General features: G+C 40.3%; 1 protein-coding gene across 1 annotated transcript; it reads right to left on the bottom strand.

Moving 5' to 3' along the window:
• Positions 1-26,386: 26,386 nt before the first annotated feature.
• Grpr (gastrin releasing peptide receptor) lies at positions 26,387-63,989 on the bottom strand. The gene is made up of 3 exons (XM_036173869.1): positions 63,193-63,989; positions 32,523-32,874; positions 26,387-30,796 (listed from the first exon to the last, which is right to left on the bottom strand). Exons 1-3 carry the CDS (start codon positions 63,606-63,608, stop codon positions 30,410-30,412), a joined length of 1,155 nt encoding a protein of 384 aa, XP_036029762.1. The 5' UTR covers positions 63,609-63,989; the 3' UTR covers positions 26,387-30,409.
• Between the last annotated feature and the right edge of the window lie 8,100 nt (positions 63,990-72,089).

Genomic DNA, 72,089 nt, shown 5'->3' with positions numbered 1-72,089 from the left:
TGTGATTGCAATATCTTCTTAAGACTCAGTGTGTGAAGCAGTTACAGCAGGAAGTGACACATGAAGTTCTCTAAGGCCACTGAAGAGCATTGTGTGGCCTGGTGTTGCACTTGCCCCAGGAAACACGCTAGCAAACAGAAGAGGAAGAGGACAGGGGCCCTTAGTCCACTGTTGGAATGGTCTGAGCCACTCACAGCTCACCTCATGGTCAGTAGCATTTATCATGAGCACAGAGCTTATTCTTCTGGCCACCATGAGGCAGAATGACCATGCTCAGGGACAGTAGGTTGGTGTGTGGCAAGAGGACACAGGACATGGGCACATGGAGGTGAAGGATGGAGAGTGTGTATCCCTTTCAGCCTGGAGCTTTGCAAGTGTCCTCATAGGCACTGTCCTCTTGTGCCCTGAGGACCTGTACAGGAAATTGGAGTGTACTTTAGGGCTGTCAACCCTGTCAAGGGTTGAGGTGACAGAAAAGCTAGTAGTGAGGACCCTTCATCATAACTACTGACAGGGACTAGAGCCTTTCCCTTTTCTGTGCTCAGGTTGACATCTCAAACTTGCCCTCTATGCCTATGGTATCACCTAAAAGAGAAAGAAGAGACACTAACCCACCACCCTCACTAGGAGGTACCCAGTTTTGATTTCTCAGTGAGGGATATAATCTGTTCTTGAACCATGGGAAGTTCTCTCCTGACATGGTCCCAGATCCTCTGGGTGAGCCTTTCTCACCTCCCTGACCCAGTAAGGGGTATTGTATCAATCTTCACAACCTGGGGTTCCCAGTGATGACAATAGGGATGTTGCCTGCTTCTGGAGAAGTACTCCTTAATTGGAACTTGTATTCCTCTCCTAGACTCTATGTAGGACACATCTTGGAGCATGAATGCAAAAGGCAAATTATAATACATAAAATATGACTTGGGTTAGAGGACAGGGATCATGCAGGCTTTTGAGTCAGCATTCAGGTCAAGGTCCTATTTCCAGGCCAGTCACTTATCATTAGTATCTACTCACATTAGCAAACTCTATAAGCAACTATTTATGAAGCAGATTAAGTAGGCTCTGTCTTCTAGGAATGATGGGTGTGTGGAATGTATGTCACAACCCTCACACAATTCCCGGTGAATATGGAGATTGTCTAAAGTGGTGGATATTGCTATGGTTATCTTACCTTCAGGTAATATTCTGCTCCACAGTGGTGTTTTCTTTTATCTTAGGAGATGTCAGAGAACATGCAATATCTAGGGCAAAGAAAACTGAGTAAAACCAATTCCGCTTAATTTCTTTAACTGATAATTCTCCATTATCTGTCATTCGATGTGGGTGTGGTGACGGCTTGCTTTCTCAAGTGAATGTACCATGAATGTATTTTGCAAAGGACCAACAACTTTCCTCCATCTTAGCTATCCTGTATTTTATCTACCGCTTTTTTTTCTTGAAATAATCACCAAAAAATTTATACCTTGCTTAGAGTTTGCCATATATGCAACATATATATTCTACATTGCCTTTTAATGGGGCAATCAGGTTCCTCTAGACCAGGGCAAACAAAGACATCCAATGAATGGTGAGTTGAGCTCCCCACTTACAGCAAGTTTTCCCCTCTCAGAACTCCCTAACAGAGTGTGTACATGATTCTTTTAGTGTCCAATATTCACCTGCACAGGGACAGAGAGTCCTTCTGATCCCTCTCCAAGTGGAAGTTCTCTCCAGTTTGCCACATTCCTAAGGAATATTAGGAACAGTTCTCTGATGCAGATGTAATTTCTTAATTCTCAGACCAATCATCTGAGAGTCTGGCCCCTGTATACCAGTCTCTTGTAGCTCCTGTTGCAAGATAGCTTAAATTTCCCTCCCAGGACTGAGGATATGGCTTAGAGGCACAATGCTTGCCTAGCATGCATGAAATGCTGGGTTAAATCCCCAGTATTGATAAATAAATAAAAATGATAAAATAAAATCCCTTTCCACTGAGACTAGCAGTTTCTCCTTTTGCCTACTACCTTGTCCCAGAGACTCAGCTGCTTTGATATGGAACCACTTCTGTCTCTGTGTCTTCTTCCTGCTACTGTCTTTAGGTTTTACATGGAAGATCACATGTTTCCTATGTGATAGGTACTACTGGCCTCCCTAATGGTATCTCGTGAGATTGGCTTTGCTGGGTCCAAATGTCCCTAAAACTAGTGTGAATCTTTCCAGTGAGCAGATGCTTCAGGAAACAAAAGTCCATGAACACAAGTTCTCATTTGTGACTTAATTTATCACATGTTCTCAAGTCAGTGCAGCAAACCCAAGCATGTAGCTTTTGATTTTACTGAGAAATGAATAGGAATGAGAAAACCCAGGAACTAGCCACCTTCCTTTTTTTTTTTTCTTTCATGTTTCATGATCCCAACCATTTCACAATGGGATTCTTTCACATTTTAAAAGTAAAGCCATAGTCTAAGGCTGTGTTTTTCTTGTACTGGATAACAATAAAAGAAGCAAGAACTTGGAATTCATTAACAAAACAGTAAATGTGGTAAATGGAAATAACTCATCTACGTCATTCATAAACTTAGATTTGGAATAGAAATAAACTCTTTTTGAAGGAAACACAGTGGCAAACATCTCATAGAGCCTCCTCATACTGGAATGGGAAGGTAGTGGGAACAGTACCACTGCTCTTTGCCAACATGCTCCAGGACTTGCAGCTTGCTTTTTTGCACATAGGCATTTGGGCCCAATATGAATACACACTGTATAGATCAGTGGTTCTTAACAGGTAAGTTGTGACCCCTTTGACAAACTTCTGTCTCGAAAAAAATTTACATTATGATTCATAACGGTAGCAAAATTACAGTTATGAAGTAGCAACAACTTAATTTTATGGTTGGGGATCACTACAACATGAGGAACTGTATTAAAGGGTCACAACATTAGGAAGGTTGAGTACCACTGCTGTACAGGATCAGTGTTGGGCACTGTGTGGTACTTTTAGTACTTTAGGCACACAAAGTCTTCAGTTATGAGCTTCCCAGCATCCCCAAAGAGAAAGTGCTCTTTACCATTATATATTCCCATTATACTCAGGAATTCCTACATTTTTGCCTTGGTGACACTGTCACCATTCCTTAAGATTAGACACAGGAGAGGCCATTCCTGCGAAAGTGCCAGTTTTCACTCAGAGTTCCATCATTGGGAAGGCACAGCTTGGCAACAAGGCTATAAGGAGTCACCCTCAGAGTTCAGTTCCTGAAGTTCAAGGCGAAAGACTAGATCTGCACATTCAGTTCCTGTTACAACAAGTTCAAGGCTATTTCTCACTTTCTCTTCTATCTTCTTCAGTGAATCTGGCTTTATGTTGAGGTCTCTGATCCATTTGGATTGAGTTTTATGCAAGGTGATGGATCTATTTGCATTCTTCTACATGCAGGGCCCCAGCTAATATGGGGTGGATGATACCCACATTGTCCAAGGTTTTCACAGCTGCTCTTGGTCCAACCTGTTAAGCACCTGTCTCTTAAATCATTTGTTCCCCTTTCACAGGGTCACCTAAGACCATTGAAAAACACAGATATTTAAATTACAGTTCACAACAGTAGCAAAAACACAGTTATGAAGCAGCAATGAAAATAATTTTATGGTTGGGGGTGTATTACAACATGAGAAACTGTATTAAAGGGTCACAGCATTAGAAAGGTTGAGAGCTACTGTATTAAGGACCAATCATTAGGAAGGTCGAGAGCCACTGTGTTAAGGACCAAGTTATAGGGCCACAGGTGGTGGATGGAGGACGGGCAAAAGCCAGGTCTTTGAGGACAAGCACTGGTAGGGTTATGTGTAGACTGTTCACAATTGTGGTCCTTACTTGACTAGTCTGGAAGTTTTCAAGGCTGGACCAATCATGCTGTCTCTGTTGAACACATGTGAGCAATCAATTCACATCCAAGGCTCTCAGCTGACAAGTCATGGAAGTGTTACTGTCTACTGACTGACCCATGGCTAGACAAATCAGATTAAAGCCCTCGTCTCTGGAAACCACAGACCTCCATGCCTGCAGAGAGACTCACATCCTGGTCAGGCAGGGTCAAGTTCTCCTAAGGGTCCCAGCAAAAGAGAGGGACCTATGAAGCTCCTCATATATCAATCTTAGCACCAAGATGTTTTCCTTTACTAAAGTGACACCTTAGACTTCAATGAATCTCTAGATGGGATGTATGGAAAAGTCACATCTGGCTATATCCCTGCCTGGCATTTCTGGGCAGACAGAAGTGGGAGAATTCTGATCAGATGACATTTTGGAGAAGAGATCCCTTCACTGTCATTCAGATACCCCCAGGACTTCAAGTAGGATCCAAGTCTTCTTCAGTAGAATCAGGGTTGCTACATGTAGTTCAAGGTGTCCTGGGGCTGGACAGATGGCTCAGTGGTTGAAAGCACTTATTCTTTCAGAGGACCCGGGTTCAGTTCCTAGAATCCACACGGTGGCTCACAATTGTCTGTAACTTCAGTTTCAGGGAATCCAGTACCCTCTTCTGGCCTCCATGCACACAAGGGATGCTCATGAGGCACATACATACATGCAGGCAAAACACCTATACACATAAAATAAAATAATTACTATTAAAGTGCTCCTCTTTCTGATGTTAAATAGCTGTGCTGTGTGTTTCCCGGTGCTAATACCAAATCAGGATTTTATGGGGTCCTCTTGGTTATATAAAAAGGCCTCCAGTTCACTAGACCTTGTTTGCAAGGATCAGTCCTCAACGAATTCTACTGATTGAAAGTCATGTCTCTCAGAGCAAAAACCTTACCTTCCTCTAACTTCTAAGGCAGAAATTGAGGTGCCAAAACTGTGTGGGGCTACATGCTGACAGCAGAAGTAGGATTCTGTTACCTTCCAATTCCAAGTCTAGAATGTCTCTCTTTTAGAGGTAACCAGTATCAGTCTTCTCTGCCTCCATAGATAGGTAATTCAGGGTACATTATATCTGGCTACTCCTATCTGGTACTATGTGTCTTGGTTGCTCCCTTCTTTGAGAATCTCATTCATAGCAGGACTTCATTTAAGACTTAGGTTTCAGCCAGGCAGTGGTGGCGCATGCCTTTAATCCCAGCACTTGGGAGGCAGAGCCAGGTGGATCTTTGTGAGTTCGAGGCCAGCCTGGTCTATAGAGCAAGATCCAGGACAGGCTCCAAAGCTACACAGAGAAACCCTGTCTCATTCCTCCTCTAGTACCACCACCTCCATAACCATGAGAGCCTCACAGTCTATCCTTTGTTGACTTGGGTTGACCCTCCTCAGAACAAGCCTGTCATGGTCCTGAGGTCTCCAAAGGATGACTGTGGGGCTGCTCAACTTCACAGATCTGCCTGTAGCCATCAAGGTCTGAAGGAAGCCATAATGATATCTGTGAAATCTCTTATGTTCTGGGATGGGACTCTCCACTCCTTCCACATAGGATTTCATATTTTGACTCCCATTGTTTCCTTGACTAGAGGCTTCCTTCCTGGGAAACGCCACCTAGGTAGTTCCCCTACTACAAATCAGCAGAGAATAGTTTCTTGCCCAAGAAATGATGGGAAGTGAAAGAGCTGTACTTCAAGGTAGGGGGCTTGGGCAGATGATGTACTGTCAACAATAAAGCTAGCCCATCTATTCTTTCTCTTTATTTTTTTTTTTTTAGCTAGATAGAGTCTTGGATGTGACCTCCATTCTAATAACTTGACTTTCTACAGGAAAGTGGCAGGGTAATATTGTGTGCATTGTGTGTGTGTGTGTGTGTGTGTGTGTGTGTGTGTGTGTGTGGTTTGTGTGTGTGTGTGTGTGGTAGTGATAGTGGTGGTATGTGTGCATGTATGTGGGGGTGTGGTATGTGGTGTTGGGGGGTGGTGTGTGGTGTTTGGTGTATGTGCATGTTTTATAATGATGAGTTATTTAAGCCTTATTAGGTGCTTCCAGTCATAGTGCTTACCTACAATCTGGTTTTGCAAATTGGACAGCTGCTTCTAACACACTAGCTTTTGTCCAGTCATTTGTATCTCATTAACCTTCTCAAGACACTCAGTAGCCCATAGCATGCTAGATAGGAATCCATGTAGAGCTGGAAAATTCACTCTGGCATGGGAAAATTCACTCTGTTCACTGGTGAGGAGTAGTTGCTTATCAGTTTTATTGAAAATTATTAGGTAGATGCTAGTATTTGCATAAAATGCAGAACTAATGAACTTTGACTTTTTCTACTTCACTCTGGCTAAGGTTGTGAGAAACAGACTAGAGTGCCAGAAAAAAATATCCTTATTAGTTCAAGCACTGTAATAGACACCAGGGATCAGGGTAGGGTAAAAAAATAAAAGAGAAGGTTCATGACCCCCAAGTAGCTGTGTTAGCCTCATGCAGGGTTAAGCAAACTAGAAGTTTCAGGCCACATCTTGACTCTGCAAATACAAGTTTATGAGGCAAAGCCACACTCATTTATTTCCATTTTCTCTAAGACTGTCTTCATTCTGCAATAGTACAGTTGAGTGGTCACCACAAAGTTTGTATGTCCTGTAATGCCTAACATATTGATTATCTGGCACTTTATAGAAAATGTCTTCCAATCCTTGATCTAGTGGGAAAGAGCAGCATTAATGCAAGTAAACATAATTCAAAGCAAGGTATGAAATGTTGGAGCTAACAGACATTATAAACCAAATGGACCTAACAGATATTTACAGAACATTACATCCAAACTCAAAAAAATACACCTTCTTATCTGAACCTCATGGAACCCTCTCTAAAACTGACACATACTCAGACACAAAGCAAGTCTCAACAGATACAAGAAAATTGAACTAACATCCTGCATCCTATCTGACAACCACAGATTAAGGTGGATATCAACAACAACAGAAACAACAGAAAGCTTACAAACTCATGGAAACTGAACAAACATTCTCCACTGAATGAAAAATTCACCAAGACAGAAATGAAAGATTTTCTAGAATTGAATAAAAATGAATACAGAATGTACCCAAATGTATCATAGCACTAAATGGCTACATTAAAAAAAAATGGAGAACTAATTTATGAACAATTTAACAGTACACTTGAAAACTCTAGGACAAAAAGAAGAAATCACACCCAAAGGGAGTAGATGGCAAGAAATAGTCAATAAAATAGAAACAAAAACAAAACAATACACAAAATCAATGAAAGAAGTTTGTTCTTCGAGAAAATCAACAACATAGACAAAACTTTATCCAAACTAAATAAAAGGCAGAGTGAGAATATCCAAATTAACAAAATTAGAAATAAAAAGTAGAACATAAAAAAAAACTCAGAAAACTCATAAGAACATACTTTAAAAACCTGTACTTCTATCAGTTACTGGATGAAGGCTCTATGATGACACTTAGGGTATTCATCAATTGGATTACCAGGGTAGGCCAGTTCAGGCACCCTCTCCACTATTGCTAGTAGTCTAATCTAGGGTCGTCCTTGTGGATTCCTGGGAATTTCCCTAGCACCAGGTTTCTTCCCATCCCCATAATGTCTCTCTCTACCAAGTGCATGAGCTGGCTATCTGGAGCCCATTACCTATGGTGGGACGCCCTGCTCAGCCTTAATGCAGGGGGAAGGGGCTTGGTACTGCCTCAACTGAATGTACCAGGCTTTGCTGACTCCTTATTGGGAGCCCTTACCCTTTTGGAGGAGGGGAGGGGATGGGGGTGGTGGTGGGAGGAGAAGGCTGGGGGAACAGGAGGAGGGATAGGAGGGGGATCTGTGGTTGGTATGTAAAATGAATAAAAAAATTTCTTAAATAAAAAAATAGGAAGAAGCAGAGTGATAGAGAGGTCTCCAGAAATCCACAAAGATACCTCCTTTATAGACTACTGGCAATGGTCCAGAGAGTATCTGAGCTGACCTACTCTGGTTATCAGATGGCTAAACACCCTAACTGTCATGATAGAACTCTCATCCAGTAACTGATGGAAGCAGATGCAGAGATCTATGGCCAAGCCCCAGGTGGAGCTTCAGGAGTCCAATCAGTGAGAGAGAGGAGGGATTATATGAGCAAGAGATATTGAGAACATGATTGGAAAAAAGCACAGGAACAAATAGCCAAACTAGTGGAAACACATAAACTATGAACCAATAGCTGAGGAGCCCCCAGGTCCTCTGGATAAGTGAGACAGCTGATTAGCTTGAACTGTTTAGAGGCCCCCAGGCAGTGGGACCAGGACCTGTCCTTGGTGCATGAGCTGGCTTTTTGGAACCTAGGGCCTATGCTGAGACACTTTGCTCAGCCTTGGTGTAGGAAGGAGGGGACTGGACCTGCCTCAACTGAATCTACCAGGCTGGGCTGACTCCCCAGGGGAGACCTTGCCTTGGAGAAGGTGGGAATGGGGGACAGATTAGGGGGGAAGGCTGGGGCATGGGAGGAGGGAGAACAGGGGAATCCATGGCTGATATGTAAAATTAAATTAATTATAAAATAAAAATAAAAAACTCTATACTTCATAAAATTGAAAAATCTGAAAGAAATGGATGATTTTCTAGATACATACCCCTAGTCATTGAAAGTCTCATAACAACAACAACAAAAAAGCCCAGGCCAGATGGTTTAACAGCAAAATTCCACAAGACTTTTAAAGAAGAGTTAATGCCAATACTCCTCAAATTATTTCACAAAATAGAAAGATAATAGAACATTGGTTCTATGAGGCCACAGTCACCCTGATAACCAAACCACACAAAGACTCAACAAAAAAGAGAATTACAGACCAATTTCCCTCATGAACATTGATGCAAAAAAACTCAATAAAATACTTGCAAACTGAATCCAAGAACACAACAAAAAGATCATGCACCATGATCAAGTAAGGTCTCATCCCAGAGATGCAGGGATGGTTCAACATACAAAAATCAGTAAATGTAATCCACCACATAAACAAACTGAAAGAAAAAACTCATGGTCATCTCATTAGATGCTGAAAAGGCTTTTTAACAAATCCAACACAATTCATGATAAAAACCCTAGAGAGATTAGGGATACAAGGTACATACCTAAGCATAATAAAGGCTGTTGACAGAAGCCTATAGCTAACATCAAATTAAATGAAGAGAAACTCAAAGCGATTCCACTAAAATAAAAACAAGATAAGACTGTCCACTCTCTCCATACCTATTCAATATAATACTTGAAGTTCTAGATAGAGCAATAAAAAACTGAAGGAGATCAAGGGGATACAAATTGGAAGGGAAGAAGAAAAATGTCTTTATTTGCAGATGATATAATAGTACAGACAAGTGACCCCAAAAATTCCACCAGGGAACTCCTATAGCTGATAAACACTTCCAGTGAATTATCTGAATACAAGATTAACTCACAAAAATCAGCAGCTCTCCTACATACAAATGACAAATGGATTGAGCAAGAAATCAGTAAAACAACCCTCTTCACAATAACCACAAATAATATAAAATATCTTGAGGGTCACTTTAACAAAGCAAGTGAAAAACTTTTAGGATAAAATCTTCAAGTCTTTGAAGAAAGAATTTGAAGAAGATATCAGAAGATGTAAAGAACTCCCATGACAATGGATTGGTAAGATTAACATAGTAAAAATGATCATCCTACTAAAAGCAATCTACAAGTTCAATGCAATCCCCATCAAAGTTGCAACACAATTTGTTACAGACCTTGACAGGAAAATTCTTAACTTCATATGGAAAAAATTCCAGGATCAGTAAAACAATCCTGAACAATAAAAGAACTGCTGGAGGATTCACCATTCTGGATTTCAAGTTACACTACAGAGTCACAGTATTAAAAAACACATGGTACTGGCATAAAAATAGACTCACTAATCAATGGAATTGAATTGAGGACCCAGATATAAATCCACACACATATGGACACCTGATTTATGATAAAGAAGCCAGAAATACATATTGAAAAATAAGATAGCATCTTCAACACAGGGTACTAGACAACCTGTATTTCTTCATGGAGAAGAAAGCAAATAGATCCATACTGTTCACCTTGTGCAAAACTCAATTCTAAATGGATCAAAGACCTCAACATAAAACCAGATACACTAAACTTGACAGAAGAGAAAGTTGGGGAATAGCTTTGAACTCATCGGCACAGAAGACAACTTTGAGAAAACAATACTGCTAATGCAGGCACTAAGATCAACAATTAATAAATGGGACCCCATGAAACTGAAAAGCTTCTGCATAGCAAAGGACACTATCATTTGGACAAAGTGGTACCCTATAGAATGGGAAAGGGTTTTTACCAACTACATATTTGATAGAGGACTAATATCAAAATATATAAAGAACTCAAGAAATCAAATACCAAAAACCCAATTAAAAATTAAAAATAGGGTACAGATCCAAGCAGAGAATTATCAACAGAAGAATCTCAAATGTCAGAGATATACTTAAAGAATTGTTCAACATCCTTAGCTATCAAGGAAATGCACATCAAAATGACTATGAGACACCATTTTACACCTGTTAGAATGGCTGAGATAAAAAACACTAATGACAACTTGTGTTGGAGAGGATGTAGAGCAAGGGGAACACTCCTCCATTGCTGGTGGGAGTGCAAATTTGTACAACCACTTTGGAAATCAATCTGGCAGTTTCTCAGAAATCTGGGAATCAATCTACCTCAAGACTCACCTAAATCACTCCTAGGAAGCTCAAGCATATCACAAGGATACTTGCTCAACTATGTTAACAGCAGCTTCATTCATAATACCCAGAACCTAGAAACAACCTTGATGTCCCTATATTGAAGAATGGATAAAGAAAATATGTTATGTTTACACATGGAATATTACTCAGCTGTTAAAACAATGACATCAATGCAGGCAAATAGATGGAATTAGAAAAGATCATCCTGTGTAAGGTAACCCCAACCCAGAAAGATAAATATGATATGTACTCACTCATAAGTGGATATTAGCTATAAAGTAAATGATAAAACCAATGATAAATGATAAACCAAGCTGCAATCCACAGACTCAGAGAGGTCATGTAAAGAGTGGCCTGCAGGGGAGCACATGGATCTACATGGAAGGGGGAAATAGAATAGATTTTTTTAGGTGAACTGGGGGAGGGTGGGGACAGAGCAGTGGGGAGGAGATCAGTGGGGGAGATGGGGTGGAAGGAGAGAGTAGTGAGAGATGGCTGGAATTGAGTGGCATTTGGGGTATTGAGTAAACTTAGTATGGCGGGAACTTATTGGAATATATGAAGATGATCCTAATGAGGACTCCTCGTAATGGGGGATAGGGAGTCCCAATTCACCATCTGTTGTCACCAGGAGTGGCTTCCAGTGGCAGGATTAGGTTGTATTCAATTGGGATGTTGGCTAAGGGGTCCCACTGAAATTCCCAAACAACCCAGTCTGTTGCTAAGACAATGGGTTGCTCTCTGAAAACTGACAAGAGGGCCCCATTTCTGAGGACAACACCCACACAGCTCATTGAACATGGACAAGCCAGGCTGGTGCCTACACGGAACCCTCACCCCTACATTCTAGTCTCGCTGGTATGGGAAGGAACTCTGCAGGCTACCAAATGAAAAACATGGATACCAACACAGCCAAAAAAACCTCTGACCTGCAATCTGTCCTGTCTGCAATATATGCTATGGCAATGGTGGCACAGAACTTTTGGGAGTAGCCAGCAAATGTCTAATTTTTTTAAAGGCCCACTCCATGAGAGAAAATCCATGCCTGACATTGCTTGGGTGTCTAAGATTCAGAGACTAGAATACCCTGAGACCTAGGGTAAAACCAAAAACTACTGGCCAAAAAAATATATCAATAAAATGACTCCTAATGATATTTTGCTATACCAATAGACCAATGCCTTATACAGTCATTGTCAGAGAGGCTTCCTCTAGCAGCAGACTGCAACAGATGCAGAGACCCAGAGCCTGACAGTACCAGAGAGAGAGGGTCTAAATGAGAGGCCTCCATCAAATCCCTCTCCTCAGAGCTCAGGGAATCCTGTGGAAGAGGAGGAGGAAACATTGCAAGAGCCAGAAGGGATAGAGGACACCAGGACATTGAAACAGCAATGGGTCTTCACCAGGTCCTCTGAGTATATATTATAGCTATTAGCTTAGTATTTTTATGGGACTTCTGACAGCGAGAATGACTGGGTCTCTGATTCTTGTGCCAGCTCTTGGGACTTCTAGGAGGATTACAGGGAGGGGAAACATAATTAGAATATACTGTACAAGAAAAGAAACTGAGGTGAGTGCCTGGGTTATAGTCACAGCAGCAACTGCGCCTTGGTCCCACCTCTGGACACAGGCCACTCCAGGAGGACCGGACCAACTTGGCCCCAGTTTCCTGCCAAGCGGCGGGCCCTGCAGGAAGGCTCCCCTTTTCCAAGACTGCAGGCAGACACTGCAGTCTCCACACCCTGCCCCCACACCCATTTGCCCAAGACCCCAGCCACTTCCTGAGACTCAGAGACCAGCCCCCAGGTTCCATACAACCCGAACTCCCATCTGAACCAGAGACTGCTGGCAGAAACAGCAGTCTCCACACCCTGCCCCCATACCCATTTGCCTGAGACCCCAGCAACTTCCTGAGACTCACAGACCAGCCCCCAGCTTCCATCCTGCCCTGGAACTCCCATCTGGAACAGAGACCAGGGAAACTCCCATCTGGACAAGAGGAGCTCCCATCTGGACAAAATAAGGAGACCCCAGGGACTTCCTGAGACTCAGAGTCCAGCCCCCCAGCTTCTATCCGGCCAGCACTCTCATCTGGACCAGCGCTCCCATCTGGCCCAGAGCTTCCATATGGACCAGACAGAGGCTCCCTAAACCTGTCAACTCTCTCTGGACCAAGTACACTGATAAGACCAAGAACGAACACAAGAGGAGATGGGTAGACATCAAGGCAGAAGTACATACAACAAAATAAAGAGCAATACAGCATCACCAGAACCTAGCCCTTCTCCAACAGCTAGACCTGAATATCACGGAATGGAAGAAGAAGAAGAAAACAACCTTATAAATAACATCATGAAGAGGCTAGAGCCTTATATAGAAGAAATCAAAAATAAAGTAGAGGAAAAGACAAACAAAAAATGGGAAGAATGCTATAAAAAAAAACTAGAGAAAAGGACAATTAAAGCAGAAGAAAACAATAAGTCCTTGAAAGAAAATCATGAAAAAGCAAGGAAGACAATCCAAGATCTGAAGAGGGAAATAGAAAAAATGAAGAAGACACTAGCAGAAGGAATGTTAGAAATAGAAAATCTGAGTAAACAAGCAGGAACTTCAGAGACAAGTATAACCAACAGAATGCAAGAGATGGAAGAGAGGATCTCTGGTGTTGAAGATATGGTAGAAAAAATAGATTCATCAGTCAAAGAAAACACTAAAACCAACAAAGTCATGACCTAAAATGTCCAAAAAATTTGGGACACCATGAAAAGACCAAACCTATGAATAATAGGGATAGAGGAAGGAGAAGAATACCAACTCAAAGGCACAGAAAATATATTTAACAAGATCATAGAAGAAAACTTTCCCAACTTAAAGAAGGAAATGCCTATGAAGATACAAGAAGCCTATACCAAACAGACTAGACCCCCCCAAAATTCCCCTCACCACATAATAACTAAACAACAAAATGTACAGAATAAAGAAAGAATATTAGGGGCAGCAAAGGAAAAAGGGCAAGTGACTTATAAAGGCAAACCCATCAGAATAAAACCTGATTTCTCAGTGGAGACTTTGAAAGCCAAAAGGACATGGACAGAAATAATGCAGACACTAAGAGATCATGGATGCCAGCCTAGACTAATATACCCAGCAAAACTTTCAATCATCATAGATAGAGTGAACAAGACCTTCCAAGACAAAACCAGATTTAAACAATACTTATCCACAAACCCAGCCCTACAGAAAGCACTAGAAGGAAAATTCCAACCTAATGAAGTCAGATACACCCATTAAAACACAGGCAATAGATAACACCACAGCAGTAAACCCCAAAGAAGAGAAGTACACACACACTACCACCAAAAAATAAAAATAACAACAGGAACGAACAATCACTGGTCATTAATATCCCTTAACATCAATGGACTTCATTCTCCTAAAAAAGACCCACACGAACAGAATGGATACGAAAACAGGACCCATCTTTCTGTGGCATATAAGAAACACACCTCAAATTCAGAGACAGACACCTCCTAAGAATAAAAGGCTGGGAAAAGACTTTCCAATCAAATGGTCTTAAGAAGCAAGCTGGTGTAGCCATCCTAATATCCAGCAAAATAGACTTCAAAGTAAAATCAATCAACAGAGATGATGAAGGACATTACATACTCATCGCAGGAAAGATCCACCAAGATGAAGTCTCAATTCTGAACATTTATGCCCCAAACACAAGGGCACCCAATATGTAAAAGAAACATTACAAAAGCTTAAATCACATATAAAACCCCACACATTAATAGTGGGAGACTTAAACACCCCACTTTCACCTCTGGACAGATTGGCCAAATTGAAACTTAACAAGAGACATAATGGACTTAACTGATGTTATGGCTCAAATGGACTTAATCAATATCTACAGAACATTCCACCCAAAAAAAAAAAAAAAAAAGAATATACCTTCTTCTCAGCACCCCATGGAACCTTCTCTAAAATCGACCACATACTTGGCCACAAAGCAAATCTCAACAGATACAAAACAATTGGAATAACCCACTGTGTTCTATCAGACCACCATGGTTTAAAGTTAGATGTCAACAACAGAAAAAACTACAGAAATCCTACAATCTCATTGAAAATGAATAATGCTCAACTGAATCACCAATGGGTTAAGGAAGAAATAAAGAAAGAAATTAAAGACTTCCTAGAGATCAATGAAAATGAATACACCACATACCCAAACTTATGGGACACTATGAAAGCAGTGCTAAGAGGGAAATTCATAGCACTGAATGCCCACATAAAGAAGCTGGAGAAATCTCACACTAGTGACTTGACAGCACACCTGAAAGCCCTTGAACAGGAAGAAGCAAGGTCTCCCAGGAGGAACAGACGCCAGGAAATTATCAAATTGAGAACTGAAATCAATAAAATACAAATAAAGAGAACAATACAAAGGATTAATGAAACAAAGAGTTGGTTCTTTGAGAATATCAACAAGATAGACAAGCCCTTATCCAAACTAACCAAAATACAGAGAGAGAGCATCCAAATTAACAAAATCAGAAATGAAAATGGGGACATAACAACAGACAATGAGGAAATCCAGATAATCATCAGGTCATACTTCAAAAACCTCTACTCCACAAAACTGGAAAATCTAAAAGAAATGGATAATTTTCTGGATAGGTACCACATACCTAAGTTAAATCAAGACCAGATAAACTATGTAAATAGTCCAATAACCCCTAAGGAAATTGAATCAGTCATTAAAAGTCTCCCAACCAAAAAAGCCCTGGACCTGATGGTTTCACTGCAGAATTCTACCAGATCTTCAAAGAAGACTCAATACCAATACTCTTTCAGTTGTTCCACACAATAGAAGCAGAAGGTATATTTACAAACTCCTTCTATGAGGCTACAATTACCCTGATTCCTAAACCAAACAAAGATGCAACAAAGAAAGAGAACTACAGACCCATCTCCCTCATGAACATTGATGCAAAAATACTCAATAAGATTCTGGAAAACAGACTCCAAGAACACATCAAAACAATTATCCACCATGATCAAGTAGGCTTCATCCCAGGGATGCAAGGCTGGTTCAACATATGAAAGTCTGTCAATGTAATACACCATATAAACAAACTCAAAGAAAAAAAAAAAACACGTGATCATCTCAGTAGATGCAGAAAAGGCATTTGACAAAATCCAACACCCCTTCATGATAAAGGTCTTGGAGCGATCAGGAACACAGGGAACATACCTAAACATAATAAAGGCAATCTACAGCAAGCCAACAGCCAACATCAAATTAAATGGAGAGAAACTCAAAGCAATGCCACTAAAATCACGAACAAGGCAAGACTGTCCCCTCTCCCCCTACTTATTCAATATAGTACTTGAAGTTCTAGCCAGAGCTATAAGACAACATAAAGAGATTAAGGGGATACAAATTGGAAAGGAAGAAGTCAAGCACTCCCTATTTGTAGATGACATGTTAGTATACGTGAGTGACCCAAAAAATTCAACCAAGGAACTGATACAGCTAATAAAAACCTTCAGCAATATTGCAGGATACAAGAGCAACCCAAAAAAATCAGTAGCCCTCCTATGTACAGTAGACAAACAGGCTGAGAAGGAAATCAGAGATACATCACCCTTTACAATAGCCACAAATGATATAAAACACCTTGGAGTTACTCTAACTAAGCATGTGAAGGACCTATATGACAAGAACTTTAAGTCCCTGAAAAAAGAAATTGAAGAAGATGTCAGAAAATGGAACGATCTCCCATGCTCATGGATAGGCAGGATTAACATAGTAAAAATGGCGATCTTACCAAAAGCAATCTACAGATTCAACACAATTCCCATCAAATTACCAACACAATTATTCACAGATCTGGAAAGAATAATACTCAACTTCATATGGAAAAACAAAAAGCCCAGGATAGCCAAAAGAGTCCTGTACAATAAAACAACCTCTGGAGGCATCACAATGCCCGATCTCAAGCTCTACTATAGAGCTACTGTAATAAAAACAGCTTGGTACTGGCATAAAAACCGACATGTGGACCAATGGAATCGAATTGAAGAACCTGACATTAACCCGCACACCTATGAACATATAATTTTTGACAAAGAAGCCAAAAATGTACAATGGAAAAAAGAAAGCATATTCAACAAATGGTGCTGGCATAACTGGATGTCAATGTGTAGAAGGCTGCAAATAGATCCATATCTGTCACCATGCACAAAACTTAAATCCAAGTGTATCAAAGACCTCAACATAAATCCAGTTACTCTGAACCTGATAGTAGAGAAAGTACGAAGTACTCTTGAATGCATTTGCACTGGAGATCACTTTCTAAGTATAACACCAGTAGCACAGACACTGAGAGAAACAATCAATCAATGGGACCTGTTGAAACTGAGAAGTTTTTGTAGAGCAAAGGACACGGTCAACAAGACAAAGCGACAGCCTACAGAATGGGAAAAGGTCCTCACCAACCCCACATTTGACAGAGGGCTGACATCCAGAATGTATAAAGAACTCAAGAAATTAGACATCAAAATGCCCAACAGTCCAATTACGAAATGGGCTATAGAACTAAACAGAGAATTCTCCACAGAGGAAGTTCAAATGGCTGAAAGATATTTAAGGAATTGCTCACCATCCCTAATTATCCTGGAAATGCAAATCAAAACGACTCTGAGATACTACCTTACACCTGTCAGAATGGCTAAGATCAAAAGCACAGAAGACAACTTATGCTGGAGAGGATGTGGAGCAAGGGGAACTCTCCTCCACTGCTGGTGGGAATGCAAGCTTGTACAGCCACTTTGGAAATCAATATGGTGCTTCCTTAGAAAATTGGGAATCCAACTCCCCCCCCAAGACCCAGCTATAGGACTCTTGGGCATATACCCAAGGAATGCTCAATCATACCACAAGGGCATTTGCTCAGCTATGTTTGTATCAGCTTTGTTTGTAATAGCCAGAACCTCGAAACAACCTAGATGCCCTTCAGCTGAAGAATGGATAAAGAAAATATGGTACATATACACAATGGAGTATTACTCAGCAGAGAAAAACAATGACATCATGAGGTTTGCAGGCAAATGGATGGATCTAGAAAAAATCATCCTGAGTGAGGTAACCCAGACTCAGAAGGACAAACATGGTATATACTCACTCATAGGAGGATACTAGATGTAAAACAAAGATGACTAGACTGCTACACAACTCCAGGGAGCCTACCTAGAAAACAGGACCCTAGGAAAGATAAGGGGATCACCCAATGACAGAGAAATGGATGAGATCTACATGGGAATGGAGGGGAGGGGCTGGGGGGAGGGTGGGGCTGGGGGCAGGAGGCTGGAGGACAGGGGAACCCAATGCTGTTGTATAAAATTTAAAACACATAATAATAAATAAAAAGAAGAAAATAATCTATTTTCAATTGAAGGGGGAAAATGAAGAAAAGAGAGAGGGGGTACCATCAATGAGGCAAATCTGGAAATTATTTCCTCAGAGTCAGCACACAGAAGCTGTGGTCCACAGAGGACCGAGGATTTACCTCATGCTGGCAGCCACACTTGGTAATGTGTAAGAGTCTCTCAGGTGATACAGGTTTAGAAGGTATTAAGGGGTCATGGAAAGCAGATGAGGCTTGGCATCATGATAGGCCAGGTTGTGGTGAGAAGTTGAGGCCTGGCATCATGAGGCAGGGTTGGAGTTCCTGAAGAGAGCCCATAAGAGACTATTGGTGAAGGTATATCTCAGCTGTAGCAGAGATCCACCATTTTAGAGATGATAATACCATTGTATAATTGCCTGGGACAGCAGCAACCATGGAATGGAGCTGGCCTGAACCTAGAGATGAACTGTGTGTGCTGAGAATGGCAACAGAGCTGGGGAAATGATGACCCTTGAAGCCCAGAAGATTGTGAGATATCTGGCATTGACCTTTACACTGTTGGACTCTAGTTCTGCTTTGATTTGAATCTAATGGTGCCCAGGTTCTTCCCTCTTAAAGTAAGAAATTATATGACTTATTATTTTTTATCTCACTTTATGGGAGCTCACAGTTGTGAGACTTTGGAATTTTAGAGAGACTGAAATTTTAGACAGACTTTGGATATTTTAGAAAAACTTGGGAGTTTTACATTGACTGAAATTTTAGAGAAACTTTGAATATTTTAGAAAGGCTTTGGAATTTTAGAAAAGCTTTGAACTTTGAAAGAGACTCTGGATGTTTTAAAGAGACCGAATTTCTAAGTGTTTGGAGTTTTAAAGACTGTGATACTTTGGAATGTTTTATAATGTGATGTTAATATTTATATAACATCTTGGTAATAAACAAGAAAGGAGGGGTTATGGTTTAACAGTAATGTATGTGCCAAACTGACAAAAAATTAGTTGTCTTGGTTGATTTTGTATTTGTTTGTTGTTTTTTAAACTTAATACATGCTATAATTATCTGGGAAAAGTAACTTCAGGTGAGAAAATGCCTGCATTAGATCACTTAAAGGTTCTTCTGCAAGGCATTTTCTCCTTCAGAAAAATGACACAACAAAAGGTTTGCCTGGAATCAGGAATATGATTGTGAACAGCAGTAGACCTTTAAACACTCTCCTCTAATGAATAAAATTGGGTGACACTGTCTAATCAGAAAGACAGTACTTCCCTTGAGGTGGGTTTAATGGGCAGGTAGCTCTTATTTCTATTTAAAAAGTTAATCAATAAGCAGATACAAGAGTTTTATTTTTCAGATTTATTTTGTTTTATTTGTGTGGCATTTTGCCTGCATGTATGTATATGAACCATGCACACACTGGCCCACAGAGGTCGGAAGAGGATGTTGGAGCCCCTGGAACTGGAATTACAGATGGTTGAGAACAGTTAAAAGGCGAACCATCTCCAACAGAGGTCACTATTGTTTAATACCATGAATGAGAGTGGGGATAAGAAGCCAGAAGTCTATCCATGGGAAGCATATTCATGGAGAGAAAGCTCAATCACTCAGGAACTCCATCTAACAACCTCACCTTCCTCAGTTGGTTTCTGCAGGATGTTGCCAGTAACCAATTTGATAATGGTATCTTTATATGGTACTATTCATTTACTTGGAAACCTCATCTGAGGGGACATTTTATTCTGCCTGCAACTCTTTCTATTGGGAACTCCTACTGACTGTCTCAATGGAGCTTCTCCAATAAATTTCTACTGGATATTTCTATTCTGTGATTTGGTGATGTTACATTTTGTTTGCTCTCTCATTTGGCCTACTCCAGTTGTCTCTACTAGAAGTTTTATGCACCCATTTAATGCTGTTTTGCTCTCTGATGCTCAGTATTTAGTCTTTTGACTGTCATATACTTCATAACTTCACGCAACCCAAACTTAGAATATAGCACTCCCAAACCATTCTCTGGGCCACAAAAAACAAAATTGCTTAGTGAGCTACTAAAAAGTCAATTTGGATACAGTAGGTCTAAAGCAGGGTATGCAAATCTGCCTTTTAACCAGCTCTTGAGTAATGGTTCATGAACCGTACACCAGCTACCGTTGTCCTGGGTGAACTCCCCAAAGTAGACTATGCTAGTAAAGAGAACACTTGTTGGAACTACTGCAGCCCATCTGAAGAGCCTGGAGGATCTGGGAGGAGTGAAAGTTGTCTGGAGCAAGGTGTTTGCCTTTCCTGACTTCAGCTCCAGAAAAGGGTTGTACTTTCAGAAATTCATTTTTATAATAGTAAACACATTTCAGTCAATACACAAAGGATAGGCGTTATGATTCTGTGTTGTTTCCTTGAGAAATTATCCCATCTTTTTTTTTGTATTAGAAACCATCACTTATCAGTGTTGAGTCTAATGAATAAGCTTGGCGTGTTACAGCATAGTCTGTATAGATTTGCCTTTCCCTTAGCAAAAGGGACTGATGAACCTCTGCCCACTTTATCTATATCATCTCCAAGCCCATTAGTTTTCATTTCTCCAAACTCTGAGGACTAAACGAAGCATAAATTCTGACACTTTCCTTTAACCTCCTCATTTTTAAAATTAGGGGCTATATATGGCATTCTCTGGGGTGTCTTTCAATGCTAATAATCCATGATTCTGAGAGAGTATTAAACTCTCTATATTACAATCTTTGAATTAGTAAAGTTTTCTTTTCTGACATGGTAGGTAGAATGCTTACAAAGAGTTCAGACTTTTGAATAGAAAATATCACTTGGGCTTTACATGAAACTCTGAGCAATTAAAGTAAAACAAGCTTACATTTAGTTTAGCATTTTATTGCCTGGATATGCCAAAACTTTGTAGCTCAAATGTGTTCCTATGTAACCCATGAAACCTAGAGACTCAACATTACTTTAGGCACAGTTATGATATGGAAGTGCTGACACTTCCGTAAAGCATTTACAACTTAATTGTGGACTGTACACACTCCATATCAAGAAGGTGGAGTGCATGGCAGGGAACGTGGAGGATGAAAGAGCTTTCTTCCATTCAAAGGCCCACCTTCTGGAAGCCTCTTGGCATGGTGACCAATGTGTCCTTCAAGAAATTTGCTGACTACGTCTGATAGGCACACCTAGTATTATCTCTTCTCACCAAGGCACGGAGTTTGGGCAGTCCTTATTTACACTCACTGTGACTCTGTCACTCCTTGGTTGTAAACTTCCTTGCATTCGCCTGTTTTCTGTTACCAAGAACACAGATTTATAAGGAAAATCTATTTTTTCCAGCTCTACGGGGTCCAGATCAATGTGCTAGGGCTGATAATTGTCTCTTGTCTGTTTTGCTTACTCATTTAACACTTGTAGTCCTGGCTGGCCTGAAACTCACTAAATAGCCAAGGCTGGTCTCAAACTTCCAGTGAGCTTCGTGCCTCTGACTTCCAAGTGCTAATATTATAGGCATTCTTGTGCTACCGAAGCCAGTATGGCTTTCTTGATGGCATAGCAACTAATATGCTACCATTTCTGTAAATTGAGAATGGAATGTGCAAAAAAAAATTATATTTATCTGCATATATGTGTAAACACTGCAGTAGACATATAAAGAAACTAGTAACAGCACAACAATGACCACCAACTACAGGGTTTGGGGATGGATGCTGAGCATTATGGGGACAAGGTGCAATAATAGTTAAATAACTTTGCACTGGACACCATTTTCCATGCCTTTAGTTCTGAGACATGTTCTTTTAGTTGTTAGACCATGAGACAGGGGTTAGGAAGGATCAGAGCAAACTGGTGTCCTCTGACATGACAGGACCACTGCACCCACAAACTCATAGCAGCAGTGGTTATCTGTACAAGACCCACACAAGACCAAGACAGTCAACATTCTAGCATGGAGGGAGAAGAGATTTCAAAGCTCTCACCCTTAACTGAAAAACTCTGGCCGCTTGGTGGTTTCTGGGGGAAGGAAAGTTGATTTTCTTTAAGGGTGTGGTTCCTGATAGGCCAACCATGCACTACCAGATAGTTCAGGAGTATATGGACAGCACAAATTTAGAGTCATGGAGTTATTTAAATGAAGAAGGAGGAGGAGGAAGAGGAGGAGGGGGAGGAGGAGAAGAGGAGGAGGAGAAAGAGGGAGGGGGAGAAGGAGAAGGGAGGAGGAGAGAAGAGAGGAGGAAGAGGAAGAAGACAGCATGAAGTTGTGGGTGCATGGGAAGGTGGGAGTGGGTCTAGGAAGAGTTAGGGGAGGAGTAAGAGATGAATAAGATCAAAATACATTATGTGAAATTCTGAAAGAATTAATAAAATATATTTATACAGATAAAGACACATAAAATCTAAGGAAATCAAGGAAGAAGGCTCTGTTGATCAAGACTCAGATCCATCCACCATAGTGAAATGTAAACATAAGTAGGAAAAACTTCCTGGTTTTCTACTCTTTGTATGTTGCATTAGTAGTGATTAAGACAGAATGTCAGATGGAGGGAAAATTCATTTATTTGTGCAAAAATAGTTTGCATTCCATTTACATGGAAATTTAGATAAAAATTCTTTCACATAACAAGTATTTTCATAACACATCAATCTCCCTGTGTGTAATTTATGTTTTATGAATCTATGATCACAAAGCCTTTCCCTACTTTCTCATAATGCATAAAATAGTTTATTTATATATGAAAAACCTAACATTCAAAAGTATGTTAAAAAATCCATATGCTCTTTTTTATTGATTCTTTGGGAATTTCACACCATTCACCTTGACCTGTATCCTGGAATAGTGAGCTAAAATCATTTCACCTCAAAATAAATAAATTAATTAAAAAATAAAAAAGTAAAATACATTTTAAAATGTTAAGTGTATAAGTAAAAATGTAACAAAACTTTAATTATTGAGAATTATCTGGAGTGCTTGTTTTTCAATGTAGAATGTTCCATCTTCATAAAATATTAGATACTGCATTTTGCAACAAATCAGCCTGACTGATTCTCATGTAGGTCAGAGAAACCAGCAATCTAAAGGACAGGGCTGATAACATGGCTCAGCAATTGGAAGGTGCTTGCCTGAGAGCTGAGTTTGATCCCCAGGACCCACATGACAGAAGAAGAAACCGCCTCTCACAAGTTGGTCTCTGATCTCCTGCATGTGCGCCCTGGTGTACATGTCCCCCTAAAATATTAATAATTATGGTGATGATGATGATGATAACAGTTATTATTATTATTATTATCATTATTATTATTATTGGAGCTGAGGATCGAACTCAGGGCCATGCGCTTGCTAGGCAAGCACTCTACCACTGAGCTAAATCCCCAACCCTAATAGTTATTATTAATAATAAAAGGGACACAGAGCCACAGACTGCAGTCACACAACAACTATTTTATTGACTATTGGATGCATGCATCAGTCCAGTTTATAAATTATGCTTTATTGTGTTAAGAATAAGAGCAAGTACTTGTCTTGTACCACTTTGAACATTCACTTTTCTACACTGGATTCAAGTTCCTGTCACAGAGAGCACACAGGTTGGGACAGTAGCTTTGGAAGCATTTCTGGAAAAATACAAATTCAACCACAGAGCACACTTTATACAGAGCAAGTTTCACGTGGCCACACAGTTACACACATGGCAAAGATAAAAGAATCTGAGTCAGTCATGTTCATATTGTGAACTTCTCCTACATTATTTATTAATCCAAAGAGTCTAGACAAAAACTAAGCTATGACATTATTTACACTGAGTACCACACCTGGAACTCGTTCTGAGTTATTTAACACAGAGTATATTTTTCAATGCAATAAATATTTATGGTTAATATTAACAAGTACAATTATAATTTACAAAACATGTGCCTAGTATTTAAAACAGAACACAAAATGACACTGAAGCTTGTGCCATGTAGTTTCACAACTCACTGGAGTGTATCATCTCAAACCCTGTTGTCTCAAATACAAGAAAGATCATGTACAAATCAGTAAAGCTCAGCTTACAGAACAAAATAGTTTTTAGGGAAAGTATTTTTACTTTTTTGTTATTACAGTCGCTAGCTAAAGCCAAAGCAAAGAAAAACTTGAATACACAAGAGGCTCAAATTATACAATGTGTCTTACATATTGAGGTTCTGAGTTATACCAAAAATTTCAAGTTTGGCTGGGAGTTAATGAAGTCTTGAATGTATGAAGTTTTATCATCCATTAAAATGAGTCTCTTAAGAAACCATAAAGTTATGAGAGTCTCTCCATGTTCTATTACTCTGGGAGTGATTTTTTGAATTTGAGGAAATATATATCTTATCTCCTAGTAATGTATGAAATCAGGGGGCGCAGAGGCAGTGGGATCTGGGATTCTAACATTGCATCCAGACTATTGATTCCTTATTGGAGTTCCTGGCCAAATGCCTTAATCCAGGAGTAATTTTTTCTATTAGAGGCCTGTAGCCTAGGTCTCCGGGCTCCAGGAAACCATTTATTACCATATCTTCTTTATTTAGTAAGGAAGAGGGGGTGAGTGAGTGGCTCTGCCTCTTTCCTGATACCCATTCTCCAATGAATCCTGATTCAAAGAAAGCTTGATTGTTAGGACTTGGGTTCTCTTCTCTGACTTTGTCAATGGTGAGTTACTTGTTGTTGATTTGGTTTTTTGGTTGTTTTGGTTGTTGTTTTAAGACAAAGTGTCACTATGTAGCCCTGGCTGTTGTGGAAATTGTAGCAATTCTTGTGCCTCAGCCTCTTGAATGCTGGGCATGTTACAAGCATGTGTCCCCAAGCAGGTTTTTCAGTTAGTCACAGAACCATGAGACTTAGTGGGTGCTTGCAACTAATGTGTATCTTTGGGTTGGAATGAGGGTACAATCTATGGGACTTTCCTGATCAACCAGTTTGCACTGGATCCCAGCCTTGGCCTTCAATGTGTCCTTTACCCAATTGACTTTAATTCTATCACTAGGTCAGGCCTTTGGGCAACATCTAGAGTGGCAAATTAAGTCTTTTTTTAAAATTATTATTATTTTTTATTTTTATTTTTTACCAGAGCTGAGGACCGAACCCAGGGCCTTGCACTTGCTAGGCAAGTGCTCTACCACTAAGCTAAATCCCCAACCCATTTTTTTTTTTTTTGCAGTAAGTCTTATGATCTTTATTTCTCACACAGCCTGGATTTGGGAAGTAATGCTGGATGAAGGTATGGAATCAAGAGAAATTCTGCTCTATATTTATATTCTGCCACTTGACTCTTCCATGTAATCTTAGGATTGTTAAGTAATGGTCTTGAATAACGATTTCATATGCCCAGGAGAGAAGTTCACATTTGAATGCTTGGTGACATTAAGTCCCTTGCCTTCCAGCACTTTCAAAGCCACAGGAATTCATTCAGGTTTTGGATAATTTCATGGCCACTGTTTTTCCCCAAGCATTTTGTCCTGTGTCTCTGCCTTCCACTTCCTTATAACATGGGAAGTTATTCCCACTTCTTTGTAGACATCAATAACCCTATTAACTCCCTTGTACCAAGGTGAGGAGACTCTTTCTAGGGGCACCAAAATTACCTGGAAACTTGGAAAGCAATGATCACCATTTTCCCAGAATGAGCCATAAGGAATAAAGCACAGTTAATTCAGATCAGAGCAAAATGAAATCAGGTTAAATTGCAGTGGACAAAACAACCTTTTCCTTTTCATAGGTCAAATGTGGTTTGATTTTGACAGCTCATGCTTCAGTCCCATGGTTCTGTGGACCTTTTAATTCAGTGCTAGATGGTCACAAGTAAGTGAATTTAATACTTTCAAATTCCCATACTAAAGGATGTAAATGGGCTTTTTGGTCAGTGGGAAAGGTATTGGTTTGATGAGATAATGAGTGTGAGAATGCTTTATAGTCTGTGAACACGAGGTAAATGCAATATTCTTTTGAATTCATCAAGGACCATAATCGTCTAACCCAAGATTCCTACATTGAATACATGTGCAATTTTGAAATTTTAAGAAAATATTTAAACTCTATTGAGTGCATTTCTAACATGAGGTTTTATAAAAGGAAAGTTTGTTCTTTGTGTGCTTTTTGTTGACCGCTCTAGATATATGCTCTCCTGGAGTATATGTTTGATCTTCCTTTATCTAACAAAGCATGTCTTTGAAGACCCAAATTATAGTATTTTAAAATGTCTTTTTATTACTTTTATTTCTTTCTCTCTCTCTCTCTCTCTCTCTCTCTCTCTCTCTCTCTCTCTCTCTCTCTCTGTGTGTGTGTGTGTGTGTGTGTGTGTGTGTGTAGGGCATGCATATGCCACAGTGCATTGCGGAGGTCAGAAGACAACTTGCAGGATAGTTCTTGCCTTCAACTTCATGGGTTCTGGGGGTGGCATTAAGTTGGTCTGGCTCAGCAATAAGCACCTCAACTTACCTGTTGAGCTATCTCACTGGCCTTGAAGGCCAGAGTCATAGTGAGAGTGGAGCAGGGTTACAGTTGCTGTGTCTGTGTGCTGTGGGAGAGGTGTGGCTGGGAGGAATAGCACTCCGGACACAGAAGGAAGGAGAGCTCAGGGTGGTGTGCTTTCACTGATGAGCATATATGCACATGCTCACAGAGAGATGGAGGAGAGAGAGCAGGAGTGAGAGAGATTGGTCCCATCAAAGTAAAGCACTCTTGCTTCCTCTCAGTTGTTTGTTCATTCCATGAAAATGGGGCCAAAGTTAGAGGAATTTTGTAAAATACGCTCTGTTCCTCCCCAAACCTCACAGCTAATTCTATAATCCATTCTTTCACAACTACTCCTCCCAGTGTGGAGGTGAAGAGATCCAATGGCAAGAAAGTGTGTATCTTCCCCTTTTTACCATGATTTGGGGGTACACTGTTCATACAGTCAGGTCCTCAGGGCATTTGTTTCTATCCGGCTTCTGGGGAAAGTGGCTTAGCCACCTTTTAGCCCACAGATGAGGATATCATTCAACACGTCATTCTCCAAACAAAGATAATCTCTTTTACTAGAAGCCATCTGACATATGATGAGGCTGGGAAACCAATAACCAACTGCTCCTCTTAGCGCTAACAAGAACTTTATAACCCAAGTTCTCCCACATCTTACAGGCAAGTTCATTTACTTCTGTTTAGTGTGCACTTTGCTAACAAGACGAGGTTGCTTTGTCTGTAGCAGCTTGTGAATAGTTTCCCTACAGGCTCTCCATCCTCTAAGCTGAAGAACCAAATTATTAGTGGGGCAAAGAGGCTTTGCTAATGAGGCAGAAAGCTATATTCAGTGGGGAAGTGAGAGCAGCCAGAAGAATTGGGTTAAGCCATCCACATTTATGGGGAATCATAAAATCATCAGCAGGGAGGGACCTTGTCTGCACTAACCAGGGAGGATCATCTTGCTGCCGAATATCACTCCCAATGGCAGCTGTACCTTCCCTGCCAGCAGCAGCCCTTAGTGGGGAGACTGCTTTGTTTATTGCTTAATCTATCACTGTTGAGCTGCCTGCCTTGGGGAGGCTCAATTTAAGATAGATTGAAAGGTAGTATCTGTCAATTGAATAAACACAGATGGTTTTCCACAGCAAAAAATTGATTTTTTTTTCCTTCACCAAAGACATAAGTGCTAAACGTGATTATCTTTGGAAGCCAGGCATGAAATGGCTCAGCTCCAGCCCCTGTGTGTTCTGCTCTGGCAGAGAAGGGACACTATATGGGTCTCAGGTTTATCATATGATTTTAGGTTCTTGATTTTAAAACTTAAATTTAGTTAGCAAAGGGACGGACCAATTAAGTCTTTCCTAATAAGAAGGAAAGCTCAACCTATTATTTAATTCACTGTATGTTTTATCAGTTTGGGTCACCGGCTGCCAAAACTCCCTCCAACTCTTTCATCTACAAGTCACAAGGAAGAAACAAGATTTGCCTTAGGACACCCAGACCTTGATCTTCTCACTGTTTGTCTAGTGGCTAGTAAAGAGATGCTCTGTCTGTGCCCTGATGTTAACTGAAGGAGACAGGAGGCTGAATCCTGTTCTGGAAACATCTCTAGAAGCAGGTATGTCAGAGATGCTAAAACTACTATCGCAAATTCCATATGCCATAATTCTAGACATCCCATCTATGTTAGCACTTTCTAGGCATGGAGCCATTTATGCTCAAGGGTTGAGGCAAAAGAGAACAGGTGTGTGAAAGCTAAAGGAGAGTGAAGAGCAAGAGTTCCCCTTGAATAATGAGAAGCCTGAGCCACACATTTTCTTACTTATCTTTCAGCTCTAACTCTAAAACAGCGCAAGCTCATGGACCTTTATTCATGTGAGTGATGTCAAGGAGTCCTTTGGTAGCAGAACGACCTAGCTTCTTTCATCCCACCCATGTGCATGGGAGCATGGAAGAGTGGGTGTGGGTGTCTCCATTGACTTATGGTTGAAAGAGAAAGAGAAATGTACTGACTGTAAGGAGATGAGCCACACATGCTTTCAAGACATAACTGGAGGAAAAGAAGAGACTCGGAGGATCTTAGCACTAGAAGGGACTTAACTCTGTCTTCTCATTTTAAACATGAAAAGGAAGCCTAGCGGAGGAAAAATGGATAGCGGAAGTCCAATAGCTAGAGATGAAGTTGGGATAGAAAGATGTCATGGTTCTTTTACCTCCACTGTGTGTCTTGCTTTCCAAACAGTGCAATGTAATTAAGGACTACCAGGAAAGCTGGTGTTTATAGTACATAAAAGCCCAGAGAAGGTGGGAATGAAGAGATTTTGTTCCAGCTGGTACAATTGTAAGCATAGATCCTTACGCTGTCTTGGTCCTAATGCCTTAAAGCTTCACAGCCAGCCAGTACTTCCCTACATCAACCGACAGAAAGCTTTTTTTATGTGCTATGCACTTGCTGTTTATATCTCACCCAGGCAGAGAAAGCTGGAACTAAAATTGCCTTAGGATTTAAGGGATACACATTAGGAAACACTTGTACAATTTGGATTTAGAGTCAAGTGAGTCTGCATATTCATTCTGTCAGAATTGGCCCATCTTTAAGTTCAGAAAAAGTCAAACCAGGATTTCTCAAGTAAGATAGTCCAAACTTTACAAAATCCTTTCTGTACATTTAGAGAGATGGAGCTACCAGTCCAGTCTTTTTCTACATGTGGGCTATTTCATACACATTATTTTTAAATAGAAATGAAAATGTGCCTGTTTTGGTCAGTTCAAAATTTAAGGTTCCTGTGACTTTTTTTTTTACACATACTCAGACACAAATTCATGTTACTAAAACTATATTAATTTCCCACACATACTTTAGGGGGACTATACATCCAATATAAACATGATTTTTTTCCTCTACAATTATGACCTTTTTTGTATTGAAACTACTGTTTCACCATAACAAGAAAATTAAGCCTAAGTAAATATACTTGATTTAAAACATGTATATCAAGAATAAACGCTATCCTTTATACATTTATAAATAGTAGTTACTTTGATAAAATGAGCAATTTTTTCCCACAGAAGGATTTTCCCTCAGTGGCAGAATGACATTGCAATGGCCCAAATTGGGTTAATGAAAATTAGAATTTCCATGAAACAAAAAGTCAGACCATAAGCTGTTGCTCTATCTCCATACATGGATCTATGTGTTTGGCTGCATTTTGCCTTAACATTTTATATTGGGTGTTTCTCCTGTGTCCTCAGCAACATCTTTTAAAAAGTCAATATTTAGAGGTTTGTTTTATATTACACTGCTTCCAATGTTATAAATGAAGTCCATTCCTCACACATGGGACTCTTTCTTAAAAGAGTTGGCTTCTCATTTTAGGAATGTAAATTAAAGTTGTCCCTTGGTTTACATATTATAGATATTTCTGGAAAAAAGAGTCAAGCCATGTTTTGAAAGCAATTAGCTTCTGTTTAAATCAAATCTTTCACAGAGTAGATATCCAACGCATGGCTTCTCTGCTCTCTTTGTTCATATAATTTCTATGACTTAATTGATGATACTTGCAGGGCTTGGTGCTCTGAATAATAATGTCCAATTTGTTCCTTCCTTTTCAAAGGGAGACTTGATCTCCATTGGAAGAAGCCCTCCCAAATTGAGACAGAAAATGAAGCCTGCTGGCTTACTTTGAGATATACTAGTGATTGATGCATGTGAACATCTCTCCTACCCATCTGTATTGCTCAGCCTCCTGAAGGGTCTTTGGAAGGTATAGAGATAACAACCAATGGCAGGACTCCTGGCCATCCATAAAACAAAATCTGGAGTCCCTTAGGAGGCAAGGTTGAGAGGTTAGTCTAGACATACCCCTCATGACAGATGTTCCCATTGATGAGGCTGAAGGTAGCCGAGGGGTTGGTGCTCTTGAAGGAGGTCATGCAGGTGGTACTTCTGCCAGTGCTGTGGGACCGGTTCATCAGGCCGGGCTGGCAGCAGAGGAGCTGAGTGTTGAACTGCTTCCTGAAGCTCTTGCTCAGCAGATAGAGGGCAAAGGGGTTCACACAGGAGTTGGTGAAGGCCAGGAGGCGAGCACAGATGCTGGTGACAAAGTGAAGCATGGAGGTGTCTACCTCAGAGTAGTGGTAGGAGCGGTACAGGTAGATGACATGGTTGGGGAGCCAGCAGAAGGCAAAGAGGCCCACAAACACCAGTACTGTCTTGGCAAGCCGCTTCCGGGATTCAATCTGAGCAGAGAGAGAGGCAGAGGGGGAGCAGTGTTAGATCAATGAAGACAAACAGAGGCAGGGAAATGGATGAGGGAGCAGAGCCACAGAAAGAGTTCAAGTGTAGATGATGATAATGAGAGAGAGGGAGAGAGGGAGAGAGAGAAAGAGGGAGAGAGGGGGGAAGGGAAGGAAAACAAAATCAGAAACACAGATTGACAAGGCAGGAAGCAGAAACCCATGAGGTAAAATAGTTAGAATATGCTGCTGAGAACAGATCTTTAAACAAAGTTGATTACATGCTTGAATGGATTGCACAATGAAATTCTAGTAAGTGCCCTCTTTCCCCTCCAGAGAGTATTGGGGCAGTTTATCAGCCATTCTACTTCATGCCTTTCCTTGCTCTACAGTTAATTATTTCTTATCCCCTCTGATGCTCAAAACAGCAGCCAGCTTTATTCTTCCTCATTGGCCAAGCTGAGATAAGTCTGCATTATGATTTTTTTAATCTCTAGCTATTTCTGGATGACACAGTGAGGAAGGTGATTATACAAAGCAGAGTGAACATCTCTTTTTGTGCTTAACTCCCTTTGTGACTTCAAGGGGGAACTTCTTTCTCATTAAACAATTTAGGGTACAGTGGGTATTTGCTTACTAAAAAGCCTTTCAAATAGGCAGCCAGTTGTACTGACAACTGCCATTTCTCCTTGGTAGGAAAAGAACTTAGGAAGGGAAGCTCTCCAAGGGAAACAGCTATTCATTTCCATGGAGCTGGGGGCTCTCTTTGTTCTACCATTAAATACATCAAAGATCTGCATTTGGGCTAGGAGGCAAAAAGAAGTGACTGGGGCTGGGGAGATGGCTTGTAAAGGACCTGGTTCAGTTCTCAGCTCACACATGGTCACTCACAACCATATATAAGTCTACTCCCATGGGATTTGGAACCCTCTTTTGACTTCGATGGGTACCAGGCACACTCATGGTGCATATAAATTGCAGGCAAACACTCATATACATAAAATGAAATATATAAATCTTTAAAAAAATTAAAATTACTGACAAAGAAAGGAAAGCCAGAGCCCTTGGTTTCTATTTGTCCCTCTAGGATAAAATTTCAGGGGGTTATGGGAGATGGAGTGAGGAGTAATATATGGGAATATCCTGCATGTTGGGACTTGTAGCTCTTATACATGCTCTCATAATTTTACAATAACCTTCCAAAATAGAAGCTACTACTATTATAACAATGATAAGAAAATTGAGGCCTCAAGAGGGAAAATCAAATATGGATTTGAACCAGTCATTCTATAAACCTTTTTTCATTGGTATACATTTTATAGGTAGAGATGGATTTCATGAAGGCACTGGTGTTCAAACATGTCATGTCGTTTGACTTCAATCATCCCTCTAGCTGCTCTTAACCAGATTAACTCTTTTTCTTCACCCAGTCTCATATTTCTTCTCCCTCTGCTTCATCTGTGTGGTAATTCTCTTCCTGGTGAAACAGCATGATGGAGTTAAAAGAGGCATTTATAGAAAGCATTTTGGAGTCCTTGAAATTATTTTCTCTTTCACACTTCTGGTGGACTGAATCCAAAGCCCTTAAAGAGGCATCACTCACTTTATCTCAAGAATCTCAAAATCAAGTGATGTAGTCATTTATACACCATCCTTGTCATTAACATCTAAAATTAATGCAAGAGGCCACATGCCTAAGGCAGAAAATTAATGGACACTAAGCACCCACCTGCTTCTTGACATGTATATTGCCTTCCACGGGGAGATTGTAGGCACTCTGAATCAGATTTCGGGCAATGAAGTAGTAGTAGACAGAGATGATTGACAGCGGGATAATGTAGAAAACCAGAAAGGAAGCCATAGAGTGAATTTTAGGGTGCAGCTCATTAGAGTGTGGGTAGGGGGCACAGCTAATAAAGGTTTGGTTGGTATCTTTCACGTGGAAGGGATGGAGGTCAGAAAACACAGCCTCTGGGATGGCCAATAGCATAGAGACGATCCAGATCAAGGCAGCTTTGAGACAGATCTTCATCAGGGCATGTGATGCCTGGATATCCATTGGCCGCACAATGGCTTTATACCTGGGGCAGCAAAAAAGGAATGGTTCCATGTAAGTTGTTCAAAATCATTATGGGTGATACCACAGCCAGGACCAGGGTGAGGCAAGTTAGGCTGCTGAGGTGCAGAATTTAAGAAGGTACTCACCATTAAGCTCATGAAAATGTTTACTCTGAATTCTCATGAATCCAAAAGTGAGTGCCTTCTGAAATTTGGCACCCTGAGCATGTACCTTGCCTCATTCTAGCTGGTCTATAATAAATGCTTTGAGAAGTAACATTCTACTCTTCTCTGTCTCTCTGTCTCTCTGTCTCTCTGTCTCTCTGTCTCTGTCTCTCTCTCTCTCTCTCTCTCTCTCTCTCTCTCTCTCCTTTTCTCTATTTTTGGTTTAGAAGTTTAATTTTATGTACATTTTCCTATCTCCTTTGTTTAAATTATTATATAATACAATTACACAATTTCTCTTCCTTTTCCTCCCTTTAAAGCCTTCTCTCTCTCTCTCTCTCTCTCTCTCTCTCTCTCTCTCTCTCTCTCTTTCTCTCTCTCTCTCTCTCTCACACACACACACACACACACACACACACATACACACACACACACACACATGCCTAAATATATAATACAATGTGCTCAGTCCATTTAGTGTTACTTGTATATGTATAATTTCTGGGCTGACCATTTGGTATTGAATAACCTATTAGGTGAAGTCTTCTCTGGAGAAAACTATTTCCCCCTCTCAGCATTCCATATATATATACATTTATTGTGTACAATATTATGTTTCAAAATATGTGTACATTATAGAAAGGCTTGAGCTAATTAGCATATGTATTATCTCACACAGTTATCTGGTTTTTGTTTCTTTGAAGCCAATTAAAATTGACTGTGATTTTCAAGCATATAATACATTGTTAATAACTGTAGTCACTGTGCAGCACAATTCACTGTGTCTCTTGATTTTAAGAGTGCTTCTTAGAAAAGCTGATGTTCCTTTCAGTTTTCTTAATAAATTACAGAAATGAATAACAAAGCAAATTGCTATCTAAAGAGAGACACAGAGACAAGGAGCTTATTTTTATTTTATAAAATCTTCATTTTTAATATTCACATTCATTTCCAGGAACCTGAAGTCATTGAGTACTTTCAGTTTTTCTCTTCTTTCTTTCAAAGAATGAGGACTAAATAGGCCATTGAAAATGCTACACCCAGAAGAAGGCCTATAATTAACAAACTAATCTTTGCTTCACCTTCTTACCCTCTTCCTTCTGCCCTATCTCCTTACTGTTTTGTGAGGTACCTGGGTGAAGGACTCTGGGAAGCAGACACCAGCCTGAAGTCAAGGGTACAAAGGTTTATTGGGGGTGGATACCTTAGCTGAGCCAGCTAATGAACTGTTTACTCAGTTACTGAAGAGTTTCTCTTTCTCTTAAACATATAACCAGAAAATATAGCTAGTTAATGATTGATACTGAAAAGATTTTTGATGTGAAAGAAGTGCTCATAGCAGCCATGTTTTAACTTCGGAGAGAAATAAACAGAATAGATAAACTGGAAGAAAAAGGGAATGAAGCAGACATGACAGGAAACAGAGACAATGTGATCCTAAGTCATAGAGGGTCCTTATTTTCTGGACTACGAGCTACTTTTGATCATGCAGCCTCACGTTATAATTGGAATATTCTCTTATTGACTTTTCTCTTGAATTGCTTTACGTGGCTTCTATTTTTTTTTTTAACCAATAGAGCCTTATAGGAAACAGTCGACCACAATGGTCATTTGAAGTTGCCACCATATTTATTCCCAGGATCATTTCCTCTTTTAGTTAGGATTTCTATTGCTGTGCAAAGACACCATGACCACGGCAATTCTTATGAAGAAAATATTTAATTGGGGTGGCTCACTTATGGTTTCAGAGTATTATCATCATGACAGGGAGCATGGAGGCATGCAGGCAGATGTGGTACTGAAGTAGTAGCTGAGAGTCCTACATCTTGCAGGCAACAGGAAGTTGACTGACACACTGGACATTATCTTCAGCATGCCTCAAATCCTGCCCCCCACAGTGACACACTTCCTCTAGCAAGGCCATACCCACTCCAGCAAAGCCACACCTCCTAATAGTGCCAGTCCCTATATGATTATGGGGGCCAATTAGATTTAAACTACCACATTTCCCAGGGGTCAAGCCCTTAAAAGAATAATCTTCCTCTTTGCACTTAAGGGTAGATATGGAAATGCTTAAATCTCTATTACATCTCTGCTTCCCTCTTCTCTTCATGCTCAATCCCACAGTCTGCATGCATCTGAATCCAGTCCTTCCCAATTCTAGTTTAAGTGCCATCTTGAAGGTTTTGCAAACTAATTGATGCCTCAAATGTTCTCATTCTTTCCTCTAAGTTGTCTGAATTTTTGATAGGGTTATGAGCTGTTCTCATTTTATACTTACTACGCACTGTCTTTAGTTAATTATTTATGATACTGAGGATCAAACCAAGACCTTGCTCATGCAAGCTAGGCAAGCCCTCTCTATAGCCCCATATTTCTTTTTCACTTTTCATTTTGAGACAGTCCTTATAAGTTGCCTAGGTTTGTCTTGAACATACTCTATAGCCCAGGGAGGTCTCAAACTTACAATTCTCCTGACTCTGTTTCCTGAGTAACTTGGATTATGGGATGCATCACCTGGTCCAACATTAATTTATTGTTTTCTAGGTTTTTTCATGGATATGTCTTTTCTACCTGGCTTTTTCATCAGTTTCCTCTGGTCTGAAGATTCTGGCTTCTTCTCTCCATTTCTTTCTATATCTTGCAAAATGTTCTAAGTCCCTTGTTCTACATATGTTTAAGTAGAAGCTCAGCAAACACTTGCTATTCATTGTAAATATGTAACTTGCAGAAGAGTCTCTTATTCTCAAGTTCTCATAAATGAGAGAGAGGGTCTTCATTATATACTTAGTAATATTCATTCTTTTGTAGATGGGCAAATTTACTCCACTGATATGAGACTCAAGGTTTTCCACTTCTAAAAACATCTGTGCTTCATTTTTCTTGTGTCAACATTGGAAAGGGTGAAGGATGGTCTTCACAAAATTAATACATCAAAGACTCAAACTAATTGGCTCCTGTGTTCAATATTAGAAACCTTTGTCCACAGAAAGGCATGACTCAGATGATAACTCAGATGATAGTTTTATTTTATTATTTTATTAAAATATTTCAGTCTTCACTTGTCTATAATTATCTACTGTAGTCAGTAGAAATTGTTGAACATCAACCCTTTAGAACTCTCAGTACCAGCCAAATGCTCACTATACAGAGAAGATTGGTCTAGAAGTATAAGACAAAATAGTCTCTGAGGTAACTGACATGCTTCCTAAATTTAAATTAGAATCCTTCAGATAAACTTTGACAAAACTACAAAACCCTGGATTTATTTTCCCTCAAGAATAGCACCTACAATCCCCCTTGAAGAAATGTGAGGTTCTTAAAAGCTGGTTGTAAGATGCCTATAACCCAGAGCACAGAGCAATGGAATCTTTTTTTAAAAAAGGTGTGTGTGTGTGTGGGGGGGGGGGTTATAGGATATATTCTGATCATGCATTTCCTCCCCCAACTCCTCCCAGATCCTCTTACTCTCCCCTACCCCCATCCCTCTGAGCTATGTCTCAGCAAGCAGATTAGTGGTCTTTGGAGAAGATCTAACTGTTCTCTTTTAAATATGTGACATATTACAGTCATCCTTTTCTGATTCTTCTCCAGGTTAATAGCTCCAGTGCTCTTTTCATCCCATCTTAATATACTCTAGTGTCTCCTGGCTTGTAACATAGACTAGTGACCAAAGCAGAATCCCTAGAGAAATGGCTGAATGGAGGGAAGGGTTGAGAAAACAGAAAAAGACATAAAGGGAGGAAATTGGAGAAGAATGCAGAAGGAAGATGGAAATAGGAGGAGATGTTAGTTAGGTAAATGGAGATGACAGAAGGAATAAGGAGAAGAAAAGCCTAAACATTGTCTGACTCTTTAATACCACTCTGTTGTTGTGTCATGCCCTAGCCAATGTATTCACCTAGACTTTGTCAATGTAGCTAGCTGACTGTCCCAAAGGAAGCTAGTGTAAGAGCAGTGGGTAGTTGAGGGGGAACTGGACACCTAGGGAAAAGTCTTTTTTTTTTTTTCAAGAATATTCAGGGCTGTTACTCAGAAAATGGTAACTTTCACAGCAAAACACAACTCTGCCATGTGAAATGCATGCTCCTCCCTAAGCATTCAGGGTGGCATAGGCACTAGTATTACAAGGCTGAAGATCCTTAAAATTTGCAGAGTTAATATAGCTGTAGACCTTGTTTCCCTATCCAAGGCTTAGTGGAAGCGGTATAAACAAATAAAAGTTGGGCATAGAGTTGAATTCAATCTTTCTTTCCTATTGCAAATGTATCAAAGAAGATTGTCATTCACTTTAAATGAAGGATCATAAATTAAATGATACAAGGAGTTACTCCATTTCAAATACAGGGTAAAAGCACCCCTCATGGGACTTGTTGGGAATACCACTCAGTAAAGAATAAATAGACATGCACCTTCAATATATGTGTTTTTGTTTATAAATAATATATGTACCCTAAGAAAATATTCTGAAGTTATTACTCACTAAAAGAAAATGGAAGCTCTTGGGCAAATGTTTAATTGTACATCTGAAGTAGGAAATGTATCAGATGAACCTCAATACATTATGGTGCCAGACAGAAAGGAAGTGCTTACAGTATGAGAGATTTATAATAATGAACATAGAAAACTTATTGAAGAGTCTTCTTAGAACAATTTTAGCAATAAAATTAGAGCAGTGATAATAGATAACTCAGTGAATTTAAACCTATTCATAAATCTATGCTGTTATTATTTTTTATTTTATGTGTATGTGTGTGCCCCTGCTTGAGTTTATGTGCACGGTGTACATGCAGGTACCTCTGGAGGTCAGAAGAGGGAGTGAGATTCCCTGGAGTTGCAGTTACAGGCAGTTATAAGCTAACGAACATGAGAACCAACTTGGGTCCTCTGTAAAAGCGTTACTTGCTCTTAACTGTTGATCCATCTTTCTAGCCCTTTGTTTAAAATTAAAGAACAAAAGAAAAAGTTCAGCTAACAAATATGAAGAAATATGTTTAGATGATGTCCATTTGTAATCTATATAATCATTGATTCAGGTGAAAACAATAAAACCATTGAGGCTAGAGGTTTGGGAATAATAAGATATTCACAGTGTTCTCACTAAAGATCAGTACCTGGTTACAAATGGGAAAATATACCTTTATGATAGAAGGATCTAGAAGTTACCCTCTAACATATCAAATGTAAGGGTAATTTTTTCTTTAAACAGTGTAGGTACATGAACCAGTGCTTAAGGCATTATTGGAGGCACAGGAAAATCTTTAATTTTATTTAAAAATTTAAAAATACGTTCATTTTAATTTTGTCATTATACTAATGAATTCATGAAACTAAACTTTTAACTTGCAAGCCTCTGAAGTAGTTGGGCTTATAGGTAGGCTTGAGTCATCAGACTGACTGACTATGAAGTCAGTATTTCTGGTCAAAACATTTAATCAGAATCTAAACATGAAGGAAAAAAACAAATCCATATTCTGGTACATTCTGGAAGATAACTAACTGGCTTTGACTTACCAAAACTCACAATGTCCATTGCAACTGTAACTAGATAGTAGGAACCTATTGCTAAAGATACCACATACTTTGGTTGCAGGACATAGGGAAATCAAGTTATTAACTGATCTGGAAATTTCCTCTCTGCTGGCCAGTTTTCTAGGGTCAGAAGCTGATACAAAGGCCACTTTGGGGGTGGGGTGGGCAAAGCCATAAGTAGAATTACCCGGGAGTGAACCCTGCATGCTACTCAGCAGGCAAGGTGTACCCACCCCTACCTGTGCAATAGTCGAATGGTTTTAGGGGTAACCAAACTTTTATGATTGAATTTGAGGCCTGAGCCACGGGAAGCATTCATGCCTAGTACTATAAACCCAGTCAAAAGTTCTGGTTGGGAAGGTGATGGATCCTAGAGCACTTACTACTGTTGTTTTGTTAAATTGATGGATCAAACTACCTTCTAAATATTTGTGTTTGAGGCTGGAGAGATGGCTCTGCAATTAAGAGCACTTGCTGCTCTTGCAGAAGACCAGGTCTGTTTCCAAGTACTCACAGGGCATTTTACAACTGTCTGTGACTCCAGTTCCAGAAGATCCAGTGCCCTCCTCTTTTGGCCTCCATGGGCACTTAGCACACATGCAGTGCACATACACATACGCAGACAAAATACTCATCTACACAAAATAAAAATAAACAATCTTTAAACACATATTTATGTTTATATCCATAGATTAGTGCTGCTCTCAACCTTGGTCAGAGAAGCTTATTTTTTTCGTTGGTAGCAGTTCATGCAGAGACTCATAAGTGGTCAGTGTGCTAATAATAAGTAACTGTTGGATGCTCAGTTCTAAATGGTTCATCTATATCAACCCCATATCCAAATGTCAAGGGATATCTCAGAACAGAAGATAGAAAGAGTATAAGAACCAGATGATGGGATGGAGTGTTATGAAATGCTCTCTTCTGGATATGAGATTGCTGTTGCTCTCATGAACTCATAGCAGTGGTGGTGACCTGCACAAGATCAAACCAGTAAACATTCCAGCATGGTTGGGGGAGGAGATAATGAAGCCCCACCCTAGCTGCAGAGCTATTGGCTGTTGGTGGCTGCTGGGAGAGGGAGTCATTTTTATTGGATGTGTGGCCACTGATAGGTTGCTCATTCTTCATTGGAGAGTCTTAGGGACATGCATATATGGGAATCACTTATTTGACTTAGTTGGGTTATTTTTTAAAAAGAAGATGGGACATGAGGTGGGAGGGAGATGTTTTGGAAAGGGCCCAAAGGGAGTTGGGGGAAAGCTGGGGATGGAAACAATCAAGATGCACTGTATACATATATGGAACTGCCAAGTAACAAATACAAAATATTCTTAAAATATCAATGTTATTGTTATTAAAGAAATTGAGACTGAAGGAAATGGAGAGTTGAAGGGGATGAAAGAGGTATAATGCATGTAATACATAAAGCCTTTATTTTATCCATAATTATAAAAAAAGAAGCTATAAAAGACTTTAGGGAACAGTAAGGGAAATATGATTATAGGTTAAATATTAGATATTGTTAAAAATTATTAATTTCTCTCAATATGATAATGATATTAAGTACACAGAATAGTGTGCTGGCTGGTCTTATGTCAACTTGACATAAGCTAGAGTTATCTGAAAGGAGGGAGCCTCAATTGAGAATATACTTCCATAAGATCCAGGTGTAAGGCATTTTCTTAATTAATGATTGATGGGGGCGGGACAAACCCATCATGGATATTGCTTCCCTGGGCTTGTGATCCTAGATTCTATAAGAAAGCAGGCTGAGCAATCCAAGGGAAGCAATCCAGTAAGCAGCACCTCTCTATGGCCTCTGCATCAGCTCTTGCCTCCAGGATCTTGCCCTTCTTGAGTTCCTGTTCTGGCTTCCTTCAGTGATGGACTACAACGTGGAAGTGTAACTCAAAAAAATTCTTTTCTCCCCAACTAGCTTTTGGTCATAGTATTTCACAGCAAAAGAAACCCTAACTAAGACAAAGAGTGTCCTTGTTCTGAGGAAAAACACTCAAATACATAGGGGTTTACTTTTCAAAGTTCAACACAGAACTCAGCAAGCAAACATAAACACAAATACGTACACTCACACATACTACATTGTAAGGGCAAAATTGAGGAAATGGTTTTTGTTGGATGTAAGTAGATATTCTAAATCTATATTTTTAAAAATAAGCTAACAGTACAAAAAAGGTAAAACAATGTGTGGTAGTTTGAATGAGGATGGTCCCCATAGGCTTTCATATTAGAATGCTTGTTATCCAACTGGAACTGTTTTGAAAGGATTAGGAGGTATGGCCTTTTGAGGAGGTGTGTCACTGGGGGCAAGCTTTGAGGTTTCAAAAGCCCATTCCATTCTTAACTAGTTCTATCTGTGTGTCTGTCTCTGTCTCTTCCCTCTCTATCCCCCTATCTCCTTACTGTGATTATTGTCCTAACATGTAAGCTCTCAGCTACTGCTTTAGCCCCATACAGGCCTGCCTAGCTGTTGTCATGCTCCCTGCCATGATGTTCAAAGATGCATCCTATGAAACTGTAACCCAATAACTCTTTCTTCTATAAGTTGCCTTGGCCATAGCACTTCTTCTCAGTGATAGAAAAGTAACTAAGACATAATGTCATCTATCTTACTTTTTGTCATTAAAGGTAAAAGCCTTTGCCACATGAACAACATTATTAAATTATAATTGAAATGTGACTGAATATATCTTATCAGCTCAGGATCTACATCAAGAGCAAGGGATGTATCTTCCTAGCTATAGTCACATTGTTCTCTTGGGTCTGTGATTTTAATATCATCTATAGCCTGTAAGGTTTTGTTGTGTTCTCTTTTGTTTCATCAGGACTATTTTTAAGACACTTGTTCATTTAGGGAGGCTAGTTTAATTAAAACTGGATTACATACAAATACACATCAGTCCACAGTGGCTGGATATGAGCTGAGAGATTAGGGAAAAGTTAGGCTGCCATTGTGGGTGAGGGCACTGCTTCTGTTGCCTGATGGGCATCTAGTAATGGGTCCCGTGATAGAGTGGTCAGGGAGTGAGCCTCAGTTTGGACCCTAATGTTTAATTCATCCTTACATTTAAATAGAAGCCGATACAAATAGGTTTTATACTTTTCCTCTCTTACCCATTAAATAGGTCTCAACTTTCCTGATTTCCGCTTTGGGGGCCATTATCCCTCAGGAAAGTTTCCAGATGATGTAGCTAAGGTTTTAGTGGACTTCCTAAGAGTCTTCAACAGAGATCTTCCTTCTTTGGGAAGAGGCAAGCTTTAAGCCTAGGCCAAGGGAGTGAGTCATGATCCATGCTGTAAAGTGTAATTGGACTTTAGGTTTTCCGCAGAGACCAAGAAGCAAATAGTGTGTGTAGATAGAGTCCTTCCAAACCCAATACAATCCTAACATTTACCTGAGGGCGGAAATTTCTCCATCATCTTCTCTCCCAGGAGACAACCTGTATCTTCTGGAGAGCATAGCAGGTTTGGGGGAGGAGAGAAGCTGTCACTTATTTGCTCTGAAGAACACTGAAAGTCATTGTGCTCACCCTCCACTATGGAAAGAAGGCTAGTTCCCAGTGAAGGAGTTGTAAATTCCTCCAACAAGTCAAGGGCTTCAGGTAGCAATATTTCCACAGATTTTCTTTCCTCTTCAAAGACTTGCTTTGTAGCCACTATATGGGACTTTCTTTTGTGTGTCTCTGTTTCTATGTGTATGTGTGTGTATGTTTATCTGTGTGTGCACCAGGTGGACCCAGAGATGATATACATAGACATTGCTCTCCACCTTCTTTTTTTGAGATAGGATCTCTCACTAGACCTGGAGCTCACTAATTGAGAAAGTGACTGAAAGCCCTCAGGATCCTCCTGTCTTTGCTTCCCTAAGGGTTGGAATTATAGGTACAGGACACTGTGCTTGGCTTCTTAAATGACTTTACTTGGCTTCTTCCATGTGGATGCTAGGGATTTAACTCAGATGGAGCTGTCTCCCCAGCTCCCAGGAATTTCTCTTTTGTGCAGATTTCCAAAGACTAAAGCATGTGTACATGGGTTTCAATCAGCTTGACTCAGTTAAAAATCACCACCACCATAACAACTGAAGCTCAGGTATTTGTGCTCTCACTGGCTGTGCTGTTTTGATTGAATGATCATGGTTTGTCCTCACAGCAATCCTGGATGGCAGACACCAACATTACTATTCTCTAACAGATGAGTAAACTGAGTTTCATTAACTTATCCAGGACTACCAATGTTAAACATTAGCAACAAAGTTTGAGTCTATTCATCATCATGATAACTTCCTAATCTGATGGTCTTGTGGTTGATTGTGAAACCTGGGATTCCTAATACAATAAACTACAACACACACACACACACACACACACACACACACACACACACACACACACACAGAGAGAGAGAGAGAGAGAGAGAGAGAGAGAGAGAGAGAGAGAGAGAGAGAGAGAGATCCACATGGCCTGAGGCTTAGAGTGAATTCTGAGCTTTCTTCTATATTCGGAGACCCCAGGGCCCCAAGGGGTCATCTGAGGGAGACCTTGGAGCTGAGCTGAGGTTTAAAAAGAAAAAAAAATATTGGCATTAATGAAGAACCAGAAGCCTGCAGGCTAGAATGACAGGCTAGGGACGATGACAGGAATGTTTCAGACATAAAGATAGTGGTTCTAGGAGATGAGATTGGGCGTGTAGCTCAGTTATGTAGCACTTGCCCAGCATGCATAGGGTTTTGAGTTCAATCCTCAATACTACAAAACATCAGTAACACAGCCCTCTGATTCTAGGACATGAGGGCTGAAAAATCTTAGGGATATGGTGGGAAGAGAGAGGTAATCTGTTGTTGGACATCCTATAATGCTTTCTCATAAGGAATTGGGCACCAACTGAACCCTGGGCCAAAAATGAGTTTCATCAGGATGATCTAATTCCAGAGTTCAATGCTAATCTTATAAGGAAGCCTTTCAGAAGGGGTAGAAGCAGGCTGAAATATTGCCCTTGCCCGTGGGTATGTTTAAAGTGACAAAGGAAAGCGATAACCCAGTTAAACTCCAGTAAGTATGCACGGATCCTGGCAAAAGCAGTTCATAGACCATTCTTCAAAAACTCTATGGAGAGAAGAACATATATTTAGATCTTGTTACACCTTTTCAACAGTTTATGAGCCCCAAAGCTAGAAGAACATTTCCAGATTCCATTTGCACACTGAAGTCAGACATAGTGAAATCACTCTACCTTGCAGCCTAGAAAATACAAAGAAAATCAGGAGATGAGACAAGCCTGGAAGACAGAGTTCATTCATGTTCTGGGATGGAATGTATCATTGATTGGGGTCATAGATTGTCTTCAAAGCTAGTTGTTCACCCCAAACAGACTCAGAGTGACGATTTGAATCAAGTAAGGGCAAGTTACCAGAAAGTCCAGGACTGCGGAAAGCAAGACAAAGAGGAGGCTTGGGGGAGGGTGCAGGGGCAAGGGAACCCTTGAGAGCCTTGGAGCATGTTGTAGAACTGTGACAGCCAAGGACAAAGTGACAGCATTTACCCATCTGTCCCTAGCCCTCTTTGAACCCTCTTTGTCTGAGACTTGTCATAGGTTGTTAATTCTGGGATGGCATCTGCTGGCCCCAAACCTTCATTGGGCACAATGTTTGCCCTTGCTCTGAGAAAGGAAGCCAAGTCTCCCAGGGCACACCAGGGCATACAGCCACCACCTACAGCATAAATTCTTTACCTGGTCCACTTAGTTTATCCAACATATATGTAAACTTTTAAATATAGGAGACAGTGTTTAGTTTTAAGTATATTTCACATTACTGGGGCTAAAAATAGAATTTCTAAATTACCTTAATAAAGTATGTTACAATTTTTTTCCAAAACAAGATGCATTGAAATTCAAAAATACCATCATGGCATATGACTCATTGTGTCAAATTATGAACGTTCAACAGCAGTATATTTAAATAAACTTTGAGGAGAAGTTTGAGAAGTAGTAAGAGGGTGACTCAGCTCTGTAACTTATTGGGTCCTCCAGCTTAGGTTGACGTTGGCCGTGTTGGAGAGGTCTTATTGTATAAGGAAGAAGCCTGAGGTGAGGAGGGAGACAGGGTAAGGTCTGGGAACCCACATGAGACTCTACTTTCATCATTAGCAATTTACCATGATTTTCTTTGGACTGTTTTGTTATTTAATGAAAACTCACATTACATGTACTGTGTGCTTGGCACAGTTCTCAATGGGTTCCAAGAATTAACTTAAAAAAAGAGATAGATTGACACTAAATGATAAAAAGGTCTCTAATTTGAATTTTACTATGTTAAGAGATGGATAGCTCTTGAAATGTTTTCTGTCATTACATTCTAAATCTAACTTTAATACAGTTATGCCTGTACCTATTAGCATCCTCAGACAAATGCCTTTGGAACTCATGCTTGAGAAAGAAAGAGCATACAAAATATTCTATGAAATACTTTTCAATAGTTAGTTACTCTTACCTTTAAAAATGCTTATTGCAATTGAAGATTGTCAGTACTGTTTATCCTCTCTCTCTCTCTCTCTCTCTCTCTCTCTCTCTCTCTCTCCCCCTTTGTTTCTCTCACCCTATTGCCTTCTCACTCCTCATTCTCTCTTATGTTCTTACAAATGAAAGAACTGACAAAATGGCTACATTTCTCAAGGCCACATAAACAAATGGAATCCAAATAGAGACCATCTGGCTCCTGAGTCCAGCCTTAGATCATAAGAATCACTGAGCAGTCTTACACATGATGTTTTGATATAATTCTTTCCATTTACTTTTTCTGGTCTTCTTTATAAGATTAAAATTAGAAATTTTTGTGTCTTTTAACATCAGTCTCTCATGTAAACATTTTGTCATATCACACAGATGCCCCTCCAGACATCAGGCCATAACCTGCCAGTGCTAGCAAGCCTCTTTGGCCACTATGTCTTTTCAAGGAAGTGTGGTGATCTCTAGGGAACAGAGTCTCTACTTTCTCATGTGCCAATTAGCTCAAATGAAGTGAAGCACCCCAACCACTCAGAAAGCAGGATGTCTGGTAACACACAAGCATATCTTAAGTATCTACTTTTGCAGGGTCCTATATTAGGAACTAGCTAATGCAAATGAATCCATAAGCCTGGACACTTAGGGTTTTACTCATTCTGGAGATTAAGGAAGATGATTCAGGCTGGTAAGATGACTCAGTGGTTAAGAGCACATGTTGCTCTTCCAGAGATCTTGAGTTCTGCTCCCAGCACCCATGTTAGGAGGCTCATGCCATACGTAACTTGAGATAAGGAAACAGGTTTGAGATGTTCAAAGTGACCCATTCCTCTCCTGCCATATGTGTAGTTCAATGGTGCTCTCAAGGCCTTATATAACATTGCTCTGAACATCATACACAGTCTAAATGCTTCCCAATTCTCTGGCCATTTCAGGTCTTCAAAATTCACAAGTGATAACTGAGGAAGTAATCTTGCCAGGCCTAGTTCCTCCCCTCCCCCCTTTACTTTTCATACTTTGTTGAATTTGTTCAATGAAACCCCCCAGAGGAAGCAGCACCGTGCACAATGGTGCAACACAAAGCAGGAGGCAAGAAGCACAATGTGTGCTGGAATACAGCTAAACTTTCTCTTCAAAAGCATTTCCTTTTCTGGATTGAAACTGCTGTTCGCATCAGACAACTGCGGGCATGCAGGAAGAAACAGCCCTTGGCTTTGCTCTCGATTTTACTGTTTTCTGACCATGTGCTATAGAACCCCACTTTACCATTTAAAAACACAGATGATAGTGGTTCTTGATGCTCTAAAAAGCTACAGTGTATGCTATGGCAGGGGATCCACACCACTACAATACCAGAGAGATGTGGGACTCTGTGTGTGGGGTCATGTGCGTGACAAGAGGCCAGAAGACAATGTTGGGAGTTCCTCCTCAACTACTGTCTACTTTGCTTTTTTGAGACAGAGTCTCTTACTGATCTGGAGCTCATAGTGTAGGCTATGGCACCTGGCATGTGAGCCCCAGGGTCACTCTTGTCTCTGACTTCCTAGAGTTGGCATTACAACTGTGCACCACCATTATACTGGGCAGCTTTTTCACATGTGTTCTGGAGATCAAACCCATACTTGCAAGGTAAGTGCTTGACCAATCGAGCTATCTCCCCCACCCCAAGATTTAGGGGTTTTATGTATAATATTCTCCTAGGCCCACCCAAACAGGAAACGGTCACTGTTAAATGACTGTCCCAGAAAGTGTGCACTCAAGTCTGAATCATGGACAGTAAACTGTATGGAACACATTGCTCAAATGGGGCCTTCTGCCTCTTTTAGTATGGACATAAGATAGTAATTTTTTTTTATATTATAAGTGGCTGGGAAAAAATCCAAAGAAAAATAATATTTATGAGATGTGTGAAAGTTACATAGAATTCAAAGTTCAGCATCCATAAATAAAGTTTTATTGGCACATAGCCATGCCCATTTGTTTACACATTATCTATAGCTGTTTTCATGCTACAAAAGCAGAATTTAGTGGTTGCAGTGGAGACCCTGTGCTCTTCAAATCCTCAAATGTTTATCATCTGGCCCTTAACATAAATGTTTGCCAAGCTCTGGCCTATGTGCACTGAATATGGGAACAAGGCTAATGTTCCTATGTTCTCTGCTTGTGCTCCTCAAAGCTGTTCATTCTATTTTTAAATAGAAGTAAGCCTGCCTTCCATCACGCAACACTGCTTATTAGCCTTATTAATTCATGATAATAAAGACAATAGGCCACTGAGCCCTGCCATTGGGCTTCTAGTACCAAGCCCTCACTGCTCAGCATACTTAGTGGATTTATCAGCACACTGAAGTACTAAATTGGTATTTCAGGCTCTGCTTGGCACTATGAATGTAAAAGTTCCTGGCCAATGAGGATTTAAAGTCTAGCTGGAAAAGCAAGACATGCCCAGAAAAAGCCCTTAATGAACATGACAATGATTTCTACATAGATCTTTGTGAAGAGCTCTTAGAGCTGATGGCAATAGATCAATATGTGAAGTACTGCTACCACAATAGAGATAAATGTACACATCCTTCTAATTACAAATCTCTCTTCTGTGGAGCGATAGGCCTGAAAATAAGAAGCCATCAAGTGTCATTTCTTTTGCTTGAAGAAGATGCCAAAGCCAAGAGAAGTCTCATTGCCAGTTGCCTGAGAACCTCACAGAGACTATAAGGCTCTAGATGCTCAATCAGTGATGATTCCCCATACTGACCATTTTTTTTAAACTTTTGTGTTATTTTTGCATTATAATGTAATTACATTTCTCCCTTGCCTTTCCTCCTTCCAAACTCTCCCATATAAATCCATGGCTTTTTTCATTAGTTGTTATTGCACACACACACACACACATACACACAAACACACACACACACACACACACACACACACACACACACACACACACACAAATATGATATGCTTTTTCCTGGGGTAGACATCTCCAATTTCTAGGTTTTCTCAGTTCTTTGTGTAGGGTTGAGACCTCTCAGACTTTCCCCTTTCCACTTTGACATGCCCATTGGTGTCATCCTTGTTCAGCTCATGGGCATGTCATGTTGCTACAATTTTATGGTGTAGCTTCTGATACTACTAGGAGACATAATCTCATAGAAAACTCCCTGGTCCTCTGGCTCTTACGATCTTTCAGCCCCCTCTTCCATAGTGTTCCTTGAGCCTTAGGTGTGGTAGTATTTGGGGGCAGAGGTCCACAGCTCTGCATTTTGATTGGTTGTGGTTTTCTGTAGTGGTCTCTATCTGTTGCAAAGAGAAGTTTACTTGACGAGGGGTAAAGACTATACTAATCTGTGGGTATAAGGACCAATGTTTATATATTGTTTTTAGGGATTATGTTAGTATAGTAATTTTGTGATTCTCCTCCAATAACCATGATTTCACTAGCACTGAGTAGTTAGCTAGGATTCTAGTACCAGGCATTGTTTCCCTCTTGTTGAGAGAGTCCTAAGTCCAATAAGAGAGCTGTTGATTATTGCCAAGATATGTATACCATTACTGCACCCTTAGAGTTATTGTGCCATGCTGGTCATTGACATGGTTTATAATATCCTAGCTGAGTAGGACTGTTAGCTGCCTTCCTCCTTTAGATGCTTGCATGGTGCCTTCTGGTGCCATGAAAGCTAGTTCTCAGAGATGGAGCAAGACCATTGCTCTGTAGACTCTTGTGTATTCCCTTAAAGCACAAGTAAATAATGCTTAAGAATAAATACTGACTGTATTTATGTGCATCCTGTGGTGCATGCCTTCTTCACACTATCAATTTAATTTTCAACTCCACTTTTGTTGACAATCTAGGAAAAAAATTGCACTCCAATTCTTCTGTAATGTGTTTGATCATGTAATATAAGAACAGGCAATATATAATTAGCTAATCATCCAATATTCAGAGTCTTTTAAATTTTAGTTTTCATCATCATATTTCAGAATGCATTCCCAGGGCTGGAGAGATGGCTTAGTGGTTAAGTGCTCTTGCTGCTCTTGTAGAGGTTTCAATTCCCAGCACCAGTACAGTGATTCACAGACATCTGTAAATACAGTTCTGTGGGACCCAACACCCTCTTCTGGCCCCTGAGGCCATCAGTCATTCGAATGGTGCATGGATATACATTCAGACAAAACATCCATACTCATAAACTAAAAAAAAAAAATAATTAAAAAACCCAGCATTGCTCATAGGTTTTCATGGGGGAAAATGCTGTTGTTTTATTGTAACATAAATTTCTATTGTTTTGAAAATTGTGTTTAAAGTAGTTTTCATATCAAACATTTGACCCAGATGTGACACAGCCTAACTCAATGAAAGAGAAAAAAACAAAACAAAATTAGCAAAGGGCAAAAGGGGAAGTTGAAAAGCTTCAAAGTGACCTATGGTTCCATTTCTATGTAAACAGTATAAAGACACAAATGAGTCACATAGACATGTCACAGTAAGTCCTTTGGCTTGAAAATAAATTTCCTTATGTGCCAAATTTTGCATTCTCCCTATTTCTTTAAATATAATCTTCGGTAGTTTTCACTCGCCAATCAGCCGGAGCAGACTACAAAAGAAAGAGACAGAGATGATAGAAACGGAGATAGGAGGAGGAAGGCAAGGAAGAGAGGAAAATAATAAAGAAATAAAACTAAAAATAGATTTCCATAGAAGCCAGTTACGCCCTTCCCAGGTGTTGACCCAAAGGACTGCAAGCTAAGATATCAAGGCTGTTTGCACATCCGTCTTTATTGCAGCACTATTCATGATAGCTAAGTGAGGGAACTAACCCAAGTGGCCAACCACAGAGGAAGGGGCAAAGAAAATGTCATATATATTGGAATGTTTTTCAGTCATAAAAAAGAACAACGTCATATCATTTGCAGGAAAGTAGGTCTTAGTTTCCTTTCCTGTTGCTGTAGTGAAATGCATAAAAACAACTTAAGGTGGGGGGAACTTATTTTGGCTCACAGTTCTAGGTTATGGTCCTTTATGGTGGGGAAGTCGTAGCAATAAGAGCTTGAAGCAACTAGTCACATTAGGTCCACAGGCAGAAGGGTCTGATAAACACATGTGTGCTGCTCCTCAGCTCCCTTTCCTATAGAGCCAAGGATCCCCTGGCACTACCCACAGTGGGCAGGCCTTTCCTCCTCCATTAATATAATAAGCTAATCCCTCACAGACCTTCTCAGAGGCCTTCTCTCAGGTGATTCAGATTGTGTTGACAATGAAAACTGTTACATGTACTAGGCAAATAAAGCCAGTGTTACAAAGATATCATATGCTTTCTCTTATACATGGTTCCTAGATTTTATATTAGATACATAAAAATCATGCATGTATATAGAATATGAAAGTAGAATAAAAATCATCTGGGGAACCAAAAAGGACTAAGGAGAAGAAATGAAGGGGGAGAAAAGGGGAATAGTAGTGTAGTGTGGGGCATTTTCTCAGCAGATGATTTATATTTGTATGAAAATGTTTTAATTTAACCCACCATTGTGTACAAGATAAAGATATATAATGGTTTTAAAACTCAAACTCAAACTGGTCAAGATGTAGAGAAAAAAGTAGACAGATGGTGACCAGTCTCAATCAGTACATCAACCCCATAAACAGCACAGGCTCAGGGGGACATTTGGGAAGAGGAGGTAGAAAGATTGCAAGAGCCAGAGGACCAGGACACCACTGAGAGATACTGTCTTCTAGTCATAAAGAGTTTCTGATAGAAAAAAAAATCAGTCTTCTCCAGGGATGAGCCCCTGACAGGTTATCCAGTCCCAAGTGGTCAGCTCTAGACACATGTACATGGGCAACACTAACTCCACTCAGTAGGACCTGTGTCTGTGTGTGTGTGTGTGTGTGTGTGTGTGTGTGTGTGTGTGTGTGTGTATCTATATCATATGCCTGACAATAATAATTACAGAAAAAGAGATTATGAATTTGAGAGCGAGCAGGGAACATAAGAGAAACTAGAGGAGAGAGAGGGAGGTGTGGAAACGATGTAAATACAGCACTCATGTATGAAATCCTCAAAAAATATTAAATAATGAAACGTATCTTAGGAACACTCTGGCTCTTTTCTGTCTATGAAATTTCAGCTGTTACAAATGCATTGTGTAACTAAATGTCAGCTCCAACTCCTGCTCACTGGGCTGAGAGTCCCGGCCTAGTTTCAGGATCCCTGAGGCTTTGATGTGCACCCTCAGCAGTAGGTACTTCTACAGACCTCTGCTGAGATTTGACTGACTCCCTTTGAAGTGAGCCAGAACTCAGTTCTCTGATGCTAAATCGCTGAGAGTGTTGGAGACTCTGAATGCTGACCTCACAGGCCCAACTGGGTAGCTGAGTGCCCCTTTAAGGGCAGTTTAGAAGGTCTTTCAGAGAGGTGGGGTAGGCTTTTCCACTCCTGATCATGGAAAACTAGTTGGTGGCTGGGCAGAGCTTCGGAAACAAAATGTTAGAAAAAATGTCTTTGAAACCTGTCAGAGGCAAACCAAGGTGATAATAATTCGAGAAGCTTGAGTCCTGGAGAGAAAATGAAGTGCAGACAGGAGGCTGGCATTCAGGATCATTTTCTCTTGAGGCCCTTTGCAAATCTCAAGCAGCTTTTGGGTGAAGATGGGCAATAAGTGGAGTACAGGGGCCACTGAAGAAGGAAGGGGGTTCCAGGTTAACAGCCTGGAGGTTAAGCTGAGATGCCCAGAGGGGTAAATTTCAGCAGAAGAGGAAAACTGGAAATGGACAGGTTACAACTTTGATATTTTGAAGTATCCCCAAATACAGACTAACTCCCACAGAGGCCAAAAAGCTCAGCTTCCAATTTGCTCAGTTCCAGTTAAGTCTGATTCAATACTACCTTCCAGCGGCTAGCAAGAGCAAAGGCAGTGTTTTCTGGACTATAATAAGCACCCAGAGCCTCAACTTAACTACCCGTTTTCATACACAAAAGTAGTCATTCAAGCAAAAATTGCTTGGTCTACCAGGAGGCAAAATAAGTGGCCATAAAACAAGGAGAAAGAACATTATAATAGACATAGATATATAGGTATTCCAGAGGTTAGCATTTTTAAAAGATTTACTTATTTACATAAGTAAGTACCTGCATGTGTATCTGCATGAATTTATGTGCACCATGTGCATGCAGGAGCACCAGGAAGTCAAAAGAGGGTGTCAAATTCCCTGGAACTGAGGTTATAGATAGTTGTGAGCCACCATGTGGGTTTTGAGAATGGATCATGGGTACTATTCAAGAGCAGCCAGTATTCTTAACAACTGAACCATCTCTCCAACCCCCACAAAATTTTAAAAATATATTGTGAATCTATTTGTGAGCCAAATACAAATTAGAATCAACATAGAGAAATGGGAGAAGCACATCTATAAGCCGTGACAAAATTGTGACATTATGTGTTTAAAACAGATTTTATCTCTGGCACCCCCAAATAAATTTAAAACAAACAAAGAAATGAAATTTTTTCAGTAACAGAGCTGTTATGAAATTGCTAGCCTTAATAATAGTGAAAGGGGCAGACTTTAAAACATAAAGTTTGTTTGTAGTTATTCTGTACATATGTAGAAAGATAAGAGAGAAGGGAATAGAATTTATGTTTAAAGTTGTAATGCTTACAAACTTCCCCAAACTGACTAAAACCTTTAGGCCAGAGATTGAAGAAACATGATGGACCCCAATCATGAGAACAAACAAACAAACAAACAAATAAACAAACAAACTACATCTGTGTGTATCATAGTAATACCACTGAAAGTTTAAAAAAAAAGACAAAAAATGCTAACTCAGAAAGAAAAAACCCACAATATTGTCAAAGGGACTATAATAAAACTGTGACTTCACAGAAGAATTCAGATGATGATGAATGGTAGGTAACTGCAAAGTGCCAAGAGATATAAACCCTCCTCCCAGAATTCTAAATTCTCCAAAATTAATTCTCCAAAATTAAACACAAAATAAGGCAGTGTCAAACAGAAACTGTGAGGAGGTGTCACTACTAAATGAAATGCTCTAGGGAGTTCTTAGACAAGAGGAAAATGATCTCTGGCAAAAAGCCAGAGATACACAAAGGAATGGAGAACACAGGAAAAACAAATACAAAGACAAAGCAACATCTAAATTTAAAAATAAGCATGTGAGTAAACAAAATATGTGTAAACACCACAAATGGTATTATGTAGTTTATAAAAATACAAAGACAGTTAAAATATAGAATAGATGGGGGCTGGCAAGATGGCTCAGTATATAAAGGAGCTTTGTAGCCAAGCCTGGTGACCAGAGTTCAGTACCTGAAACTCATATAAAAGAGGAAGATGAGGACCACATACAAATCATTGCACACAATATCCCCCAGATACACACAAATAAATAAAATGTAAAATATAGCATAAAAAGCCAAAAGGCAAGAAGGAATTTTAAGTAAATTTGAAGTGTCCTCAAAGCCCTGTACTATGAGGAAATTCTAATTTATAATAGACACTAATATGTCAAGGACACATATTGTAAACTTTAGGGATGTACATAAATGAATATTGAATAGGGTTTCTATAATTAACAAATCCATGGGGAATGAAATGGAACAATTAAAATATTAAATTAACTTAAAATTTCTCTTAGTTAGGGCTACTATGGCTGTGATGAAACACATGACCAAAAGCCAACTTAGGGAAAAAAGAGTTTATTTTATTCACAGTTCCATGTAACAGTTTATCATTATAAGCAATGAGTGAGGGAATTTAAGCAGGGCAGGAACCTGGAGGCAGGAGCTGATGAAGAGGCCATGGAGGGGTGCTGCATGGTTTGCTCTTCATGGCTTGCTCAGCCTGCTCTCTCTCTCTCTCTTTTTTTTTTTTTTTTTTTTTTTTTGAGCTGAGGATCAAACCCTGGTCCTTGTGCTTGCTAGGCAAGCGCTCTACCACTGAGCTAAATTCCCAACCCTTCAGCCTGCTCTCTTATAGAACCCAGGACCACCAGCCCAGGATGGCCCCACCCACAATGGGCTGGACCCTCCCCCATTGATCACTAATTAAGAGAATGCCCCCAGGCTTGCCTGTAGCCTGATCTTATGGAGGCATTTTTTTTTCCATTGAGGCTCCCTCCTCTCTGATATCTTGTATCAAGTTCACATAAAACTAGCCAACACAGAAGGTAAGAAAAGAGAGATAAATTGTTGATCAGTTGAGACTGATAAAAACAAAATCAAGTAATAAGGTAAGATATTTGATTTAGATATATAAGTAGAATTGAGTTTACCAGTGTATGTTTGTAAAGCAGAAGCCTGTGACCAAATTATAAGTATCAAGTGTATTGTATCAATTTGCTTGTGTTATGCATAATCACAAAAATACCAAGCCTGGCGAAAGAGCTCATAGTAGGTGCCATTCATCAAATGAGTGCTTACAATTACTCAAGACATAAGAAAATGGAATTACTGTCAAAACTTGGTAATAGTTGCAGCAGTTTGAATGTCATCCCTCCATCTAAAAACTTAGGGTTGAAGTTCGGTTGTCATTCAAGCAGCACAGTGTTAGTCAGGGGGACCTTTAGGGAGTGGTCAGATTATGAGGTCTTTGCCCTTAGGAATGGATTAATGCCATTATTGCAGGAATGCATTAATTTCATCAACAGTGAACAACTACTTTTTACTTGTTTTCATTTATTGAATTTATTTTTATTATGTCATTTTTGCATGGATGTATCATGCAAATGATACATGAGCTTTGCTCATATTCAGCCCTCTGCTATCCCTCCCATTGTTAATTTTTCTCCCCCTCAATAGTCCTCCTTCCATTTTCTGTCATATATACAAAACAAAGAAATTCTCAAGAAAATAATCATGGATTGCATGTACTCAGAAGAATAGAAGGCATCCATGCTAAAACTATAAATGAGCATTTATGCTAGATTCATCCATCACCATCCCAAGCTGAAGACACTCCTACTGATCATGAACTGAAAGACAGATAAATAAAACATGGCACATCAACATTACGAATACTACACAGCCAAACAGGAGTGGGTTACTTACACATGCAATACAGTGTGTTAAAAGGAACCAGGCTGTATGCTACAATTCATGGAACACCCTGGAAAGATCAAGGTTTCCGGACCCGAGACGGAGGAAGGAGGTATACTCCAAGGGGCTAGGACAGAACTTTGGGAGATGATGAAAGAGTATTTTTTTTCAGGTATGTCTTTCTCTCCTCCCCTCTCCTGCCCCACTACCTGCTCTTGCTCCCCTTCTTCTCAGTAAATTGTTACAAACTTTCAGGTTGCTGTGTATCTCCCACGCATTTTCTCTCCTTCATGCAGTGTGGCAGTGCAGCGGTGAGACCCTCACCGCCCCTAGAGCTTCTTGGAAGTCACAGACTCCAGAACCATGAGCTAAATGCATTTCTACTGCTTACAGTTTACTTAGTCTGTAGTATTCTGTTGTAGCAAGAGAGAAACAAGGTCAAGAAAACAGCTTTCTAAAACTTTATAATTCTAAATGTTTATATACGACAGGCTTGATAATGAGCTGTGAAATTGGATGGAAACTTTTCTAACCTCTCATAAAAAGCTGATTTTAATCATCTATGATAGAACACAGCTGTATCGTTCTAATTTCTTTTTAAAATTTTTCTCCTCATTTTTATGCCAATTTTTCATTTTTTCCCCCAAGGAAATGGTAATTGCAAGTCATGGTATCCTATTTTTATTTTTGAGAGTTTCACACATAGGTACTGTATTTATATCATTTCCATCCCTACCTCTCCCCCTTCAACTCCTCCTACATTTCCCCCAGTTCTTCTCAGATCTATGGCCTCCTCTCCTGAATTATAATTACATATATAATATACATATGTATGTACAAATAAAGCCTTCAGAGTTCATTTAGTGTTGCTGCTCTTATGTACATGTGTTTAGTGTTGACCACATGGGAATGGATAAGCTACCAGGAAGCTCATCTTTGGGAAAGACTGTTTATAATTTCTTATAACTGAATGTGATCAGTACTGGGAGTGTGGCTCAGCTGTAGAGTGCATGTTTAGCATGCATGCATGCATAAGGTCTGCAGTTCAGTCCCCAGAACTTAAAAAGAAAGTAGAGCAAAGGAAATAAATATGTCCAGATGATGACTGTTTTAGGAGGAGACAGATAAGGATGGAGCCAAAATATTTAAGAAAGCAAGCATGGTCAACTCAGGAGCTAGTTAGTAGGTATTATCATACTTTCCTGAATTTTGTGATGACTATAGAATTTAATAACTCATTTAATTTGTAATTCATTTAATTACCAACTCCATTGTATAAGTTCTAAGTAACTTTAAATGCTTATTTGCCTTTTGTTCAAAAGTTTGTTTGGTTTTCTTTTTTAAAAAGCACTCCTCACCAGGCGGTGGTGGCGCATGCCTTTAATCCCAGCACTCAGGAGGCAGAGCCAGGCGATCTCTGTGAGACCAGGCCAGCCTGGTCTCCAAAGCGAGTTCCAGGAAAGGCGCAAAACTACACAGAGAAATCCTGTCTCTAAAAAAAACCAAAAAAAAAAAAAAAAGCACTCCTCGGTTTCCGCAAGACCTAGCTCCTGTCATCTGTGGCTGGAGCCATTGTTGTTCTAGTGAATCATCAGAGGAAATGAACATGATTTGCAGATCATAATCAAGTATTCTAGGTTCATCCGGTATGAGCCATCTGAAGTCATTCATTCTTTTATTCCTTCTTTCATGAATCTTTCATTTCATCTATTCAACAAAGATATCTTGAACACTCAGTACAGGCTAGAATCAGAGAATACATTAATGAATAAGAAAGATTCCTCCTTTATATGTGTATGTATCCAAGTGTGTACCCACCCTGTGTGCACATGTGTATGGAGGTCGGCAGTTGACATCATTGCTCTTTATCTTATATTTTGAGACAAGGACTCTCACCAAACCCAGAAGTTGACAATTCAGATTAAATGGCTGGCCAGCAAGCCCCCAGTATCTCTCTATCTCTGGCTCCCCAGTGCTTGGGTCATAGGCATGTTCTAGGGCTCTAACTCATATCCTCATGTTAGCCTGACAAGCACTTGGCCAACTGAGCCATCTCCCCAGGCACTAGATCCCAATTCCTGTGCTTATATAATTACAGCACGACAAAAAAACAAAGAAATTCTCAAGAAAAGTAATCGTAGATTATATGTACTCAGGAGAATATATATCCATACTAAAACTGTAAATGAGCATTTATGCCAGATTTATTCATCATCATCCCAAACTGAAAACACTCCTACTGATCATGAACTAGAGGACAGATAAATAAACCATGGCACATCAATGCTATGAATACTACACAGCAAAATAGGAGTGGGTTACTTGCACATGCAATACAGTGTGTAAAAAGGAACCAGGCTGTATGCTACCATTCATGGGACACCCTGGAAAAGATCAAGGTTTCCAGGAGCTGAGGTGGAGGAAGGGATACACTCCACAGGGACCAGAAAGTATCTTTGGGGGGGGTTGATAGAAATGATATTTATTTGGACTGTGTTGGTGGAGGTGATGTGGTGAGGTTGGGGAGTGCCAAGGTTCATAGACGTGCCCCTCTAAGAACTTCCTATATACAACTTACATTCCAATAAACCTGAAGAAGAAATCAATTGGTTGATAGGATGGCCTTAGCCAGTCTTTTAGACTGAGTAGCCAAGAAAGGTCTCTTAGAGAAGGTGGCTAATGTGTAAAAGAAACCGCTTGGATGTCCCTCTTTGCTTTTGCTCAGAGGTGAAAAAGAGGAAAATTTCCATTTTCCATTTTATTCTGAAAGCGTGTGTTTTAATTAAGAGAGAATTTATGCAACCCCACACACCAGGAAGATTTATAAGTGCAAGAATGCAAATTTGGTCTATTTTTAAAGGAAGTTATTGACAGGCACAGTTCAAAAAAACCTCACCAGGGAGCCCTTTCGTGAGATGCTGTGTGTTTCATGATGAAGTTTGTGCTTTTTTTTTTTGCCTTCATGCATATTAAGTTGCCAGAAATGATACTTAATTAATTGCATAAAAGCCTGACACTTGAAAAGATAATGTGTGAGAGACAAGATGAAGGTTCTTGTTGCCCTGCTCTCTCCTCTTACACCTCATTTCAGTTGGGAGAGAGCCTGGCTGGGAAAGCCCGCTTCTGCAGCCCCTGGCCTCTGCTCATTCTGGAACCTGCTGGCTGCAGTGCTGGTTCTCCATGGCTGTGGGCAGACACAAGTTATACTTCCTTCCAGACGGGCAGCATGTGCCTCTGAAAAGCCAAACTATACAGAACTTAGAACTGGCAGCCCACCCAACCTCCTCTAACTGAGGGACTTTTTTGGAAGGATGCTTTATAAGACACTAAATTGAGTCTTTTGTGAGAAAAAGATCAATCTCTTCAGAATCCAGAAAGCTAGGCATAATAGCTTGGAGACCCGTTGAAGTGACCAGGGAGAAGAGCCCCTTCTGCCTTGGATCACTCAGCACCATCTTTTAGAACAGCCCAATGTTGAGCCTGTAGCTCCCAATGTCAGGAGAAGGGAAATGGAATCAGACTGTATTTTGAGTGTTGCTAAAGAAAGTGTCAAGTTTTGCTAAAGAATTTGTGGCTTGTGGTTTCACTTTCCTCCAAGTTTGTCGTGAAGGTTAAATCAGCACGTGGTTTTGGTTTCTTTGTCAAACAAGGGTAAATTCCTGCTTCTACTCCTAGTTGCTTGATTGGATTATGTGCTCACTGCTCAAATATCAACCAAACTGTAGTTCCTCAACTCTTATAAGTAGAATGGACCCTGGGTGTTATGGACTTTATGGAGCTTCCCAGTGCTGCGAAAGCAGAGAGACAGGTAGATCCCTGGGGCATGTTGGCCAAGCAGCCTAGCTTACTTGGTGAATTCTAAGCCAGTGAGAAACTCTGGCTCAAAAAGGAAAAGATGGACAGCTCCTGAGGAATGACACCAGAGGCTAGCCATTGGCCTCCACACACACATGCATGTGCCCACAATGCTCTCCTCTCCCCCCCACCCCTAGCAAAATAATCTAGTTCAACTCTGCCATTTTACTATGTCGTTTTACAGGTAATTAAACCAAAGCCATAGAGTTAGTTAAATAACTTGGCCCAACCACCCCATATGGATAGTAGTAGCAGATAAATGTCAAAAATGCAGACCTGTTGATGCCCACCCAAGCCTGTGCCATGGGATGAGGAGTGGAACCATATACTCATGAAAGGAGAAGAGTGGATTCAATAAGAATGGGACCATGTAGTACCACGTATGAGGACATTACTGAATGTGTGAAGCCAAAGAGTACAAATGGAGAGAGAAGACAGGGACTAAAATTGAAGGGGCTTGAATGTGAACTTCTTCTCAGTACTGTTCTGAGTTCCACTCACATACTGGAAACATTGTTTCAGCAGCTTTGGGTGGGGCCTAGGCTTCCATAGGTGTGTGTGTGTGTGTGTGTGTGTGTGTGTGTGTGTGTAATTTTTATTAAAAATTTTCTTTCCTTTTACATACCAACCCATTCCCCCTCCCTCCTCTTCTCCTGCTCCCCCTCCACCTACCTCTATCCCATCCCTATCCCCTCCTCATAGAGGGTAAAGCCTCCCTTGGGTAGTCAATACAGGCTGTTATATCATGTTGGGGATAGACTTAGCCTTTCCCTCATGCATCAAGGCTGAGTAAGGCATTGCACCATAGGTAATGGAGTCTAAATAGCCATTTAGTGTACCCAGGGTAAGTCCTGGTCCCATTGCCAGGAGACCCACAAACACATCAAGCCACACAACTTTCACCCACATTCAGAGGGCCTAGTTCAGCCCCATGAAGGCTTCCCAGCTGTCAGTCCAGAGTCCATAAGCTCCCATTAGCTTGGGTCAGTTATTCCTGTGGTTTCTCCCATCATGATTCTGACCCCCCTTGCTCTTAGAATCCTTCCTTCCTCTCTTCAACTGAACTCCAGGATCTTGGCCAAGTGCTTGGCTGTGGGTCTCTATGTCTGCTTCCATCAGTCACTGGATATAGGTTCTATGATGACAATTAGGGTAGACACCAATCTTAGTGCAAGGGAAGGCTAAGGCTAGTTCAAGAACCCTCTCCACAATTGCTATGAGTCTTAGCTGGGGACAATCTTGTGAGTTCCTGGGGTTTTCCCTAGCTGCAGATTTCTCCCCATCCCCCTAATGGTACACTCTGTCAAGGTATCTCTTTTATTGCTCTACATAGGGTTTCAAAGCCCCCTTTTGGCTATGATGGTCATCAACATTGGAGAGTTTCATTAGCCTTTTACCAAGCTATCAAATATGGGGGCTCACTTGGAGACTGCCAATATTTACTGAATATAAGCATTTATATTAATATAACTTAGCATTTCAGACATGGACATATGCTTAAAAGAAACAAATTCTTATGCCAATCAAGAGATACAAAGCCCTACCTCTAAGCAAGAAGCTATCTGCAGTTGATAGCTGTTGAGAGAGGAAGAATCCATTTTCTTTAACAGAGTGACACTGGGTATATCAATCACACTCGAGGGCAGGGCCCATGCTCGGAAACAGTTGGCCAACACAAAATGGACCTCGTGCTTGTTTATTTGTTCATTTGTATGTGTGCTTTTGCTATTTGGTTTGTTCTATTTTTAAAGAGAAGAACATGAAGTTGGGTGGGCAGGGAGGTGTTAGGACCTGGGAGGAGTTGGGGAAGGGCATGTAATATGATCAAAATATATTGTATGAAATTCTCAAAAAAAGTAGAATACCCAGAAAAGGTTATCAGCCCCAAATAAGAAATACATCAGTGTTCATCAGGATAACTGAAGTTTTCTTTCAATGGGACCCTGCACACAGTCAAAAAACAAAAACAAAAAAAACAAAACAAAACAAAACAAAACAAAAAACACTGCTAAACACTTCAACATGGATGAATAACACACAACTATGCCAAGCATAATTTCTTTTTAGGCAGACAATCTGTATGGTTCCATATGAATGCAGTAAGTAATACTGGGTGAATGAAATCAAAGTAATAATTGCCTCTCTATAGGAATATTAACTAGAAATGGGCAAGGTACTGAAAATCCTTAATATCTCAACTGGGTAGTGACTACACAGTTACATAGACATCATGTAAAATATTGAGCTGTTAACATACTCTCTTTACTGTGTACATAGATGACACATTGAAAAGTATAGAAATCACATTTACATTGCCAAGCCCATAATGTTGCTATTAGAATCTCGTTGCTTTCAAACATAAGATAAATAGAAATGTACAGTCTTGTGTTACCAAACTGGCAGGCCACCTATTCTTGTTGAAGTCAGTGTGGTGCGGCACCTGTATGTAATTCCAGCGACCCATCAGCCTTTGCAAGGCACAGCCGAATACAAAAAAATTAGTGAGGACAGACTGCAGCTGCGGTGGTATTCAACTCAGCTTTGCACAGAGCTTTTCCTGACTGCTGATGGTGAGTTCAGTCTGCGCTGAAACTCCAGGAAGAGGGTCCCTGCAGCTGCAGTTTTCCATTCCATACCCTCCCTTTTCACTCTGTTTGCCTCCCCGAAGAGACAGTAAACACCATCTGGACCACTGCATTCACCAGCCCGGAAACCCAAATCTCTTCTTCCCATCAAGAAAATTATGCTCAGCCTGACGTGCCCTCCACCAGTGGGAACCAGCCATGGAGCTTCTGCCAGCTCCAAAGTTTGCTGGCCCTGAATAAACACAGAAAAGTATCTGTGGTCATTAGTACCTGGAGGGCAAAAAGGCAGGGTGCAAGCAAGATGAGAGTGAGTGGAGAAACTCTGTCCAGTCCACACTATAACCTCATTTCTGGGTCATTACTTTTCAGTCTCTGAGAATATCATCTGTGCTGAGCAGTGTAGTTTAAGTAGCTTAGGAGAAACACATGGCCACAAATACTGATAACGCTATCGTTATTTGTCCATTACTTACCAAGGCCAGCTCACCTGAGGACGGTTTGTTCCTTTAGAAAAAGACTCCAGCACCAGATGTATTAAGATGTAGGCCACATTCTTCAGATTCTAAACTTTTAAGAACTGTGCCTATGCTCTTTCCAGTATGCACTCTGGTCCTATGTATCTTTAACATACACCATAGAGTTGACCTAAGATAACTTATAATCTCTGGTCCACTGGACCTGTTTTTTTTTTTTAATTTAGCCATTTAGCATATGCTGTATCTGATAGTCTAATCATTTCTGTGTCCAATCTTCAGAACCTAAGATATGGTCAGCAATGTGTGTGAATATCCTACAAATATTTCTTTACTTGCTTTTTCAAACATGGGTTTTACTTTTTAACACAGTAGATAGTTGATAAACGCATGAGACCATGTTTTAAGATTGTATATATATATATATATATATATATATATATATATATATATATATATATATGAAGTTCACAAAGATGTGCATTTTCCAGAATAAAAGTGGATACCTACCCCCTACCAAACTCGAACATAGAAGGACATTAATAAAGCTATGACAATTAGAAGTCAACCTTGAACAACATTTTCTTAGCCAGGCCAACGAGAGCAATTGTGTTTAAGTTCATTGAAGGAAAACTTACAAAAATCAACACACAATTGTTTTGTACAGTCACACTCAAATATCAGCTGTAAGAAAAGTTAACACTGTCCAAGGAAGATAAAGTTCCAGAAATGGAGCCTATTTTTTCTTTCTCAAAGGTTTTACAGAGGGGCAGTGGGAAGTTCTCTGTTTTCTGAAAGGGTCTGACTTGCTTCTGAGAAATATTAGCCTGAGGTTGAAACTATGGGGCATGATTGTCCTTTTCACTGCTCAATTAATTTTTTAGGGAGGGAGAAGACAGGCTAGGCAATGATTTTCCTTGGTCTCAGACTTAGAGATTTAATTCTCATTTGTCTCCTCCTGTCTCCACCATTCACTCATTTTTCTTTTCTTAAACTAATATGCCAAACTCCAGAAGTAATTTCCAGAACAAAACCATGCCTGGAAGGGAGTTTGAATTTGAGTAAAACTTCCCTTTCATGAAAACAGCTCTCCTGTGTCGTTCACTGAGTAGTCCACCACCCCAAGAGAGGATATGAACTTCCAGTCAGTACTTACCTGTCTGCAGACAATGCTGTAAGTGTGAAGACAGACACCCCCACTGAGGTAAGCTGTATGAAGGGGATCAGTTTGCAGCCAATCCTGCCAAACAGCCATCTGTCAGCCAGGTACTTGCTGGCATCCACAGGGGCACAGGTTACCAGTAGCAGCAGGTCTCCCAAAGCCAGACTAGAGATGAACAGGTTTGGCACATTTCGCATGGACTTGACTGTGCAGAAGATCTTGATCAGGGTGATGTTACCAATGAGGCCTATCACGATGATAACTCCATAAACTGCAGGGATGACGTAAATGATTCCTGGGTAGAACCAGTTATCCATCTTGGGGGGATTCAGACTTTGATTGACAGTGTTGTTGCAGTCCAGGAAAGGGTCCACTTCCAGGTTTAGGTGGGAACAATTATTTAGAGCCATCTCAAGACTTCTCTCTAGAAAAGTGCCTTTAAGATGCTGCTTCTTAACTTCTGGTTTTGCAGTTAGGTGATAAAGGTAAGATCTGTGCTAGCCTCTTGATCTCCTTTAATAAAAACACTCTGAATGCACACACACTGGTATACCAAACTGTAGCTCAGTACATCGATGTTGATTCTGCCCTAGCCTCCACACCACCAGTGAGTGATACATCTATCTGTAAATGCCCTAAGTTAACAAGCAACAGAAACTCAGCCCGAAGAAAAGCTTAGGATTAAGCCCACTCTGTCCCAGTTCTTCCTACCTCCATTCTAGTCTGAGTTCCTCTGGCTGCAGTTTGCTAAGAACTTTTGGATTGCTATTTTCACACAGCATTTCCCGTCTTTCCTGATATGTAGAACCTGAAGGTTTAAAGTGGGTAGAAAAAACTGCACCAAGAAAGCCTCCAATCCTATAGGCAGGATGCTTTGCACGTCACTGGCTTTCCCAGCAAACGGCAGCTCTCCTGAGCTGAGGCTTTGAAGAGGAGCCAGGACCACGTATAGACAGCGAATGCCAGCCCCCTGCTGGACACTTCAATCACTGCCCAGCTGCCCGCTTTCTCCAAATGAGAATCAGCCAGCAGATTGCAACTCCTGTGGCTTAACAGATACCTTGCCTTTTCATTTAAGCCAGCAGCACCCATAGTCGGTATTTAATAAACGCTGCTCTCTGCAAAGACTAGGGCTATCTCTGATACTATCTCCATGAGTTCCTATGTGACTCATGACCCTCCCCATTTCTAATCTTTACAAATGCATTAGCATGATACATCTGGGTCTGTGTGTGAGCTGTCCTACTTAGTCCCTTTGGAATAGGGACTGTTACTGAGAATTGCATGCACAGGACTCACACCTAAAACCTCCAGCAATAGACTTTAGGAAAACCAGAAGCACAATACACATGTGCTCTTTCCTGAGAATTTCCCAAGCCCCTGTGTTCCTTACCTATGGAGCCAGCTGCGTGCTTAACATTCAAAGATCAATAATCCTTTCCAGAAAAAAAAAATATGCCCTTTTTCTTCTGATCTAAAAATCATATGAACTGGCTTTTTAGTGTAGCTTTTGCATTATTTGGCAAGCTTTCAATTTCCTCTGAACTATACAACAGTTGTGGATTCTCCCAAGAAATGAGGGGGGAGGGAGAAACTGGTGAAAGAAATAAGTTATGGTCGAAGGAATGCTGAGAAAGACTCTATTAAAAATACTCTCAGAATCAGGCTTGACCTTTAGCTGGCGCTAGTAAATACATTATAAGGCTGTACCTTCAAGCTGTCTGTGAAGCTGGCCCTTCCTGTAAGTTAGCTAATAACAGAGAGTGCTAGCAAAAGGCTCATTTTTCAGGACCCATAAGGAATAAAGAAACAAGTGCTTGTTACTATGTTAGGGCCCATCAAGAAAGCTTCCAAGTGTGTTGTCATGGACACTTGCGGCATTTGATACCCAGGTGGCTGCTGTACTCTTTTTGTAATATGAAAAGGATCCTTGCAGGCAGTGTGCAGAAGACTGATACTACATGCTTGTAGGTAGAAGGGTTCTTAGTAGAGTCCAGCCTCGACAGTAATGAGTCAATAACCATGAGCCTAGTGGTGTCAATCAGTTGCTAGCAGTACAACTTACTGATGCAAGACATGAGCTTCAGTCCTGACTGACCCTCTCATTTATTACCTTGGCACATTGCCTGGGCAAATTACTTACATGTCTTCAGGTTCAAGTTCGTTATCTGTGGAGTGGGGATAATTTATGAAGGTTAATAAAAACAATCCCTGGTAAGACCAAATAGTATTTATTCCATTTGATTAATTTTAGCTACTTATCACTATTGCCATAATTACCATTTGGGAATTGAAGGGAAAAGATTTGTTTTTGCTCAGAAGACTGATTGATCTCAAATCTATAGACAAGAGTTCCACTCACACCAGTGAATCACCAACTCCTCTATTTCCATGAGGGAAATTTATAGCTTCCAGGTACTACACATGTAAGAGGCTAGACAGTGGTGCTGAGCAAGGGGACCACTTTTTAGACACTACTGCCTTTCTAGAATGAAGCAACCACCCTTTCTTCAGAAAATGTGATATTTGATGCTGAAGGTTTGCTAAGTATATGCTAGAGCTTTCTGAACAGATACAAAGCAGCATTGATTAGTGGCACAAAGGATGGATGGCACTGAGCAAGAGAACCACTATAAGCCCCTTTATAAAGGTCACCCAAATTAGAAGAGACCAGGCAAGGGACGTGCGGCATGAGACACAGCTGGAGGCAAGTTGGTGAGACAGTGTCGAATCCAATATCTAATGCTGTTGCTATGAAGTTCTGCCTAGAGAGTTTGGGTGCACAAAGTGGGACTTGAGGGCATTATTTCTTGTTATTCGTCAGATGCCTCCATGTGCTGAGTCAGTCTGACTTCTGAAATCCACTCTTAGGCTATTAGTGTTTCTTCCCATGTAAGTGGATGTGGGCAAGTGTTGATTTCTCAAAGCTGCAGTTAACATTATGCCTTCTATATACAGCAGAGCAGTAAAGACTGTTCCAAAGGTATTTTAAGAGTGAAGTGTATTGAGGATTGATATCTACTATTTTTTAGGTTTGGGGATGTTTTAAAAAGGCTAACCATGGAACTCTGAAGCCATTTCAACTAATTATCTATAAGGACTCTGTCCATCTCTAGTGTTGTGTCTTCTTCCAGGCAAATACTGAACACATTCAGACCTTTGCTTAGCTTGTTGTTTAGTGACGAATACGAGATGCTTGTGACTTAGGAGAATGACATGGAACAAATATAAAACAGAGTCCCTGGCCTTGAGGAAGCCAGTGTCTCAATAGGATTGGAATGTGACAAATGTCTTTTCCTGTGTGTTGACGGAAGGATGTCACTTGTGCTTCCATTGTGGTCAACAGAATCACATTTTCTACTCTTCCAAAAGAGCTGCTCTTCTGGGGAACTTTAATATGAGAGGGGCAAAGATTTGTTAAAATTGAAGAGGGTAGCTGGATTCTATAGAATCAAAGAGAAGAGAGAAAGTTTCTTCCAATGGTATGTCCTGGTATTGTATTTTCCACCAACTAAAATTCTTGATAAGGCAACTATATATATACACACAACTAAGGCAAATTAGTTACAGTGTGAGTGTGCCCAGAACAGAGAAGGGGGAGTGCAAAATAAAATAAAGGATATTAGAGCTGTTGGGGGAAGACTTTTCATTTAAGATTTCAGGCTGGATATTAGCCTATAAGATGAAAGTCTTAAAAAAAAAAATAAGTGGGCCTGGGAAAATGGCTCAGTAGTTCAGACTGTATACTATTCTTTCCAAGGACCTGATTTCAGGTCCAAGCACTCACATCACATAAATTCCAGCTCTAAGGAGGTTCTGTGCATTTAGCCTCTGCAAGAACCCACACCAACATGCATGTACCCCCATACAGATACACATACATACATAATTAACAAAAAAATTAATCAGTAACATTGTCAACTTCTGAGCCCTACCCTATTTGTACTCATTTTAAATCTTCAATGCCAGAGCCCAACAATCACTATTTTTCATTTAAATGTGCAGGCAAGTACAGATCTTTGCTGTATTGGGGGCTAATGAGACAAAGAGCCTTAGAGATCATGTCATCATGACAGTACTTATTGTGTCCCTTCTGCTGATGGAGTAAGAAAGGGAACATATTTAAGAGTTTACATTGTTGCTATGGGTTCTTGCTACCCAAGAGTAAAGCCTTACGCCTGCAGCATGGGCATGACCTCAGGGCTAGGGGCATGGCTCAAATGGTTGAGGCGTTTGCTTAGGCCTAGCAACCTAACTTCAATCCCTGAACCCCACAAGGTGGCAGGAGAGAACTGACTCCAGAGAGTTGTCCTCTGACCTCCATACTGTGTGGCACATTAATGCCTATACATGCTCACATAAATAAAAAAATACAGTTGTAGAACTGTGGAATCCTAGGAACTACCCCCAGCCCTCCTAATGAGCTACATTTAAAAGAAATAATCTTCACGGTAACACGATGCATGTTAAAGACTATGGAACATTGATGTAGCACCAGGAATATCTGGGAACGATGGTTAAGAAACCAGGATAGGAACAGATAATGGGCATGAGGCTGGAGGCTAAGTGAGTGAAGGTGTGAATAAATGTGATCCCTATTTTAAAAAAGTCATTCCCCCTAATACTTCAATCCTTCATAGGCATAGGCATCAATTACCCAAAGGTCACATTCCAATTAATAATCATTTTATCCTTTCATGCCTTATTAGTCCTCTAACATCTCCTTATCATATCATGAATTAAAAGTTTCTCCTACTTGCCAATGACGTTTGTTTCTTCCAGTACATTTTACACATCAGTATCCTTATCAAATGATTTTATTTGTCTCCTTAAAAGTATTATGATAAATAATTTCCTTATATAACAAAGTTTGTATTATTAGTCACATAAACATAGTGCAATCACAGAAAAAAATCCATCCATAAAAGATGGGAAATAGCTAATTTTGTGGAAATTTAGTTCAAGAGATGGTAATGGAGATTACTTTAAATATTACAAGGAAAATTTGGCAATATTCTTAGGAAAACAAACCACTGTTTATTGAGTATTGTTCTGCATCATTGAATGCTCACAGCCCACCTTGCTTTCTCCTGTTCCCTATTCTTTCCTGAGGCAGGTTATAGAAATTGGAATTACTCTCCCCCAGGCAGATCACATCTTCCCAAGGCAGCCCAAAATCCTAAAATATGGTTCTGGTCCTCCTCCCATATTTAACCATATGACCTTGCCGTCAAGAAATTCTCTGAACTACCTTGTCAGGCACTAGATCATAAGACTCTCATTCCAGAGAGACACTGCCCAGAGCCTATGAAGAAGGGATTATCCCAAAGAAAGGCCAAGAAGAATGTGAACAGATCGGCTTTGCTGAGCTTCCTCTCAACCAGTTACTAGTAAGTATAATCACATGTCTACATAACTGTCTTTTTCAGAGGGTATGAAACTTAAGCACAACAATAATTTTCTCTGGGTTATTTCTAAAGTGTACTTTGCCACTAAAACTTTGAATAAATTAATATTATGGTTTGTTCTTATCAATCTATCTTCTTTTATGGGAGTGTCAACTATGGCTCAAGATGGCATAACATAACAGTAATTACATTGTTTCTGAATTAAACCTATGGATTCAGTTTTTGTGCTTTGCATTTTAGGGAATTGGGGAATAGAGAAAAGAGAGGGAGGTCCACAAAAGGAGTGGAAAACAAGAAGGACTTGAAAACTCACCAGGATCAAGTTTATCCACAGGATTAACCTTATCCACAGCAGAACTAATGAGTCTCCTCTCTCTCACTCTTTCTCCCCACAGGAAGACCTGCTGACTATTGATCATTCTTTGCAAGTCATTCATCTCTTAAGACTAGGTGTCTAGGGAAAGCAAAGAACAGGGCCGGATGTTCACAGTTGTAACTTTATCACATAGTCTTTAGAAGTCAGGCTCTTGCTTTCCTTTCTTGGTACATGGCTTCAAATTTCTTTGTGCCTCTGACTCCTCACCCATGAAATGAACACAGAAATAATATCTGTGCTATTGTATGCTTATAAAAATTGAGTCGGAGTCAATAGTTGTCAGTAGTGGTTAAGTGATGGTGGTGGTGATGGTGATGTGATGGTGGTAGTGCTGATAGTGATGCTATAGGACAATTTTTCCCAGAGGACTCCTTTGGGAGCTTTGGAGACTAGTGATATTTGAACATGGAGTAAAACAATAAGAGATTTGCTGGCTAAAGGAGAAGGCAAAAGATCCTTAGGACACTGCAAGAAGCACTGAGAAAACTTACAAGGCACTTCTGAAAGAGCCTAAAAAAAATCCCTCAACCATCTCATCAACAAACGAACAAAACACACATTTCCATGTAGTTAAATGTGCTGTATTTTAATTATTGTAACAATTTGGGGCCAGAGAGATGGCTCAACAGTTAAGAGTACTTGTTGTACTTTCAGAGCATCTAAATTTGGTTCTCAGCACCCATGTCAGGAAGGTCACAGCTGCCTATAACTCCAGCTCCAGAGGATCAGATGCCTCTAGCCTATAGGCACCTGCACTCACACACACACACACACACACACACACACACACACACACACACAGAGCACTAAAAATAAAATGTTTTCTAAATAATTCATTTTTAAAAAGTAATTACTATTTATTTATTATTTGTGTGTGCATATGTGTGTATTGTGTGTTTGCTTGTATGAGTTTATCTGCACCTTGTTGCATACAGTGTCTGAGGGGGTCAGAAAAGGGCACTTACTAGGTTCTAGTACTGTTTAGTCTCTGTAAGAATTTCTTAATGTTAATTTGAGACTTACTTTCATGAAGGAGACTGTTAAAATATTCAAAATTGTATGTCAATACTAAAAGAATTCATACATGTCAGACAAAAGAAAGGAGTAAAGCTATTGTTCAAATGATTGGTCTCTAAATTTGATTGTTTTCTTCTATGTTCAATGTTAGAAACATCAAAAATGTTTATCTGAGGAGAGATAAATGCATGTTATTTAAGCATCAGCTCCTAAATTCAGCTCCCCAGCACTCACACAACTGTGGTGGGGGAAGCATACATGTCTGTAATCCTAATGCTGGAGAGGCAGAGATATGAGGATCCCAGAGGCCAGGGAGTCTAACAAGCATATGTCACACACACACACACACACACACACACACACACACACACACACACGCAATTCCTGTCCCAAAGAATTACTTGAGAGAGACCTTGCACCAGTAATAAATACCTGTAAGAAGTAAGAGGGGAATATGAAGCAGAATGGACTGTGGAGAGAGCTTGGGACCATAAAGCAGTTTGGACAGACTCCCCCCAAGCCAATGGGAGCTCTGTCACAAATACTGACCAGGTTTTGGTATGCCTGCCATGTTGAGTCTTTGACTGATAGCTTCCTAGAAGAAGTAAGACCCCTCCTACTAGAAAGCAGAGGTGGATCTTGAAAGCACTTAACAGCTGCAGAGACTCAACTGGACAACACATTTTTGTCTTGACGTACAATCTGAGTGGTACATCTTTGATGGTGTCAAGTTTCCTCTAATGACTCCAAAGAGAGCATCCCAGGGCAGGTGGTGGCGCACACCTTTAATCCCAGCACTCAGGAAGCAAAAGCAGGCGGATTTCTGTGAGTTCGAGGCCAGCCTGGTCTACAGAGCAAGTTCCAGGACAGCCAAGACTATAAAGAGACAGCCAAGAGAAATTCTGTCTCAACAAAACAGAACAAAACAAAATAAAACGGCATCATGATGGGAGGTGGAAGAAGAAACACAAAACTCTCATTTTTAAAAATCTAAACAACATTCATTTATTGTGATGGTCTCCTAATCTCTCTAGTTTTCTCAGTTGTGAAGGAGTTAGGGGCTATTTGAAAATATCTGATTCTGGCTGTAAGAATTCTTAAGCTGAAGTCTATGGAACGAGAATAATTATTAAGAACACAATGTGGAGGTTTCAGACTTGGATTTCAAGAGGACATGCTGCTATTGGCTTTGTGTGGTGTGCTGTGAGCCCTGCTGCAGGGAATTGAGCAGAGAGCGTGGCTGACCTAAGAAACCATGACAGGTGAGATCCAGGACAGGCACCAAAACTACACAGAGAAATCCTGTTTCAAAAAACAAAAAAAAGGTCTGCCCTGGAACTCCCATCTGGACCAGAGGTGAGTGCCTGGGTTATAGTCAGAGAGGCAACTGCGCCTGGGTCCCACCACTGGACACAGGCCACCCCGGGAGGACCTAACCAACTTGACCCCAGTTTCCTGCCAATTGACAGGCCCTGCGGGAAGGCTCCCCTTTTCCAAGACTGCAGGCAGACACTGCAGTCTCCACACCCTGCCCCCACACCCATTTGCGTGAGACCCCAGCCACTTCCTGAGACTCAGAGACCAGCCCCCAGGTTCCCTCTGCCCCTGAACTCCCACCTGGACCAGAGACCCCAGCCACTTCCTGAGACTCAGAGACCAACCCCCAGCTCCCGTCTGCCCCAGAACTCCCATCTGGACCAGCGAGACCAGAGGAACTCCCATCTGGACAAGAGGAGCTCCCATCTGGACAAAATAAGGAGACCCCAGGGAATTCCCAAGACTCAGAGTCCAGCCTCCCAGCTCCTATCCGGCCAGCACTCTCATCCAGACCTGTGCTCCCATCTGGCCCAGAGCTTCCATCTGGACCAGAGAGAGGCTCCCTAAACCTGTCAACTCTCTCTGGACCAAGTACACTGATAAGACCAAGAACGAACCTAAGAGGAGATGGGCAGACATCAAGGCAGAAGTACATACAACAAAATAAAGAGCAATACAACATCACCAGAACCTAGACCTTCACCAACAGGTAGACCTGAACATCATGGAATGGAAGACAAAGAAGAAAACAACCTTATAAGTAACATCATGAA

This window comes from Onychomys torridus, chromosome X (assembly GCF_903995425.1).
Source record: "Onychomys torridus chromosome X, mOncTor1.1, whole genome shotgun sequence".
Classification (NCBI taxonomy): domain Eukaryota; kingdom Metazoa; phylum Chordata; class Mammalia; order Rodentia; family Cricetidae; genus Onychomys; species Onychomys torridus.
The sequence above is the reverse complement of the archived record's forward strand: the minus strand, read 5'-3'. Positions and strand labels throughout refer to the sequence as shown.

Bases quoted from the DNA above. Each gene is read 5' to 3' on its own strand.
- Grpr (XM_036173869.1), bottom strand. From the start codon at position 63,608: ATGGCTCTAAATAATTGTTCCCACCTAAACCTGGAAGTGGACCCTTTC. The intron at 32,875-63,192 runs GTAAGTACTGAC...TTGCTGCCCCAG, and splicing joins ACAGCATTGTCTGCAGACAG to GTATAAAGCCATTGTGCGGC. The intron at 30,797-32,522 runs GTGGGTGCTTAG...CTCTCTGCTCAG, and splicing joins ATATACATGTCAAGAAGCAG to ATTGAATCCCGGAAGCGGCT.